General features: G+C 54.7%; 3 protein-coding genes across 7 annotated transcripts in view; all 3 read left to right on the forward strand.

Annotated features, from left to right (window-relative positions):
• RAE1 (ribonucleic acid export 1) overlaps positions 1-3251 on the forward strand; it is a 26720-nt gene extending 23469 nt beyond the window's left edge. For all 3 annotated transcript variants that reach the window (XM_003904576.5, XM_009215890.4, XM_009215889.3), the window contains exon 12: positions 2805-3251. In XM_003904576.5, the coding sequence (XP_003904625.1) occupies positions 2805-2891 (87 nt within the window). In that variant the 3' untranslated portion in view covers positions 2892-3251. The remainder of the gene's footprint in view (positions 1-2804) is intronic.
• Positions 3252-21310: 18059 nt separating this feature from the next.
• RBM38 (RNA binding motif protein 38) lies at positions 21311-38706 on the forward strand. Of its 3 annotated transcripts, XM_009215887.4 has the most exons (5): positions 21320-21735; positions 22313-22408; positions 22571-22694; positions 23203-23257; positions 36928-38706. In XM_009215887.4, exons 1-5 carry the CDS (start codon positions 21499-21501, stop codon positions 37223-37225), a joined length of 810 nt encoding a protein of 269 aa, XP_009214151.1. In that variant the 5' UTR covers positions 21320-21498; the 3' UTR covers positions 37226-38706. The 3 variants fall into 3 exon arrangements, with proteins under 3 accessions (XP_009214149.1, XP_009214150.1, XP_009214151.1); XM_009215885.2 differs by lacking the exon at positions 22313-22408 and having other exon boundaries at positions 21311-21735; XM_009215886.3 differs by lacking the exons at positions 22313-22408; positions 23203-23257 and having other exon boundaries at positions 21318-21735.
• On the forward strand, positions 31818-36921 carry LOC110740484. The gene is made up of 2 exons (XM_021920908.2): positions 31818-34869; positions 34914-36921. The coding sequence occupies exon 1, from the start codon at positions 33832-33834 to the stop codon at positions 34825-34827; it is 996 nt and encodes a 331-aa protein (XP_021776600.2). The 5' UTR covers positions 31818-33831; the 3' UTR covers positions 34828-34869; positions 34914-36921.
• Positions 38707-69100: the final 30394 nt, after the last annotated feature.

Genomic DNA, 69100 nt, shown 5'->3' on the forward strand with positions numbered 1-69100 from the left:
CAGGAGCGGGGCTGCAATTTTGAGGGCTTTGGGAGTGATAGTGAAATGTGTAGACTCGGGTACTCAATGCCCAGCCCCGTGGGAAGTGTGTTGGCTTTCAGCCAGCCTGCGTGTTTCTCCACTGCTCAGCTCTTCTGGAGAGGTTGTCATCATTGTATTTGTGGTTTTCATCATTCCCCTCCCACCCTACTCTGCCCTTTGCTCCACAGCAGCCTTCTAGACTTTTCCCTACCTACCCTGCCCTGGCTTCCGATGGGGAGGTCGCCTGCTTCACATAGGAGGGGCTTCTAGTGGCCTGCAGTGTCTTTCCCGCTCACATGTCCACCTGTGCTGACCCCACCTCCTTCCACCCTCACGGCTCTTTTCTGGGCCTTCTCCCACTGTCTTCTGTCCCCGTTCACCAGCTCCTCCCCCTGTCTAAGCACGGAAGCCTCGAGGAGCCGTTTCCCTGTATGTTAAGGCTATCAAGAGAGAGTGGTGTCAGCGCCTACCCTCTTGGTTCCCTGTGCTCGGTCTCCTCCTCAGTGCACTGCCAGGTACTTTCTGGCCTCTTAGAGCTGTACTCAGAGTCCCCGTGGCCATGTCCTCCTTGTCCAGTCCAGAAGCTTCCTTTCTGTCTGTGCCGGACACTCACCTGTCCCTTCCTCTTCCACACAGCTTTCCTCGCTACTGCTTGGCCATGTCCTGGTTTATTCTGCTTCGGGCTGTGGTTTCCATCCTCCTGCCAGCTCCTGTCTCTTGGCCCCTCTTGCCTTGCTGACCTCTCGCCGTCTCAGCCTGGGGGGCCACCACAGGGCTCTAACCAGTGCTTTGCATTCCCAAGACACCTGCTGCCACACAAGCCAGTGACTGGAGACGTCCCTTGGTTCCGGCCCTGGCCACTCCACCTTTAGTATTTCCCAGTCTCAGGAGTATGGCTGCACCTTACGTGAGGCCCTGAACATAGACACAGAAGTCCAGCTGATTGCCTTCCATCCCTCTGACCCTCCAGGCCTGCTGCTGCTTCTGTGTTTCCCCGTTTGAGGGTTTGCTGTGTGAGCCATGCAGCTGCATTTTTTTTAAAGCAACTTTATTGAGGTACAGTTGAAATGCAGTCATTTGTTTAAAGTGTACAGTTTGATCAGTTTCAACATCTGTAAATACCCATGAAACTATCACCACAGTTATCTCCCTGAAAGGTTTTTGTGTGTGTTCCTGTAATCTTCCCATACGCACACACAAAACCATGGATCTGTTTTCTGGCATTATGGACTAGTCTGAATATTCTAGAATTTTCTATAAGTGGAGCCCTACACTACACTTTCCCCTTGCCCCAGCTCCTTTCCCTCAGCATAAGGATTTTGAAATTCACCCGTGCTGTTGAGTGAATCACTCGTCTGTTACTTTTCAGTGCTGCATAGTATTCCCAGGTAGGGTGTGCCATTTGTTTATCCATTCACCTGTGTAAGCCATGCACTCAGTTTTGTGACGAGTGTACTTTTTTGGTTCTGCCTGGCTGAGGTTGGACAGGCTGTGGCATGCGTGGAGCCCGAGGCCTCAACTCCCACATTGGGCTCTTTACTGAATCTTCTCTTTGCGTCCTTGTCCCAGCAGCTGCATCAAAATTCTGTATTTTAACTTAAATGACACGCGGGACTCTATACATTATAAGCATTAAAAAACGTAGTAATAAATTGAAAGCAGTGAGAAAGGTAATTGCTTTGAGTGCTGTTTAAAAATTGAAATAATCTAATTCATTTAAGCAATTAATGTCAGCTTATTGTGGAGGTTACATAAATTAGAATCTCTTTAGTTTAAAAGAGAAATTTGCTTCAGAGGTTTTTCATTGCTCTTAGTTCAAGGACAGTTATCTCTAGTGCAAAGTCATGATCACATATGATTGATGTTATTAGCTTGCTGCTTGAGTAACCGTTCAGAAAAACTACACTTTGTATATGATGAGAATTAGTGGTCACTGTTGAGCAAAACTTCTAGAGCTTTCTTGGCGTGCCTGTTGGGAAGAGAATAAAAACGTGTCATCACAGTACAGGTGGCAGAGTGCACCCGGCGCCATGCCCCACCTCCGTCTTCCAGGTCTTTGGCCCACCTGTGGCTCCTGCCTGCTGTCTCTCTTCCAGATCATCTGCCTGGCCCACCCCACTCGCCTCTCTTCCTAAAACTGAAATGTGATCACATCACTGACCTGCCTACGGCCTCCTTTTTCCTGGGGAATAACATTCAAAGGCCTCCCTCTGCCGTTCACAGCCCTGTAGTATGGCCTCATCCTGATTTCAGGGGTCTTTCGATGCTATATAGCCCTGCATCCCCTCCAGTGTGGGCCTGGGCAGACGTGCACACCTCCGCACACGCCTCTGGATCACTCGCCACCATGCATGCCTCTGCTGCACTCTGTGTCTGTCGCCCCTTCTGTGTGGGGCGGGATGTCCTTCATCCCCATGATACTCGCAGGTCAGACGTCCTCCTTTCCGTGAAACATTCTCAGGTCAGAGCTAATGCTGAGCAAGGGGCCCAAGGCAGTTATCTTGGTGTTAAAGTCCTGGGGTGTTAAAAGGGGGCTCAGTGTCAAAAACACGAACCTGTGAAGACTCTCTCAGCAGGACATGGATGACACACTGGTACCAACACGTCCTTAGGCCTTTCTCTGAGGACTGAAGTTTTGCTTCACATTTAACTTTATCTTTGTTGTTTTATTTCTCTGAGAGATTATGCTTCCAGTATTGTAGCACAGGACTTCACCTAGAAAAAGCACCTACAAACGCTTTCTGTTGAATAGTAAGATCATTGGTGTTTTTTGTTCTCTTTAGGGACATGAATTTTATAATCCCCAGAAAAAAAATTACATTTTCCTGCGTAATGCAGCCGAAGAGCTAAAGCCCCGGAATAAGAAGTAGTGGCTGGAGACTCTGGCCCGGCCAGAGTTGTTCTCTCCACTCTGCCTCATCTCTATACGAATTTGGGTCCCAGCCTTGTTGGGTTGTCAGCCATGGACATGGATTTCAACCCCTGGAGAAAACGATGTCATTGTTGAGCAGCCGAGAGCCCAGGCGTCCGCGGCGACTTGCCGTCTCTCCATTCCACTGCCTGTTGCAGAGTTTTTCTGTAACTCTAAGGGGGTTGAGGTTACTATAGACATTAGATTGCGGGCACCGCCAGGGATTTTGCAGTGCTTCAGTGTACGTGTTAGAGAATATTGGCCAAGCGTCTGTGAGCCCCGTGCTGTATTTTGTAATAAAGTCTTTTGCAGATTGCTTTCCGAGCTTCCTTTGTCCTTTTCTCCGCTTTCCCACCCTGTAACCTCAGGAACGTGCGTCCTGCCCAGCATCAGCGTGGGGTTTTGAGTTGAGATTTCAGACAACCTCTGGGAAACGCAGCAACCTTAGGGGAAAGGGGTTCCCCAGCTGCGCTCACTTCTGCCACGCAGAGCGGCAGCCTCTGTGAGCCCTGGTGGGAAGAGTTTGAATGTGTTTTTCCTAGCTTCCCTCTTTCCCATCTTCAACATCCCCAGTGCTTTCTGGCCCTGCTGCTCAGATTTCCGAGTGACTCAAATGGGGACCGTTACTTGTGCTGGGTGACAGGCCATTTGTGGGTGACACTTGTGTGACTTTTCAGTTAGAACCCAGGTCCCCTGCATGGGAATTGCCCTGAACTCATACCCTCGGTAGTGGTTGGCTGTTGCTTTTGTATATTGTGTAATTTAAAATTCCTGGTTGGTAAGTATTCAAAGTGAGAAATTCAGCTTACCGTGTGACTTTTGGGTCTGTCACTGTATTTTTCACCTGTGATCTCAAATGCTTCTTAGGCCTTCCTGTTTGGACTAATGTGTGAAGTCTGACTTGCTGAGTGTGAAATTCTAGTATTGATAATGTTGTAAGATGTGTTTGCCTACTCATAAAAAACAATGAAAATAAAATTTTCTACTGGAAGAGACCGTCTGCACTCTGGTTTAAATTCTTTGGTAGGTCACAAATGAATTCAGACCCACTCACTCTCCAGCCCTATTTTTTAGCCTAAAAACTTATTTTTTAGAGATAAAAAGGCAGGTGCACTAGAAAAATATCTGAATTTTCAGGTTAACCGTTTCCAGCTCATTTTTCTCTTCACTTTATGAATCAGACCTGTGGTCTTATCAACGTGGGGAAGATGTAGCTAGCAAGTAGAAGACTGCTGTGAGGGGAGATTGAAGCTTGATTATCTCAGCAGCCAACTTTCATATGAGGGGGAATAGACTTGTCAGCTTTAGCTTAGCCAGAGTTTCATTGTTTTTGCCAGCCCTAGAGACAGGCTAGGGTGGAAAATGAGTCTAAATTGCAGGCCTTTTAGAGTATGCTTTCCCAGGATGGGACCTTGCCACCTCCCTAAGGGGACAGTTTTTGTAATTGGCAAATATAAAATATTTGCGTAAGTCCAAGATTGGACTTGGGCTGTCAGAACCTTGGGTCGGGGCTATTCGCTGCCACCAGGATGTGAGCCTTAGATGAGGCCAAGACTCATTTCTCCGCTGCCCAGGACCCAAAGCTTTAGCACACTGCATATTTGCTAATGAGGATCTAGGAAATATTCACTGAGATCATTAAGCTTCTTAAAATATTTGTTTTCATGTTTCCTAAAATGCATATGAAGACTTAGAGGAACGCTTCATCTTAAACTTCAACATCTCTACAGTCACCTGTAAGTTACATGCAGTAGGTGCTCATTAAGTATTCATAAGTTTGATGGCATCTTCTAGTTCAAAGATACACTAGTGTAATCGTGGCTCTTTGTTTTAATAAATGTCAAGTCATCCTGCCATTAAATATTTACTGCACACCCTGTTAGAAACAGCTGCTTTCGCTGAAAGTAAAGTATATAAACCTCATGGAGAAGACAAATTGTGTTCTTTCACTTAGTTTTTTCCAACATATGAAAATTTTAAAACATACAAGAAAGTGGAAAGGGTTTTGGCAATGAACGTACACCTGCCATCTGCCGGCCACCAGGATGCCACCGTGAACAGTGACCTTTCCCTTGATTTTCTGCTTGGTTTTGCCTGGCTTTCCTCCCACTCTTTGGTGTAACATCACTTCCCTGGTTCCTCACTGTGGGAACAGGGCCTGGTGGGAAGAACTTTGTATAAAGATGCTGCTGAAACAAGGTGGCAGGGATTTAGGGTGGGTACAGGAAGGTGCACTTGGTTCCTGTCATGTTTGGTTGGAAGCAGGATGGAGCTGTGATGGATGTGTGTGAGACACCGGTCTGGTCTGTAAGCCTGTGCTCACGTGTGTGCACGTGTGCATGTAAGCCTGCCTGTGAAAACCCTCTCAGTCAAAGGCGCCAACTGAACCCACCTGCCTCACCCCATTTTCGGGTGAGCTTCATGCCAGAGGATCCTCTGGTAGAGGGAGAACAAAGGATGCAGCAAGTGCCTGGCCTGCTGGCAGTGAGCTCTCTGGCTTTCACCAGAAAATAACTACCAAGAGAAAGTAAACAGCAAGGGCCAGATGCGGTGGCTCACGCCTGGAATCTCAACACTTGGGGAGGCCAAGGCGGGAGGATCACTTCGAGGCCAGGAGTTCTAGACCAGCCTGGGCAACAAAGCAAGACCCTGTCTCAAAAAAATTTGAGTCATGTAGGAAATTTTTGTTTTTCTCATTCAACCAAAATTTTAGTCTCTTTTGAAGGAGAGACTCTAAAACATGAACTAAACACGTTCTTGAACACGCAGGAGCACCTAAGCCAGCCTTTTCCAGATTCACTCGTGACCCCTTCGTAGGTTGTGAAATGAATGTAGTTGTCGCAATGAGCATTTCTTTTAGTGAAGCCACAAAAAATTACAGAATATATGTATGTATAATCTATTTTAATATCCTGGGGTGTGATTTTTCTCTGTTCCTGTCACTTTTTATATGGTTTAGGATGAGTTCTTAGCTTTGGTGACCTCAAGTACTAGCCATAACTGCACTTGAGGTCTCTTGAAATAACCATATAACATTGCAATTGACATGGGGCTGGGTGCGGTGGCTCATGCCTGTAATCCCAGCGCTTTGGGAGGCCGAGGCAGGCGGGCCACTTGAGGCCAGGAGTTCCAGACCAGCCTGGCCAACAAGTCAAAACCCAGCTCTACCAAAAATAGAAAACCTCGCTGGGCATGGTGGCACATGCCTGTAATCCCGGCTGCTGGGAAGACTGAGGCATGAGAATTGCCTGAGTGCTTGAGCCTGGGAGGCGGAGGTTGCAGTGAGCCTAGATCTCGACAGAGCCTGTCTGAAAATACAAACGTGCTTAGCATTGGACTGCCCACCTTCAGTTCCAACTCTGTCACCAACTTTGCTAACATGTGATATACTCTTTGTTTAAGCATGTGATTTAAACCTCTGAGCCTCAGTGACCTCATCTGTAAAATGGGAGACATTAAAAGCTATCAGAATGGTTGTGTGAGTAGTCAGAGTTAAAGTGTAAAAGTGCCCCCGTGGCTGGCCTGTGATGTAGAGTTTAAATGTAGCTGCTACTATAAGTGCCAATGAAGATGACGTCCATGAGAAGTCTCCTGCTCAGTGGGGCTGTGCTGTCGGTATCCAGGCGGGACAAAAAGGTCCAGAGACCAAGCTGACTGGAGATCCTGCTTGTCTCTTAAGGTTCTTTCCCTGGGAGCCGGGTGTTGTGCTTAGGTCTGGCCAGCAGATGGCGCAAATGGCCTCAGTGCCAACATTGGAGCATTTGCTCTGTGTTCAATTTCACAGACTTTAGTTCATTAAAAGAAACGAAGTGTTGGCCACCCCCTTCATTTGCTGTTGCTAAACTTTTTTTTTTTTTTTTTAATTTGAGACAGAGTCTCGCTCTGTCACCCAGGCTGGAGTGCAGTGGCGCGATCTCAGCTCACTGCAAGCTCTGCCTCCCGGGTTCACGCCATTCTCCTGCCTCAGGCTCTCCCAGTAGCTGGGACTACAGGCGCCCGCCACCTCGCCCGGCTAATTTTTTGTATTTTTAGTTGAGACGAGGTTTCACCGTGTTAACCAGGATGGTCTCGATCTCCTGACCTCGTGATCCGCTCTCCTCAGCTTCCCAAAGTGCTGGGATTACAGGCATGAGCCACCGTGCCCTGCCTGTTGCTGCTAAGCTTTTAAGATATTTGGGAAGTAGAATCAAAACATTGCTCTTGCTGTTAGAAGAATCGTCTTAAAAATAACACACTTTATAGGAAGATTGAAGGCCTCCTTGGAAAATGCTAAAGGAGGTAATTTGTCAGAGGTGAGACCCTGATTTTTCTGTTTCAAACTTAACGTCCGCGATGGTTTCCTCGTGGAACACTAGAGCCTTGGCGCCCGCGATGTGGGGGCTCTGAGCACTGCTGAGCTCCAAAGCATCATCCCTGCCCTGATGTGAGAAACACAAATCCCTGGTGGTGGCAAACAGGTCACTTTAAGACGCGTGTTAGTAACTCTGAAGGCTCTGTGGCCCGTTGGAATTGAGATGTAAACCTAAAACAGCAGATTTCAAAGGCTTAGTGCCCCCCCAAAAAAAAAATGAACTAAACACATGCTGTTGAAATTAATGTAAATGCCATTAATTTTCATACCAATTACACATTCAAATGATACTATTTTGGATAATAAATTTAACTTTCCCCTGCTTGTAATGTTAAAATGTGGCTACTGGAAAACTGTAGATTACATTCGTGGCTCATGTTATATTCATCTTTCTCTGGGACATCACTTCACTAGGTCCTCTGAGGTGTCACCCACCACTCCACACCAAATATTAAAATGCACCCACATCCTGCTTTAAATCACATTGTTTTAAAGGCAAATTCTTTGAAAAAAATTTCATCTTTTACTTCTGAAATGATTTGGCAGTAAGTTAGCATGTACTTCATGTTGATTTTTTAATCATCACCTCAAATACTAGGGAATTTCTCACAAAGCGCAGCATTTCCTACAAAGCTACAAATTGTTTTCAAATCGATTGGGTATTGGAACACTAAACAGTTCGTGAGGTCTCCCGTATTACATTTGTAGGCCTTTACTTAAACGGATTTATTTGGGGATTTTTCTTGTTTGTTTTTAGGTGTTTTGGCGGGGAGGATAGCATCTTGCTGCATTGCCCAGGCTGGAGTGCAGTGGTGCAATCTCGGCTCACTGCAGCCTCTGCCCCTCGGGCTCAAGAGTTCCTCCCACCTCAGTCTCCTGAGTAGCTGAGATTACAAGTGCATGCGTGCCACCACACCAGGCTCAATTTTTTTTTTTTTTTTTTTTTTTGGTAGAGACAGGGTTTTGCTATGTGTGCCCAGGCTGGTCTCAAACTCCTGGGCTCAAGCAGTCCTCCCGCCTCGGCCTCCCAAAGTGCTGGTATTACAGGCATAAGCCACCACACCCAGCCTGGGGTTGTTGTTTTTAAATATCTTAAAGCCAGTTCTCTTTTTCTTTCTCCCTTTCTACCTCGCTCCCCTTCAACATTTTCGTAAGCTCTTAAGAAGCTGTATAAGCCTCAACATAAGGCCTGGCTATAGTGTTTAGGAAAGGCAGTTTCAACACAAGCATTGTATTTCCTTGCAAGATACTGTCCTGTTAATCAGAGACTGGCACTGTTTCACAGCTCTGCGAGGTCTTCCTGCTAACTGCGGTTCCCCTGTTTCACGGCCCACATTTATCCCATGGAGATGGGAGACGTCAGGAGAGGTTGTGGCTGCAACTTTGAGGGTTTTATTATGACAGGTGTCAGGTCACTGTAAGGCAAATATGGGCAGTGTAGATAGTTTCGTAGCCGACTGTGTGAGTTTTTACACCACTTTATTGAAGTGTGACTGACACATAAAAGGCTGTACGTATTTAATGTATACAACCTGATGCGTTTGGCGATAAACATACACCCATGGAACCATCACCACAGTCTAAGAGCCTATTATGAATTTTGCATCAATCTATTGAGAAATATTCTTTAAGGTGAGGGCTATTTCCAAAGCAGATAAGAAACACCTGTTGCATACTTGCTTAAAATGTAAATCAGCTCCCAAAAACTAACTGACCCGCATTCTTCATCTTTTATTCTTTTTCCCTCTTGATTGTGGGCCGGGGGAGTCGGTATGGGAGAAGACGAAGCTCAAAGAAGGAACTGACAATCCCCAGCGTCCTGCGGGCCCACATCCACACTGGATTCTGTCGGCTCACTGGCGGCAGCACTCTCTGATGTCTTTTTCTTTTTCTTTTTTTTTTTTTTTGAGACCAAGTCTCGCTCTGTTGCCCAGGCTGCAGTGCAGTGGCGTGATCTCAGTTCACTGTGCCCTCTGCCTCCCGAGTTCAAGCGATTCTCCTGTCTCAACCTCCTGGGTAGCTGGGATTACAGGAGTGAGCCACTGCACGTGGCCTTCTCTTGTGTCTTTCATTTCTCTTCTTCACTACCCATCAGCATGATGGGTTTCTTCCACCTGTTGTGAGTCCCAGTATCAAGATACAGCCTGATCGCCCCTTAATACAGTGCCACCATTACTCCAGACCCATGTGTAAGCATTGGTCATTCATCAGCTTTCACGAGGTGAACTGGGGACGAGGCAGGGGCTTGGACCGGCTTCCTGGCCAGGACTCGCTGCCTTCCTCAGCTGAAGAGACTGCATTTCCAGGTTGAACCCTGACCCCCACTGACTTTGGGCATCTCCTTGTGTCCTGTGTTTGCCAGTCTTTCCACTCCCTTGTAAATCTTTCTGCCTCCAGGGCTGGCCTCTAAAACAGGTGCACTGGAGGCCGCTCCTCGCATTACTTGAAGCATGGCACTCGCCACTGTCTTCGGCGAGGGGGTGTCTCCCTCTGGTGCTGGGGAGCCCAGGGCATCCATTTGGGGCTTCAAGTCATCTCTTGGGACTTCATGTACATCGAGTCCACCCTGTGGGCCCCTTCGGTGGGGCTTTGCTGTGAGGGCATCTTGACTGGTGTGGAAGGCCCAAGCACAGTTCTGCTTAGCCTACAAAAGCAAAATCGGTATTAGTATTTGTTATGGGCTGAGCTGTCATCCCCCAGATTCCTATGTTGAAGTCCTAACTCCCAGTAACTCAGATTAGGACCGTATTTTGGAGACATGGTCTTTAAATAATTCAGATAAAATGAGGCCCTAATCCAATAGGTCTGGTATCCTAGACCAGGAAATCTGGACGCAGACAAGGACAGAGGAAGGGCCACATGAAGACACAGGAAGAGGGCGAGGTCCGCATGCCACGGAGAAAGGCCTTGCCAGGAGCCAGCCCTGCAGATATCCGGATCTCAGATTTGTGCCCTCAGAACTCTAAGAGAATAAACCTCTGTCGCTCGGTCACCCGGTCTGTGGTAGTCTGTCACAGCAGCTCAAGGTGACCACTACAGTCTTCTCCAGTGGCCACCTGCATTTGGGCTGCATGACCTGGTGTCTGCAGGATCCACAGCACGGGCCACCATGCACCGGGCTCCCAGGCAGGCAGTGCTGAGCATTCTGTAGCGGCGCTGGCAGGGGCAGGATCTCCGGCCTGCGTGACCCTCGCAGCCACTGTAGAAACAAACTCAGCCTTCCCCAGCACCACGTGCAGCTCACAGCTCGGGGATTCGCTACAGGCTTCCCTTCACCTGCTAACCTGCAAGGTGCCAGAAAGCCAGAAGCAGGTAGCATCCCTCAGAGACTTGTGGCATTTGTGCCCCACGTTTCCTGCCAGCAGTGACTGCTTTCCTTGGTTTGATCAAGGTGCTGCCTGCGGCTGTCCAGCTTCTTACCTGATGTCTCGGCAACCCAGCTCAGTCAAGAGAATCCTTGTTCTTCGTGGCACTTCCTTTTCCTAGAGCTTTCATCACCATCTTTTTTTTCTTTTTTTTTGAGATGGAGTCTCCGTCTGTCACCCAAGGTGGAGTGCAGTGGTATGATTTTGTGATCTCAGTGGCGTGACCTCAGCTCACTGCAACCTCCACCTCCCGGGTTCAAGCGATTCTTCTGCCTCAGCCTCCTGAGTAGCTGGGATTACAGGCACCTGCCACCGTGCTCAGCTAATTTTTGTAGAGATGGGGGCCAGGTTGGTCTTGAACACCTGACCTCAAGGGATCCACCTGCCTTGGCTTCCCAAAGTGTTGGGATTACCCACCAGCACCCAGCCTCTCATCACCATCTTGAAGCCAAAGGATGAGGGGACACTGAGCCCAGGGGCAAGTGCCACTATACAGGCTGGCGCCAGCACCTGCTGGGCCCCTGTGCAGCTCCTGCCCTCATAGACACACCTGTCCACGCTGCATAGCAAGGCCACCTCCCTCTTCATGAGAAAGATCCTGGGGCAACGAACAACTTTTGGCACAGGAGATCAATCAGGTCATTTGGTTATTGACAGGGAGCAGCAGGCTCTCCCCGACTTTCTCATTCTGCTGCACCCCCAATTTGCCACTTGGATTGCACTCCTTTCCCTAGGGGATGAGGGCACAGCTTTCGATGTGAGCTGTGTTGGTTTCCCAAGTCTGCAGTAACAAATGGCCACACACTTAGTGGCTCAGAACCACAGAAATGAATCCTCTTATAGTTCTGGAAGCCTCATGTCCAAAATGACTCTTGGGGGACTAAAATCAAGGTGGCGGCAAGGCTGGTTCCTTCTGGAGGCCTGAAGGGAGGACCCATTTCTTGCTTCTCCTGGCCTCTGGTGGCTGCCAGCAACCCTTGGCTTGTGGCTGCATCACTCCAGCCTCCTGCTTCTGGGCTCACATCTATTCCCGTTCCTTAGTCAAATCACCTGGAGCCGTCCTCAGATGGAGACTCATGATTTCGATGGGTTCATCTAGATGACCCTGGATACTCTCCTCATCTCCAGATCCTTAGCTTAGTCACATCTGCAGAGTCCCTGTCACCAGGCAGGGTGCCATGTTACAGATTCCAGGGATTAGGATGCAGAGGCCAGGATTCAGCCATGCACACAGGCCAGTGTCTTTCTGTCTTTGCAGCTGAAACTGAGGCGTGTGCACTCTGCTGCTCCAGGAACTGTCCACCAATGCTGCTGGGAGCCTGTAACAGCATCGACTGAGCCTGTGAGTGCCCCCTGGAGAGGGGCTGAGCCTTTCCTCTCCCCAGTACCAGTGCCTGCTGGTGCATTTTGGCCTCTGTGCCCAGTAGTATGGGGAACCTTTTTTCTTTTTTTCTTTTTTTTTGAGACAGAGCCTTGCTCTGTCACCCAGGCTGGAGTGCAGTGGCATGATCTTGGCTCACTGCAACAACCTCCGCCTCCCAGGTTCAAGTGATTCTCCTGCCTTAGCCTCCCAAGTAACTGGGATTGCAGGCACGCACCACCACACCCGGCTAATTTTGTATTTTTAGTAGAGATGGGGTTTCACCATGTCGGCCAGGCTGGTCTCGAACTCCTGACCTTAGGTGATCCACCTGCCTCGGCCTCCCAAAGTGCTTGGATTACAGGCATGAGCCACCGTGCCCGGCCAATATGGGGAACCTTAAAGGCAGTGCACAGAAGGTGTGTAGGCATCACCGACAATCTGCTGGAGCCCTGAACGGAGAGGCACTCTGGATCAAGGCTCCCTGCCTTTCTGCTGTTCTCTGTGCAGGTGCATGCCAGGACAGGTCTTGGCCAGCAGAGCAGTAGAAGGACTGCCTGGTCTCGTCTGGAAACCTTTCTCTGGGACCCCCTATTTTCCTGTGTCACCAGCTCTTGCCCCCAGTGTCCAAGGCTGCCAAGGTGGGCTGGGAGGCTGCCAGAACCCCTGATTCAGGTATGCCAGCAGCTCTTGGGAGGTTTTACCCTTTTCCCCAAAGTTTAGAAGTGCACAATGGTGGAAACTGCCACCAACCTCCATGGAAGCGTCTCCTGTTGAAATCAGGGCGGGCCTAGAATCCCTGGGAAAAGGCGGACAGAACCACAGATGCTGTGACACCCCAGAAAGAAGGCCCATCCCTGGGGATTTGGAGATGGGGTGACAGTCTTTGCCAAGGAGGGTTATCAGGTAGTTGTTAGGGGCAGGGGTTGGCAGTGGTGAGGGGTGGGAACTGGACCCCCATGAAGAGACAGGCGCTCAGAGGACAGCAATGGGCAAAGGCAGGTGGGCTCTGCAAGGCAGGTGGGCGCAGCCAGACCACCACGGCCCTGCCTGGCTGGAGGAGCTGGAGAGAGGCATGCTTTACCTTCAGCTTGGATTGCATTAGCGGCCAGAGGACCCAACCTCAGCCACTTTAACTCTCTTATAAAAAGAGCTCTTTTAATCGGTTGGGAAATAGAAAATAATTTCAGCTCACATGTGACCCTAGCACACTGTCAAGCCCGGGGGGTGAAAGACACCCCAAAAGTGCAGGAAAGAGGCGAAGAAAGGAGTGAAGTGAGCTGAAGAACCCCACCCCCCAGCGATGGCCACCCACGACCTTCCACGGCCAGAGGGGCTGTGCAGATGTGGTTGAGGCTGGGGACCCCGAGACAGGGCAATGGCCCTGGCTTTCTCTGGTGGGCCCGCTGGAATCACAGGGTTGTTGAAGGTGGAAGATCAGGGCAGATGCAGTGAGACTGGCAGGACGCAGAGTGAGGAGGACTCCACCCATCACCGTCACCATCACCACTGACTTTGGAGACAGTAAATGAGGCCACCAGCCAAGGAATGTGAGTGGTGTCTACACTGGAAAAGCCAGGAAATAAGGGATTCTCTGTAGAACCACCAGAAGGGACTCAGCCCTGCCAACACCTTGATGTTAGCCCACTGAGACCCATTTCAGCCTTCTGACCTCTGGAACTAGAAGAGGAGAAATTTGTGTAGTGTTTGAAGCCACGAAACGTGTGGTAATTTGTCATAGTAAACTCAGGAAACCAATACACAGGGGTGCTGACCTGGGGTCCACAGACCCCACAGTGCCCAGGGATAGAATTCAGAGTCTGTGAGTCTAATGGAAAACAAAGATCTTTATCTTTATCAAGCAGAACTCAACTGAAGGGAGGCCCACTGTGAGCACAGATGCAGCCGGCCTTTGCCTCTATCAGCAGCACCTGCTGCCCTGAAGCCACAAGAAGCCACAGAGGGGCTGGACAAGGTGCCTTACGCCTGTAATCCCAGCACTTTGGGAGGCCGAGGCGTGCAGATCACCTGAGGTCAGGAGTTCGAGACTAGCCTGGCCAACATGGCGAAACCCTGTCTCTACTAAAAACAAAAATTAGCAGGGTGTGGTGGCGCATGCCTGTAATTCCAGCTACTCGGAAGGCTGAGGCATAAGAATCACTTGAACCCAAGAGGTGGAGGTTGCAGTGAGCCGAGATCCCACCACTGCACTCCAGCCTGGGCAACAGAGTGAGGCTCTGTCTCAAAAAAAAGAAGTCACAGAGGTCATGCACCCTCACATACACAGCTGTCGCTGACGTCTTGACATAGCGGTTTTGCTCATCAATCCTTCAAAACTACGGTCTCATCAGCACCACTACCTGACCTTGTTGTTGAACACATTGATGAGGAAGACATTACTTGTCTACATTGCTACATCACACATTTTTAAAAAAATATTTTCATAGCCATTTTTATTTGTTTGTTTTAATTAGAGATGGGGGTCTCTCTATGTCGTCCAGGCTGATACAGAACTCCTGGGCTCAACTGATCCCCTTGCCTCAGCCTCCTGAGTAGCTGGGACTTCAGGCACATGCCAAAACACACCCAGCCTGTATTTTAAGGTGATTGTTTTCCTTTGGTAATCTAAGCATTTTATTGTATTTGTTATGACTCTTTTTTATAAAGACAGGATCTTGCTCTGTTGTCCAGGCTGGAGTGCAGTGGTGTGATCATAGCTCCCTGTAGTCTTGGTCTCCTGGGCTCAAGTGATCCTCCAGCCTCAGCCTCCCAAGTAGCTGGAACCACTGGCATGTGCCTAGCTAAATGTTTAAACTTCTTTGTAAAGTCAAGGTCTCCCTTTATTGCCCAGACTGGTCTCAAACTCCTAGCCTCAAGCAATCCTCCCACCTCCGCCTCCCAAAGTACTGTGATTACAAATGTGAGCTACCGCGCCTGGCTGGTAAGCATTTTATTTTTAAGTGTTTAATACTATTACCTTAGGTATCAGCTGACTGCCAAGGGTTCCATGGCCCACAAAGGGCCCCTGGAAAGGGAACACAGTTTTGTGAGACTGGGCTGGGAGCCAGGCTGGGCAGAGGTGACTTGGGTCCCTCAGGCCTCACTGGGGAGCGGGAGGGAGGATTGGCAACTGTGTGTGTGCTGGGTGAGAAAATAGAAATTGCAGGAGCTAGGAAGGCAGAATTCCTGCTCAATGTGAGAATGAGCCCAGCATTTTCTGTGTGTTATCTTAGTTCATCTCACAAAAGCCCTAGGAAGAGATGACTACGATGATGCCCATTATATAGCTGAGGAAACTGATGCTCAGAGAGGTCCTCTCCTGCCTCCCTCACAAATGTGTGATGTGTGCAGGGCACAAATGCAGAACTGCCTGGCCTGGGCCTGCTCTCTGCTCCCGGCCGTGGCTCCAGCTGCCCTGCAGAGGAGGGAGAGTGAGTTTACCCTGATGAGGGTGGGCAGAGAGGAGCGGGTGAGGCCGGCCACTGCGACCTGAAACAGCGCGGCCCCGCCCAGGCGAGGCTCTGGTTTGAGTCTTCAGGCCCGGCGTTCTTGGGCTTCCTCTTTTTGTTTGTCGTGTTGGTGTTTATATCAAGGCTCTTCGGGGACTCAGCTTTGGGCTGAGCTTGGTGCAGGTGGCCTGTACACCCCTACCCTGCAGGCCGGCTCCTTTGCAACTGCGGGAGCCCTGGGTTGCCGTATTTGTCTTCCACATGCAGAGCAGCGAGCCTGGGAATCTGTCCTCAGGGGACACAAGGCAGGCAGTAGGGCTCGAGTGGGCAGCGGGGCTTGAGTGGGCAGCGGGGCTTGAGTGGGCAGCAAGGCTCAAGTGGGCAGCAGGGCTTGAGTGGGCAGCGGGGCTTGAGTGGGCAGTGGGGCTCGAGTGGGCAGCAGGGGTGGATGGAGCACACCCCGCAGGCCCAGCCAGACCACCACCCCTGTATGCCTTCACTGCTGCCTCCCAACCCCCCAGTGCCGAAGGCTTGCTGTTGTCTCCTGTCGATGAAGGGGCTGAAGCTTTAGAGGGAGATACACCAGCTCACGTTCACAAACCCATGGGGCCAAGGTCAAACAAACTCCAGGCTGGCCCCCAACCCACTGAGCCACAGGGACTGAGGGCAGTGGGGGAGAAGACCTATTTCCAGGCCACGCTGGCCCTGTCAGTGGCAGTCACCAAATGGCATCTCCATCATTTGGGAATGCTCTTGGTTGTCACCAAGGAAAACCCAACTAACAATAGCTTAAACACTTCAGGATTGATTTTTTGTATTAACAAAGAGTCTGTTTGTTGGTGCTGGTTTAGCACAGGGGTTGTCTATCTTACTGTGGGTATTTTGGGCTAGATTAATCTTTGTTGTGGGGGGCTGTCCAGTGCATTATAGAACATTTAGCAGCATCCGTGGTCTCTACCGCCTAGAAGCCAGTAGCGTTCTCTCCCCCAAGTCATGACTATCAAAAATGTCTGCAGACATTGCCAAATGTCCTCTGGATTTAGCAGTATGAGGAACAGTGTCTATGAGTCTCCTGGACTTTGCCTCATGGTCACAATATGACTGCCACAGCTCCAGACATCCCACCCACATTTAGGCCAGAAAGAACAATAAGGGTACCAACTGCCTCTGTGTCTTTTAGCAGAAAAGTGGAAGTTTTCACAGAGGCCGCAACAGGCTTCCACTTAGGTCTCATTGGCCCCAACTGGGTGACATGACATGGCCACCCTCTGCTGCAAGGGAAGCTGGAAGAGCAATGATATATTTTTCCAACCCTTTAGTGGTAATGGGTAAGGAAGAAGAGGGTGGGAGTGGCTGCCCACAGTGCCCGCCACTATCCTGGGACTTTTATACAAGGGCACCTGTCTTCACCACTCTTAAACATCAAGACTATGTCACTTTACTGGGGTTGAGCTGAAGGTTTTAAAAAGCGGTGAGATCTTGGACCTGGGAATGTCTTTTGCAATCTGACTTGTCTGGAAATTCCATATCTACATCTCAGGCCTGCCTCCCGTGGTTCGATAACCTCTTCACTCCTTCCTCTTGCTCATGCACTCACACTTTCCCAGCCTTTCCTGGGTTCCTGGGACAGGATTTCCCTCAGACTGAGAAGTTAGGGAAGCCTTGGCTAGCCACGGATGGAAAGAAGATCCCAAGTCAGTGTCCCAGTGACAGCACTGCAGGGGTGACCGAGATCCGGTGACCAGTGCCAGGCCCTGTGCTCTGCCCATAGAATCATAGGATCCTCCCACTGACCATGTGGCAAGCGCTATAATTATCCCCATGTATAGAAGGTTTGTTAAGAATGATAGCCAGGGCCACACGGCTAGTGAGGGTAGGGCTGGGAGCCTAGGCCCCCTGGCTCCAGCCCTGCTCCTTGTCCCTTCTCTGTCCAGCCTTGGGGCAGCCTGTTCATGGCCACACCATCCAGGACCACATCAGTGTGGGTTGTGGCTCTGAGAGCTGGCTGATAAATGGCCTTTGCCATTTATCCCTTGGTCAAGGCTGCAAGCAGCATAGGCTCAGAGAGCCCAGGGCTGGTCAAGCCTTGAGCCTGCTCTGTCCTGAGCTTGCCCATCAGGACAGGGGTTTGGACTAACTGCCCTTATTGATTCATGAATCAGGCGAGCAGGGCTAGAACTGCCAACACCCCCACTGCAGCTCAGGTGACAGCTGGGGTGAATGGAGTCATTTCCTCCCAGAAGTTCTAATCCTGACTTTCCCTTGCCCCACTTGGCTGTGTGATCTTGGGCACTTCACTTAGCCTCTCTGAGGGTGCACCTGCCCCACCCTAAAGCAGGGAGACAATGTCTTCTAAATGCTGTTGGGGAACAAAATGAGATCAGGGACCCAGCTTGCCATGAACTGCCCTTGGTGGCATTAGAGAAGCCACGCTGAGCCTCGGTCCTTTCCCTTTTTTTTTTTTTTTTTTTTTTTGAGGAGTGTTGCTCTGTTGCCAGGCTGGAGTGCAGTGGCGCCGTCTCAGCTCACTGCAACCTCCATCTCCTGGGTTCAAGTGATTCTCCTGCCTCAGCCTCCTGAGTAGCTGGGACTACTGGCACACACTACCATGCCCAGCTGATTTTTATATTTTTAGTAGAGACGGGCTTTCCCCATGTTGGCCAGGATGGTCTCAGTCTCTTGACCTCGTGATCCGCCCACCCCGGCCTCCCAAAGTGCTGAGATTACAGGCGTGAGCCACTGCGCCCAGCCCTCTCCCTCTTAAAACTGGGCCAAGAGCACCTACGTATGACAAAGGCGGTTTCCAGATTATCACTTAATGTATGTAAGACACCCAGTCCAGGACTAGCCTAAAACAGGCATTCCAAGGCAACTGACCTCGATTGTTATTAGTGATTTGTAAAGAATTAACCACATGAATGGACCCAGCACTTAGAAAGTCCTCATTAAATGGCAGGAGCTGTATTTCTCACTTCTGAGCCTTTGCATGCTCTTCCCTCCACTGCTCCCTCTGTGCAAACGGCTGTCTCTCTCATAGCTCCCAGAGGCCTTCCCTGTGGACACCAGCCCTCTTGGCCTCCCCTGGGCCCCTCCTCTTGTGCTCTACTCAGCACTTGCCTAGGAAATTTTCTCTACATAGAACTCTAATACTAAACATTTTCATTCATGCATGGTCTCTTGTCCCCTCTTACAATGTAAGCTCCAGAGGGATGTTTGTTTCCTACTTGTTGTGTCCCTGGGACCAAGAACATGGGCCTGGCATGTGACGAGCCATTCGTAAGTGTGTGTTTGGAGTCATTCATAAATGTGTGTTTGAGGCTGGGTGCGGTGGCTCAGCCTGTAATCCCAGCAATTTGGAAGGCCAAGGCAGGAGGATTGCCTAAGCACAAGAGTTCGAGACCAGTCTCTACACAAAATATAAAATTATCCTAGCATCGTAATACACACCGGTAATCCCAGTTACTTGGGAGGCTGAGGCAGGAGGATGGCTTGGAGCCGGAGAGGTCGAGGCTGCAATGAGCTATGATCGCTACACTCCAGCCTGGGCAACAGGGCGAGACCTTGTCTCAAAAAAAAATTTTTTTAAAAGTGTGTGTTTGGGTGAATGACTGAATGTTAGGCAGAAGTTGGTGACCCGTGGCGACATGGGGCCGCCGGAGGGGCGGAGAGATTGGTGATCCAGAAACCCAAGGAGGCTGGGGGCGAAGGAGTGCGACTGGACCTGCAGCTGGGCAACCGCGTCTCCAGCCTCCACGGTCCTGTCCCGCCCCCTTCCGGGCAGGCAGAGGCCCCGAGGCTGCCCCGCCTCCTGGGCCCGGCCCCCGCGGCAGCAGCCGAGCGGCCGCACCCCCACTTGGGACTGTCTTGCCGGGAGGGGCGCGGGCGGGGCGGGCCCGGGCGGCGCTGGGACTTGTAGGCCGGGAGCCCGGGCGCCTCCGGGCTGAAGCGCGTGGCCGCGCCATCGACGGGGCTCCAGCCCGCCCAGGTAACGCGACGGCGGGGGACAGCCTCGGAAAAACGGAAGGGGAAACTGAGGCCCGGTGAAGGGACCCAGCTGGCCTAAGAGCATGCGGCCGGGCAGTGGCCGCCTCCCCCGGCCTCTAGGGGGCAAGTGAAGGTCACACTTAAATGAAAGTTTTCAAAGGCGCTTCGAAGGGCCTCTGGCTGGGCTGGAGCTTTCCCCACTGCACCTCCTTCCATCGTGGATACACTCAACAAACATATCCCAGAGCCCTCTCCTTGCCAGGCCCTCCAGCTCGGGCGAAACATCCCAGGTCTCTGTTCTCGCGGCGCCCAAATAGCAGGGGAGGGGCTCCAGGCAGGCGAACACACAGGGAGGGGAGCGGGGAAGCTCCGCGAAGGAAGGACAGGAAACCACGCGGGATAAAGGACAAGAGGGGCCGCGAGCAGGGACAGGAGCGTCAGGAACGAGGAACGAAGCGAGAAGGGAGGAAAGGAGGCCGAGGCTTCCGGAAGACTCGGGGTCCCATCCCCATTGAGCAGAGAGCTAGAGCGGGACCTGGGGGAGGGAGAGGTCAGAGGTCAAGGCTGCGCGTGGAGTGTGGGCCGTGGAGTGGGGGAGGGGGCGGACAGACTCCTCCCCGCCGGCAGCCAGGGCAGAGGGTGATGGAGGAAACGCGGGGAACTCCTCGGTGCTGGAGGAAACGTGGGGAACTCCTCGCCGGCCTCGCGGTCCCCCACAGCCCACGGAGTGCCACTCCCAGTCCCCACAGACTCCACCTGCGTCGTCCTGTGCTGAGGGGAGACCGCAGGGCTGGGGCGGGGAGTGACCCGGCTTAGAGCTGCTGTTTCCCAGCTGCACAGGTCCCAACCGCGGGTTCTGGAGATGAGGCGGGGTTGAGGTCCCCCAGTCCCGGCCTCAGAGGTGGAGAGTGTGACCCTCAGGTCCAGGATCCCGGGGCCTGTGCAGTCACACGGCCCTTCCCTTCGCTCAGAAAAGCCCAGGGCTGGGTTTCATGCTCAACCACTGCCAACTTGAAATTCCTAGGTTTTGAATTAGGGGCCCCGCGTTTGCATTTTGCACTGGGCCCTGAAAATTCTGTGGCTGGCCCTGCCTGGTGTGAAGCTCACAGAGCCCCAGTATAGGCCGCCCTTCTATGGCTGGGGACCGGGATGAGGGACCGGGGTGTGCTCTCAGCTTGCCCCCAAAGGTCCCTGACACCAGCCCAGAACGGGGTGGAGCTGGAAAGAGCCCACAACTGCTTCCTCTGCCCAACCGCTTCTATGGCTGCACCCTGGTGTAGCTCCCTCCGGGGTCGTATGCTGTATGTTTACTGGCGGAATTGTTTCTCAGTCCTAGGCGCTCCGTGGGGCCAGGGAATATGATCTGTGCTCCGCTGCAGCCTCGCGCCCAGTGACGCATTGGGGCCCTGGTAAATATCGGTCGGATGAACTAATCTTACACATAAAACAGAAATCATTTCACTTCTTTAATACGACACGTGGCTGTTCCCTAAGTCGCCGTGGGTTAAATACAGACTCAATAAACAAGATGCTAAAAACCGTTTACATTTAATTCACCAGACGGTGCGCTCCACGAGGTCAGGGGCCTGGCCTCCCTGGTTTAGGGCTGTGCTTAGTGCCTGCAACCAGGCGGGCCCGCGGGGGCAGCCTGGAGAGAAAGGCGCGCCCAGCGCCCCCAGGCCCGGATCCGCCCTCAGCCCGCGTGCGCGCCCCTCCCCCCGATCTCCGCGCGCCCGGGCGCGGCTGGGCGGGGTTGGGACTACGCTTCCCGGCGGTCCCCGCGCGCCTGGGGCGGGGCGGGGCCGGCTGGGGGCGGGGTTGAGCTGGCCGGGGGCGGGGCCGGCTACAAAGCCCGGGGGCGGCGCCGGGGCGCAGAGTCCCCGCAGCGCCGGTCGGGAGCGCAGCGCGGCGCAGTTCGGCGCGCACGGCGGGAGCGGCGCGCGAGTGGTCGGGCCTGGCGGCTGGACGGGCGCCCCTCGCTGCCCCGCGCGCTCCCCGCCGCCCCCCATGAGCGCAGCCCCGCGCAGCCCGGGTCCGTAGGCGGCGGGGCGCCCCCCATGCTGCTGCAGCCCGCGCCGTGCGCCCCGAGCGCGGGCTTCCCGCGGCCCCCGGCCGCCCCCGGCGCCATGCACGGCTCGCAGAAGGACACCACGTTCACGAAGATCTTCGTGGGCGGCCTGCCGTACCACACCACCGACGCCTCGCTCAGGAAGTACTTCGAGGGCTTCGGCGACATCGAGGAGGCCGTGGTCATCACCGATCGCCAGACGGGCAAGTCCCGCGGCTACGGCTTCGTAAGTGGCCCCCGCGCCCGGGCCCGCACCCCGCCGCACACCTTATCGCGGCCCGGGCGCCGAGTCCACTCCGGGGCACACGCCCAGCCGGCTCGCGGTCGCCCCCGCCCCAGGCGCCTCCCGCCGGCGCCCGCACCTGCCGCCTCCCCCGGGCGCGCTCCTGCCGGTCCCGCCCCCACCACCCAGGGCCCGGGGCCCTGTCCCCACCCCCACCCCCACCCCCACCCCTGGTTTAAAAGGAAGAGCCGCTGTGTTCAATTAGGACTCCTAAGTTGGTGGGGAGGTTTTGGAGCCAGTGGGTACTCGGGGTTTCCTGGAGCAGCGGCGGGTGAGGAGCAACGGCTCCACCCCGGGGTGTTAGGAGCCCTTCGGCCTCCCCCATATTTTCAACAGCCCCCTCAGCCACCCCAAATAAACATCAGCTTAAGTAAAAACGGTTTGAAGACACTTTCCTACTTCCCTTCCAAGTGCAACGTCGCAAACTCCTTCCCAGAGGGAAGTCTTGGCCCTCACTGGTGGGCAGTCCCGGCAGCCCCCCCACCTCCCTTCGGGGTTCGTTTTTGCCCTGTCCCCGCAGGGGATTATTTTTGTCCTTGAAGGCCACATTTCCCAGGCCTTGAACTTTGAGGAGAGGAGCTGGAATCCAGGAGGCATCTTTGTGGGAGGGCCCCAGGTAGGGGTCAGAGGGGCTTTGGCTCAAGGACCCTAGGTTACAGGCACCCTCAGAGGAAGGGAAGAGAGGGGTGGCAGCATCCGGTGCCAGGGCGGAGCCCTCTGCCCCTTTTGCCCCTAGTTTCCCTCACGGCAGCCCCTAATGTGTCTGTGGCTCCTCCAGGTGACCATGGCCGACCGGGCGGCAGCTGAGAGGGCTTGCAAAGACCCGAACCCCATCATCGACGGCCGCAAGGCCAACGTGAACCTGGCATATCTGGGCGCCAAGCCTCGGAGCCTCCAGACGGGTGAGAGCTTGTGTTTTCCTGCTTGGCTCTTCTCGGTTTCTATATTGGGTGTCGGTATCTGTCGGGTGGAAAGAGGCCCCCCCTCCTCGCCCCAGCAGTGGCAGTCGGCTATCATGTGCCTGCAGAGCCGCCACAGGGCAGCCATCCCCCCCTGGAGGATCTAGACCCCTTCTCACAGCGTGTGGCCCACAGAAGGGGGCGGGGGGGCGTGGGCAGGGAGGGTACTGCATCCCAGTTGCCAGCTGTCTTCGCAGGAGGGAGGAAGTGGCCAAGGGGCCTGGAGATTGGGAGTGCCGACACCAGTGGCTGCTGACACCTGCGTCACTGGCTGCCACACTTCAGAGGTGTGCTTTAGGGTTCATGAAGGGGAGGCCTGGGAGGGGAGAGGAAGCTGATGATCCCTTTTGACTAGAGATGTGTGACTTGTGGGATTCTGCCACCATGTGTGCAGCCCCTGAGACATCGTTCCTGCAGCAAGGCCAAGTCCCTGATTGTTCTCTCGTTTTAGGCTTTGCCATTGGGGTGCAGCAGCTGCACCCCACCTTGATCCAGCGGACTTACGGGTGAGTGGATGTGGCTGGCTTGGGGTGGGCAGTCCTTGGAGATGAAGTGGAGAGGGCCTTGGGCTTCCTGGGTCTGGAAGGCTGATGAAATGACGGTTTTCAGACATGTGATTGCGTTTAAGCCAAGGGAGTGAAGAGAAGGCAGATTGCATTTCTCCATCCCTGGCAGAGGCCACACCACCTAGGGGATCGTGAGCCTTGGAGCCTGCCTGCCTTGGTGCACACCCCAGCTCCCTTTGCTAGGTGTATGGCCTTAGTTTTGTCACCTGTAAAATGAGAGTGGGCACAGCACATCTGAATTCTCTGAATAGAGGGTTTAGGGTGGGCCTGGTGCAGGTAACGCCCTATTAAAGTGTTTGCTGATGACTCTTAGGGACTGGCAGGCCGGGCTCTTCCCCAGGCGCTCCTGTCACCTGCTCTAGTGCTGGGGCGGGTGGTGGCAGTAGGCCATTGCCTCCCAGGTCTGATGTTTGAACGCTGCTGCAGATACGATGTGTTCAGGGCGGAGGCCACCTGCCTGAGTGGCCTGGCCTGTGGGCTTCTAGTCTGACTCATTTAGAAGCAGCACATCCCACTCTTCTCCATCCTAAAATGCCTCCCACCTCCCTGCCCTTTTTAAAACATCTGATAAGGCCTGGCAGCTGCTTGGGGAAGGACACGCACACTTAAGGGATACAAAGGGTACTGCCTTGTGTCCTGCCTCCCCACCCCGGTGATGGATGGGAGCTGTCTGCCCTAGCACCGTGGCGTATTGATGGGGTTGGAGTTGGAGGGGAAGGCAGCTCAGAGACCACCACCCCTTTTAGGGCATTGGCACTTCATGAGCTTTCTGAATCCGAATCCCTAATGCCAGTTGATCATGTGTATGCACACACACGTGCGTGCACCGTGTAGATACCATGGAGAGACACACAGCTTGAGGAGTAACCTGCCTCACCGGGGCAGTGTGAACAAGGGGCCTGTGGAACCGGGCTGAGCCTGGCTCCCAGGTGAATGGGTCAGAGGCCCCAGCAGAAGTTGTTGTGCCCACTTTTTGGGAGCGCTTGGGGTTACTTGGGGGCTCCCTGCCAGCTTCCGTGTGTACTGGTGGATGTGTGCAAGTATAGCAATGGGAGGAGCCGCTGGTTGAGGGGTGCTGGAGGGTGGCGGGGCCCTCCTAGCCTGTGTGAGTGGCTGGGCAGCTCAGCTTCCTGCTGGGGTGCCTCTGTCCTCCTGGGAAGGGAGTATGTAGGGTGGTGGGAGCAGGCCGCCCTGTCCGTCTCATCCTGGAATCTGTTTTGTAGATGTCTTAGAGGGTGTTTGGGGACACTCCAGCCTTCATGCCTTCACCAAGATTCTTCCTCTGGGGTTCAGGCCACAAGAAGAGGGTGTTCCTTGTTTTTGAGAACCTTGGCTCTGTTCCCCACAGCAGGCGCCTGGGGGCATGGGCTGGGCAGGAGCCGCTGCCCAGAGGCGAGGGTGTGTGCCTCCAGTGCCTGCAGCTCTTTTCTACTTACAGTGGGATGAGGCCTTCCCACCTGCATCTGGGCTCTCTCTGATCCACGCAGCTGCCTGTGAGATTCCATAACCATCAGTGCTCGGCCTCTGGGGCTTGTAGATGTGGGTTCGAATCCTGACTTTGCTGCTTACCAGCTGGGTCTGTCTTGGCAGTGGCATCCTCCTTATCCAGAAAACAGGAACATTAACTGCTTAAAACAGTGGACTGAAACTATTCTTACTTTATAGGTGGGGAAACTGAGGCAGAGAAAGGCTAACCACATGTCCGGGCCTGGGGAGGGGGCGAGGTAATAGACGTCCGGGAGGAGATTAGAACACAGGTGGTGGGTGCCTGAACATATGCTTTCTTGGTGGGGTAGGGTGGGAAGGGCCGCAACCCGACCTTTCCCTTGTTGTCCTGGAATCCTGTGAACACCACCCATCCAGAAGCAGTTGGGATCAGTCACAGTGTTTGCCACTGTGTGTACCCGACTTCAGGCGACGGTGTTTTGTAACTAAATCTGCTGGCTGGCCGTTAATACCTGTGACGGTGAAGAGGCCGCAGACTCTATTCGTTGGTTGCCAAAGGGTGGAGACCCAAACAGGGAAGGTGTCAGAGGGACCATCCGCTCTTGGTTTCCTGGGAGATCTGAACTCAAGCCTCTGAGAATTGCGCCGCCCGCTGCCCCTGCCTCTAGGCCTTACTGAGGTGGGTGGGGGGAGGCTCCCGGGTGCAGCTCCTGGGTGCAGCGGGGCGGGCTGCCTGGGTCAGCTGTCTGCCCCCAGCCCCCGCCCACTGGAGAACTGGGCCGTCAGCGTCCCTTTTGTCTTTGTGAACAATCAGGCCCCGGGAGCACAGCCGGGCCTGACTCAGCGGCCAGTTTTGTCGGCCTTGGGCTGGCAGCGAGGCCCGCCCTGCTGTTGGCTGAGGGCATGGAGGGAGGTGGGAGCCAGGAGCCCGGGCAACTGAGGGTTGTCCACCAGTTAACCCCTTCCATGCCTGGCTGAACTCTTCCTCGACTTTCTGACCCCGACCTTTTATACCTTGCCCTGGACAACTCTGAAGATCCCACAGCTCTGCTTTTAGGCAGGACCCTGTGGAATCTTCGCCTGGCTGGGTCTTAAATGTTAGTTTAGAATGATTTACCGAAGAACTTTACACTTTATGCTATTTGCCGGGATTTCCTTGCCTCTTTCCTTTTGTTAAGTTGAACAGGCTCTGTGAGACCTAACTCACCTGTGCATTTCTAACTGTATGTGGCGGGGCCAACGTCCGCGGTTTGGAGGAGCCTTCCTCTGCGGTGGCAAGTGCAGGAGCCGGTGGCCCTGGCCCGGGTGTCTGCCAGCTGAGCGTGTCCGTCACCTGCTGGAGGGAGGGGAGCTGCAGCCATCTGGAGAGGGTCTGTGCCCAGGCAGAGCTTAGTCTGGCCTGGAAGGTGCCCTGGTGTCAGGGGGTGTCTGTCCATTCCTGGGCTGAGGGCACCGGGAGTAGAGGTTTGTCCTGGGCCTGGCTGCGCCCAGAGCCTCTCCTTGGGTTATTTTTGAAGGACCAGCTGCTTCCCTGGGTGCAGCTCTCCCTGCCTGTTAAGGGGGCCCAACTGTGGCCTTGACTCCCGTTCACTGAGTGCCTCGCTATGTACATTCTAGAATGTTGGAAGGGGGTGGAACATCCCTGGCCTCCACCCCTAGAAGCTAGTAGCATTGCCTCCCCCAAGTCATGACTACCGAAAATGTCTCCAGACATTGCCAGTGTCCCCTGGGTTTAGTGGTGTGAGGATGAGTATCTGTGAGTCTCTTGGACCTTGCTTCATGGTCACAAGATGACTGTCACAGCTCCAGACAACACAGCCACGTTCAGGGCAGAAAGGACAATAAGGGATAGTACGAACTGCCTCTGTCTCTTCTAGCAGAAAAATGGAAGCTTTCACAGAGGCCTCAACAGGCTTCCACTTAAGCCTCACTGGCCACAACGGGGTGACAGGACATGGCCACCACAGGGGCTCTGATATGACAAGACAGGCTCCTGGGACTCCGGGGTGTCAGGTACAGGCCGTATCCAGGCCCTGGGGTCTGCCTGGGCTTGAGGCCAGGCCCAGCCCGTCTCTGCAGGCTCGTGCCCATCTGTGAGTGAGAATAGTAACACTGCCTTCTCTACAGGGTCAACTTGACTGTGTGTAGAGGGCCTGGCCATGGGAAGTCACAGTTGGTCAGTGACGCATCTCTTGCCGGCCCTGCTCCAGGGTCTGTTGATTGACTGACTGTGCAAAACCGAGGCTCAGAGCAACTGAGAGACTTGTTGGGTTCACACATCCCGGGATGGTGGGGCCTGAGCTGGGGGGCTGCGAGACTCTTGTCCCTCCCCCAAGGACTCAGCATCTCCTTCTGGCTAGATGGCAGCTCTTGGATGAATCAGAGCACAAGGCCCTGAGACTGATGACGGCCGTGAGACCCTCTCCCAGGCATGTGCCTGCCCCACTGTGTGTATAGTTTCAGGGATCCCAACATCCTTCGTGTGAAGGTCTCCGGTGCCCACGCTGGCTGGGTAGTAGATGGCTGCCCTTGCCATCACGGGGCCTTGGTGTGTGCATGCCACGGGGCCTGGATAGAGCACCTGGGTCCCCAGGGTAAGAGGAGGGACTGGGGAGGCAGTGATGGGAAGATGTCTGTCTCCTTGAGAGCATGGGATGCGCAAGCTGGGGAGAGCATCAGCAGCCACTCCCAGCATCATTCATCCATCAGGTGTTTATTGAGTGCCTGCTGTATGCCAGGCCTGGTGCCAGGGATCCTTTGAATAAGAAAGACACAGTCCCCGATCTCAGGGTGCTCACATTCTGTTTGTGTACTCATGGGCCCGCGTGGCGATGCGTGCAGTTAAACAGGAAGCTGGCGGAATGAGTGCCTGTGTGGGGACCTCACAGTCCCACGTCTCGAGTACAGTGGTGGGGAGATGTGTCTGTGTGTGTGATAAAGCTTCACAGTTCGTGTGTAACTACACGTGACGTATAAGGTTAGTGCGTGCAGAAGATGATGCAGTGTGCTGAAGGCCTGCAGTCCAGGTCATAGCACTGTGCCTGGGTTAGTGTCCTGGTTTTGCTAATGTCCTTAGTTACTCTGATGTGCCCTTGGGGGATGGAGGAGGCAGGGTACACAGGACCTCCCTGTACTGTTTTTGCAACTTCTTGAGAGTCTTTTATTATTTTAAAATACAAAGTGAAACAAAGCCAGATGAGCTGTTTGCAGGTGATGGCGTGTGTGTGAGTGTACGCATGCGCACGTGTGCGAGCGCGCTGGGGAAGGTTCCACTGAGGATGGGGGAAATGGGCCCTATAGGCGTCTGGGGAAGAGTAAACAGCCCAGGCCCAGGGTGACAGGCGAGCCGCAGGTCGCCGTGGCGGGCACAGGGTGAGCACCACAGGGCAGAGGCAGAAGCTGAGGTCAGAGCCAGGCGGCATGGGGGCTGGGAGGAAGTGACTCCCCCACACACTGTGGCGTCACGTTTTCACCCTGAGGGTGTCTCGTGGTGGCCCCGCTGCCCCCCCTCAAGGCTTCCTGTTTGGCAGCTCATCTGGAGCCAGGCGTGGGCTGCGCTGTGGCCCTTCTGGGCGGGCGCCCGTGCCGCACCTGTTGTTTGTCCTGGCTGCTGAAACAGAAAGCAGCCTTTGGGTGGCGGGGGCTCCTCTCCGAGCATGAGTTCTCACCCTGGCTCCCTGCTGGGCCTGGGGAGCCTCTTCTGGAAGCCTTGGACCAAGGGAGGCAGCTTTGGCTCAGGGCAGAGGCCTGATCACATAGCGAGGTGGAGGCCCAAGCTCCAGCTTTCCTCGTTTCACCTCAGTTTCACCTTGTGTCCAGGGTGGACAGGCTGAGAACTCTGCAGTGTGCTAGGCACATCAGGACCTTCCCGCTGACCTTGTTTGGGTGGAGTAGGGAGTTGGGCACTGGGTCAGCTCGTCTGACAGATCTTGGCTTGCTTTGTACCCGACTGGGGACGCGTGCCATGGGGGTGAGGGGAGACCCGGTCCCACACCTAACAGTGTTTCCTGCAGCGAGGTTCTGAGAGGAGGAGAGAGACAAAGGAGGTCAGCATGCCTCAGAAGACGACAGGAGCTGGGGAGGGGAAGGGAGCAGCCGGGGAGGCTCAGGGCCCAGCAGGGTGGCCTCAGCTCCTAGAGGACTTTGATGACCCAGGGAGGCGCTGCGACCTTCCTCCAGGTGACTCCCGGGCCACGCAGGCTCGGAGCGGAGGAGGGATGGGTCAGTCTGCATTTTTGTTTTCAGAGTGTTTTTGTTTCTGGCTGCTGGGTTGAGCCTGGACTGCCGAGGGTTAGGGTGGTGGTTGGAGGCCCTTAGAGGATGCCCAGTAATCCAGGCGTGAGACAAGGGTGCTGCCTGCCCCAGCGGCCCTGCTGAGATACAGTGAGATTCTGGGTACATATTTTGAAGAACCTGGGACAGAGGAGTCCAAGAAGATTCTGGAGCTTTGGGCCTATGAAGTGGGAGATGGGCTTGGCCCTGACTGGGGTGGGGGCTGCTGTGCAGTACAGTTTTGGGGAGGTCAGGAGTTGGAGTTTGGGCAGGTTCAGCTGGAGATGCTGTTCCAGGCCTGGCATTGCCCCACAGAGAGGACATTTGACCTGTGTCCTGTGACTGGCTGCCCCACAGAACCTGAATGTCAGAACCAGCTCCCGGCCCTCCCCCTAACAAGTCACTGGGGATTCCCGGGAGGCAGAGCCGTGGCCTGGCTTCCTGCCTGCCGGGCGCCTCGGGGACCTTCCCACACCCAGCCAGGCGGGAGTCAGAACCCTAAGAGCTGCGGTCTCTCTGCCGCGGTGGGGCCAGGCCCCTGGAGAGCAGGGAAAGTGAAATGGGCTCATTTGCCTTTTTCGTTTTTATTTTCAGAGGCGACTTTATGTTCAGAAAACGAGTCCTCATGGGCCATGGGCAGTTCTTGTCACCGAGAGTTCTGCTCTGAGTGTGGGCAGCGTGTGTCCCAGGCACCATCTGTGCTTTCCTCGCCCGGCCCGCCGGCGTGGGGTTCTCAGACTGCAGGGGCCCAAGCCCTCTGTCTTGGGGGCAGCGTTGGACTCTGCAGCATCCTTAATGTACAGATGGGGAAACAGAGGCCGGAGGGACTGAGTGATGGTCCATGCGACTTGGACAGGCATGGCCAGGATCTGGACTTGGGGCTCTTCCTGCCCTTGGACCCCTGAGTCTCCGTGGACTGTCAGCTGGGGTGCTCTTGGCTGTGTGCTGACCCTGGCTGTGTTGGGGTGCAGATGCTGCCTGGGCCACATGTGAATGGGAAGGGAGGCAGGCACTTCAGATTTCCAGTGTGGACCAGGCCCTGGGTCCCCCTGTCCTCTCCTGGGCTGTGGCAGAGCCAGCTCCTCGTGCGTGCCCAGCCCTCCTGGGATGGCCTGGCCTTTCCAGCCCTAATGGTGGCCGGTTTCAGTGACTCCGTGATCTGGGAGTTTGGTGTTGCCCAGGCTCCGGCACTAGAGGGAAGCAGAGAACCCCTAAGTCGTCCTTCCGCAAACACCCCTGACCCCAGCTAGGTGCCTGTGCCCAGTGTCCAGCGTCGCAGACACTGGGCTTGGGTGGCATGTGGGAGGCCTGTCCCACCCATGCCCCTGGTTTCTTCCTTGGCTCTGCCTGGACTTTGCACAAGTGGTGGGATGAATTCTCTGGGAAACAGATTCGCCTCTGATTGGTGCAAGGCCCTTTTCCAGGATCTTGGTGGGAGGATAGAAGTTTTCTGCAGAGGATGAGGAGGCACAGAAGCCCGGTTGTTCTGAGGCCGGAACTTGTAAGGAAACTGGAAGGGAAGGAGGCTCCTGCCCCCTCCTGTGAGGGAACAGCTGGGCCGTGGCTCTGCATCCCTGGGGAACGGATGGGACTCCAGCGGCGGCCGTACAGCGGGCCGATTCCAAAGTGGCTTCTAGAGAGGGAGCAAGTGCCCTGTCCTGAAGAGGCCGGCGGGCCCTGGCCAGACAGGAGCAGCCCTGATGGGCATTGGGTCCCCCGACCTTTGGACTCCTACCTGATTGCGCCTGGCCTCTGGTCTGTTTTGCTCACCAAGGGTTCTTGTCTGCTGCCCTCTGACCTGGGGCTGAAAGTCCTAGGAAAGGAAGGGCCTCTGTTCCTCCCAGCATTCCTCAGGCCCAAGGAGGCATCGATGCTGCTGAGGCCTCTGGGGTGCACAGAGCATTAGATCCTCACAGCAGCCCCCTGGGGCGTGTGGTTCCCTAGAGGCAGTGATGAGGTCACCCGGGGCCGCCAGGCACCTGGCTGGGGAGCAGAGGCTGGTGGGCTGTGCCTGTCTAGCTGTGACTTGCTGGGTGGAGCCGTGCCTGCCTGTCCCTCCAGCCTACCCAGCCCTGGCTGCTCAAGGCTGAACTGCTTTCTCTGCCTTCTTGGGGCAGGGACTCTTGGCCTGGGAAGCAGTGGCCATTCCAAGGCGGGGGGCTCTTTTGCCTCCCAGCTGTCTGCAAAGCTGGGGCCTGCCTCAGACAGTCAGCACTGGGCACCTGCTGTGCTGGGGCACTTGGGATGCAGCGGCCGAGACCCTGCTTTTGTGGGGAAGACATTGTGCAAGGTAGATGACAAGGGGGCTTCTGATCATAAGAAACAGAGCCGCGGCTCGGGGTGGGCCCCTGAGGGGTGAGCTTTGAGCTGTGGGAAGAAGCAAGTGCATAGGTACGAAGGTCCTGTGGTGGGAAGGAGTCGAATCTGGGAACAGAAGGAGCCCAGGGCAGTGGTAGTGCAGGTGGAGATGAGTTTGAAGAGGTAGGTTGAGGCCTGATAACGCAGGAAGCCACGAGGGAGCAGTTTGGGTTTTCTTCTGGGTACAATGGGAGACAGCTGGAGGGTTCTGCTCCTGGAGGTGATGGGGTCTTAATGTTTTTGTTTGTTTGTTTTTTGAGACGGAGTCTCGCTCTGGCGCCAGGTTGGAGTGCAGTGTCTCGATCTCAGCTCACTGCAACCTCCACCTCCCTGGTTCAAGCGATTCTCCTGCCTCAGCCTCCTGAGTACCTGGGATTACAGGCACGCACCACCACACCACCACGCCCAGCTAATTTTTGCATTATTAGAGACGGGGTTTCACCGTGTTGGTCAGGATGGTCTCGATCTCCTGACCTCATGATCCGCCCGCCTCGGCCTCCCAAAATGCTGGGATTCCAGGCATGGGTCTTGCTGTTTTTAAGACAGCTCTGGCCTCCGCTGGGTGAAGGATTCAGGGATGGGAGGCGGGCCGCCACCACCACCAAGGCAGGGCCGTGCCATTGCACCCACCTGGAGAGTTGGTGATGAAGGAGAGGGAGGATCGGGGAATTGAGGGATGAAAGCAGGGAGCTCCCCTGTTGGATGGTGTGGGCATGGGCTGCAGTTGGGGGGAGTGGGCAGGGCAGTGCCTGGGTGGCCGGGTGGGCTCTTCACTGAGGTGGAGAGGGCAGGAGAGTCCCACCAGGGCCAGGCAGACATGTGCCCTGGCAGGTGAGCCAGGGCAGGGCACACGGTATTGACTGGAGCTTGGTGGGTAGGGTGGTGTGCGGCTACCAGGCCGTACCCTTGTGTGCAGAGGCTGTGGCACCTGACCTTTCTGAGTCTGGAGTATGGGTGGGGGTGCTGAGGAACCTGCCTGGCGCATGCACCCGCTCCCCATTGCCAGGGAGTGGAGTCTTGGGCCTGCGGCCGGACGCAGGCCTAGGGTGGGGCTGCCCTTGGACAATGTGGGGCCAGTGGTTTGGCTGCAGTTTTCTGTCTCACCTGACCACTCAGTGGGTTCGCCCAAGCGTGCATGGCTGCGTGTGCCCCTCTGTATCTCTTAGTTCCCACCTGCCTCCTTTGCGGCCCGCCCCCAGCATGGGCACTTGTGGTCAGAACAGCAGTGAGGATTCCTTGTCTTTGCCCTTCCCCGTGTGGTTTCTGATGTTCCACAGTCGGGCGTCTCAGTCTCGGCACTGCAGACCTTTAGGGTGGCATCGTTCTTTGTGGTGGGGGCACCCTGGGCGTTGTATGAAGCATTCAACACCCCTGGCTTCGACCCCTAATGTCAGCAGCACTCCCACCCCCACCGCATATGCCTAGTTGTCAGTTGTGACAACTAGGACTGTCGTTAGGCATTTTCCAGCATCGCCTGGGGACACAGTTGTCCTGGTTGGGAATCGCTGCTCTAGTGATGCCTCTAGGGCCTCACAGCGAGCTCTCGAGGCCATCCTCTGTAGGACCCAACTTACAGATGAGGAAACTGCACCTTGGAAGTTTTGAAACCTGTTTGGTAACTCAGACAAGTGCAGGGCCAAAGTGCAGCCCTAGGAGGGAGAGAAGCAGCTGGAGCCCAGCTCCTGCCTGGCGGGGCTCCTTCTACCTTAACGTCGGCCAGTGTTCTCACTCCGCCTTGGGGCCCTGAGGTGTGGCCCCTGCTGTGCCTTCCTTTTATTTTGAGCCGAATCTGGGGCCCCAACCAGTCCTTGTGGGCACAGCTACCAGCAGCAGACCCCACTGTGCCACTCCCTTGCTCTGTGATGGGGCAAGTCGCTTGGGGCCTCTCTGAGCCTCGGATTTCCTCTCTGGGAAATGGGCTAGCACTAGCATCTTTTCTGTGGCTTTTTTTTTTTTTTTTTTTTTTGAGACGGAGTTTTGCTCTTTCGCCCAGGCTGGAGTGCAGTGCAGTGGCGTGATCTCAACTCACCACAACCTCTGCCTTCTGATTTCAAGCGATTCTCCTGCCTCAGCCTCCCGAGTAACTGGGATTACAGGCTCCCACCACAACGCCTGGCTAATTTTCGTATTTTTAGTAGAAACGGGGTTTCACCATGTTGGCCAGGCTGGTCTTGAACTCCTGACCTCATGATCTGCCCTCCCTGGCCTCCCAAAGTGCTGGGATTACAGGCGTGAGCCACTGCGCCCGGCCTTCTGTGGCTTTGAAAATACTTCGTAAGTTATCCCAGGCCCCTTATGTACAGAAAGATGAGTAGATACTGACATGCGGTGTCTGCAAGGATCAGGAAACAGGAGAGCCCCCGTTCCTCCCAGCCTGAACATTGCTCCCCCACGCTTGTGTTTGAGTCGCCCCGGGTAGGGCAGCTCCTTGGTGGCCCATGCAAGGCTCTGGCGCCGATGATGTGGGGCATCAGAAACCCAATGGAAATGACGGCAGCCCTCGAGGTGAGTGTGGCGGAATCTGGCTGCCCCATAGCCCCAGGCACTTGTGTTCTGTGTCCCTGGTCTGGGCAGCGGTTCTTGAAGGCAGCTGTGGATCAGGACCCTGGGCCTGTTCGTGCAGATTTCTGGGCCCCGTCTGCCTTTGCAGTTCACATGGGATCCACATTTGGGGGAGGTGTCTGAGGCAGGGGCATGACTGCCCATGTTTGGAGAAGTTGTGGGTTCAAAGCTTCCATAGCCTCCAACTAAGGAATGTTTTTGAGGTTCTGAGAGCTGGGTGGGGGGGCACTGGTGATGCCAGGGACAGCCTGCTGGGCACAGTCCCAAGACAGTCCTTGCTGTGTCTCCGCTCGCCCCCTTCCCGAAGGAGGCCTCTGAGACCCTACTGGGGCCCTCTACTTCTGCTGGCCAGAGCGCCTCATCTTTCTCAGTGGGGTCTGTGCCGCCCACCGGGCCTTTGTTCTGTGCCGCCACCGGGCCTTTGTTCTGTCAGTGCCACGTGCCCAGTGCCTCCCACAGGCCTGGCCCTGGCAGGGAGCTGGGGTCCAGACAGAACCATCTCTCTGACAGAGCGTGCCGTCCGGTGGGGCGTCAGGCAGCATAGGGAGGTGGGGGACTGGCCTGCACTTGGGGTCGCGGGGCCAGAACAAGGGCTCCAGGCAGAGGCATTGGCAGGTCCCAGGCCCAGGTGGGGAGGAGGCGAGGGATCGAGGCGCTGCGGGGTGTGGGCTGGCACCAGCGTGGAGCTGGATGTGCAGTGGAAGCCAGGGGTCAGCCGACCGGGCCGCCCCCATGGTGGGGGTGCCGCTGGAGGGTTGTGCACAGAGGCTACCGGCTGCCCTCGTCCACTCTTCAGATGCTCATACTGGCGCCTGCCTCCGCCCTTGTGCCTCAGGGCTGCTCCCCTGTGGCCAGCTCTGCCTCATGATTAGGTCTCTGCAGGCATCCCCTCCTTCAAGAAGCCGCCCTGTCCTCTCCCCCATCGCTGTCCACACATCACAGCCCTCTGCTGTCTTGACTTCCCCAGACGCTGCCCCCTACCGACCTACAGACTCTGGTTTATGCGTTGGTGCGTTTTAGTGCCTCTCCCATCCTAGAGGCTAAGCTCCTCGAGGGCAGGGGCTGTGTGGTCTGCTCCCCTCTGCATCCTGGCAGATATGTGAGAAGGGCGTTACAGCTCGAGAGCCGGAATTCGAACCCAGGCCTGGCTCCGTGCAAGGCTCTTGTTCCCATGGAGGATGCAGGGTGGACAGCAGACCTTCTAAGCTGGGGAGAGGGAGAGGAGGCGTCGCTGCTGGGTTCCTGGCAGGAGCTGCCTGGGCCTCTGGACAGATGCTGTGGAGGGTTGGCCGTGTGGGCTGCAGGTGTGGTTACAGCAGCCATTAGGGTGGCTCAACCTGGGAAGGAAAACAGCAGTAGAGAGGGTGACGCGGTGTAGAAACTTCCCACACACTTCCCAGATGGGGTGGGGGGAGCAAGAGGCCCTGGGTGCCCCCTCAGGCACAGGCCAGGTGTGCCCTCAGTTGTTTGCTGCCAGGTCTGTGGGAGGAGCAGGGACCCGCACCCCTGTCATCCAGGTTGTCCTGGTTCCCACTGTTCCTGTAGGGCTGCAGGATCCACTGAGCACACCTGCCTTTGTGCTGGAAGCCAGGGCTCCTCTCTGACCCTCAGGGTCCCTGGCTCTGGGGAGTGAGCACGTGTTTTCAGTGGCCCACATGTTACCAAAACGTGCTCCAGAAAGCTGCCCAGTTTCTGTCCCTGCCGAATGCAGGAGAATGCAGGGAAGATGTACTTTTCCTCCGGAGCTGCTTCCCTTGAGTAGGGGCTCTGCCTACGGGTGCAGGAGGAAGCTGAGCTTCCAAGTTGCCCCCCCAGGCGGGCCTGGCCTGTGTAACACGCAGGCGTGCAACGCAGAGGAGATCCTGATGCCCAGGGTGCAGTGCTGTGCCCTGGCAAGACCACTCCGTGCCTCAGGCTCTGCAGCAGCTTCTGATGCCGCGGAGGTGGCTGTTCTATTGCCACCTGGGAAACTGAGGCTGAGCGGCTTGCGCCAGGCCACCCAGTGGCTGGTTGGCAGAGCAGGCACATGCCGGGAGAGCTGCCTCCCTGAGCCGCGTTTCCCCCTTGCTGAGAGCTGGGCATGGTGTTGCATGGCTAGCCCACAGCAGGCAGGAAGTGGTGGCCTTGACGCATTTCCACAGTGGCCTACTCAGGTAGGGTTAAGAGCACAGCTCTGAGGCCAGCTGACTCCTGGCCCCTCCACCTCATCAGCTGTGGGACCTTGGGCAAGTCACCTGGCCCCGTGTGTGAAATGGGCCTCATGATGGGAAGACTGAGCCGACAGGTTGATGCACACAGTCACAGTACGGGTCTCCCCCAGCGTGGGTGCTGGCGAGTCTGGCAGCTGCTGGCGCCGTCATCTCAGTGGTCGCTGCCATGGCACTCCTTTGCTCCAGCATTCACGCAGTCACTGTCACGTCCTCACGGAGCTGCTGCAGGCCAGCGTCCGTGCTGGCAGGGACAGAAAGAAACTCTGTGAGGAGCAGGTGTTGGCTGGGGGAGAGGGCATGTCCATGAGCTGAGTGTGCAGTGTCACTTGGTGGGTGTTGGGTGTCAGGGAGATGAACAGGGCTGGACTCCCAGACGGGCAGCGTGGGCCTGGTCTTTATCTTGTGCTGTGCTGTCGTGGCTTCAAATTCTCAGTCATTTGAAAACAATCATCCAAGATTGTTATTTTTGCACCAGCCCCAGGGATGTGGGGTGTAGGGCTGGGATGTGGGGGTGCAGTCTGGGAAGGGCCTTGCTGAAAAGGAGACGTGGAGGGGAGGAGGGAGCCTGGTGGATAGCGCCAACAGCCAGTGCAAAGGCCTTGAGGCAGCAGCCTCCGGCCCGGTGCTGTTTCTGTGCCCATCTAACTGATGAGGAAAGTCGGGGCTCCGGGGGCGGGGGCGGCGCACATCGTGTACCCTGCTGTTCTCTGAGCTGTTCCCCGACTCTGTTCTGGCCCTGACCCGCTCTGCTTGGCCCCACAGGCTGACCCCGCACTACATCTACCCGCCAGCCATCGTGCAGCCCAGCGTGGTGATCCCGGCCGCCCCTGTCCCGTCACTGTCCTCGCCCTACATTGAGTACACGCCGGCCAGCCCGGCCTACGCCCAGTACCCACCGGCCACCTATGACCAGTACCCATATGCTGCCTCGCCTGCCACGGCTGCCAGCTTCGTGGGCTACAGCTACCCGGCCGCCGTGCCCCAGGCCCTCTCAGCTGCAGCCCCCACCACCTTCGTGCAGTACCAGGCGCCGCAGCTGCAGCCCGACAGGATGCAGTGAGGGGTGCTCCTGCCCCGAGGACTGTGGCATTGTCACCTTCACAGCAGACAGAGCTGCCAGGCCATGATGGGCCGGCGACAGCCCGGCTGAGCTTCAGTGAGGTGCCTCCAGCACCCAGGCCTCCGAAGACCGCTCGGGCACTCCGCCTGCACCCGGGGACAGCGGGGAGATGGCTTCTCTTTAAATCTAGGTCCCATTGTGTCTTGAGGGAGGACTTTAAGAATGACCGAGAGCTATTTAAAGACGCAATCCCAGGTTCCTTGCACACCATGGCAGCCTCTCCTTGCACCTTCTCCTGCCTCTCCACACTCCAGGTGCCCTTAGGTTTGTGTCTCCCCCGCCGCATCGTGGTGGGTGTCACAGACCCTCTGCAGCCCCTGGCTGCCCTGGCCTGTGCAGAGATGCCTGACTCCAGGGAAACCTGAGAGCAAGAAGTTAATGGACTGTGTATTGTAACTTGATCCTCACGAGCTGTGAGCACAGTCGAGGTGTGAGGACACGGCCTCCTGTTGGAGTCGCATTTTCTCCATCAGGGCACATGGGCGGCTTCCTCAAGCCCAAAGGAGCTCCCAGGCACACGGGGGCCGCCGGTAACAGGGGCAGCCGGCCAAAGGCCCCTTTCCAGTCACAGCACTGAAGTTGCAACTTTTTTCTTGTAATTGTTTTGCTACTAAGATAATTTCAGAAGTTCAGTCTATTTTTTCAGCGGATACTGCCGCCACCAAGAATCCAAAACCTATTTTTGACTTGGAGAGACTTGCTTTTGTTGGTTCCGCCCATGGAGACGACGACAGTGTTTCTGTATAATAAAGTGTCTGCCGGCTCACGGGCCAGGATCCTCTCGGTGGGATGGGCCCCATAGACAGGAGGCCCTGCAGGCCCGTGTGGGCCACTGTCTGCTGCCACCTGCCAGGGTGGCAGAGTGAGTTGTCTCAGGACCCCGTCACTGCGACATTGACGCTCCTCTCCCCTCCCTCCCCAACTCCCCAACCACTGTGGAAGGGGAGAAGGGAGTGACCCACAGCATCCAGGCCACTCAGGGTCTAGACCACGGTGGTGCCAGCCTGGGGGGGGCAGGGGCCCTCAGCTCTGCCTGCTGGAGCAGTTGAGTGCAGGAGGGTGCGCCTCTTCCCTCTACCCCCGCACCACCTGCTGTGTGCCAGCCCGAGACGGTTCCTGCCTGTCTTGGGGATTGGTGGAGGGAGGAAGCAGTTCTGCCAGTTGTGGCAGGGCTGCTATGGGGCATCCAGGGCTGTGGGGGTCTGGAGGAGGGGACATGAGGTGAGAGGTATCCTGGCCGAGGGCGGGGGGCAGCGGGGGTCTCCCTCCGGACCTACCTCAGGGAGCTGAGCGTGCAGGCGCTCCAGGGCAGGCCTGGGACAGAGTCAAGGCCCAGAGAATAAAGGTAGCTAATCTCATAATAATATTTTTATTAGAATGTTCTGATGATAAAAATAAAACTTGTTTTCTTTAAAGAAAAAGTTGGTCTGTAATTTTTCTCAAAACGCAGAGCTCCCCTGGTGCCTGAGCATCACCCATGCCCCGCCCTCCTGGCTCAGGAACCCAGGATTTCACTGGCAGCCGTGCATAGAGCGCCTGGCCTGCACCGGCCGCTGAGCCTCAGTAGCAGAACAGACACAACCCCTCTTCCCACCCGCTAATGCAGGGGAGGCCTGGCGTTCCCTCCGCCATGTGTCATCCAGCATCAGCTTCAGACCCCGAGAGGACTGCGTTCGGGTTACTTCTTGGTGCTATGGCTGGGGAGGGATCTGAACATGGTTTGTGATTGGCAGTCCCCCCAGATTCCTGTGGAATAGGAGGACAGTTCCCCAAGAGAAAGGTTTGCCACCAGAAGACCCTGAATGTGGGCTCCTGAGAGGACAGTGGCAAGTGTCCAGGACAACCGCCCTTAGGGTAGAGTTGGAAAGGAAGCCTTGGTCTGGGGCTGGATAGTCCCAGCATCTAGAACTCAGAGTTGGGGAAATCACGAGGCCTTCATAGAGGAGGTGTCAGGGCTGGAGAATCCATTAATTCCTTCCTTGAATTGCTCACTCGCGTCATCCCAAGATGTGTGCTGGGTCATGTGCAAAGTGCTGAGGATAGAGCAGACAGAGCTGCCCTTTGGGTTTATCATCTGCTGGGGGAGACACAACAGTACCCCGGGGTGATAGACTGACAGGTTTCCTGTGGGGAGGGGATAGAGATTCTGTGGGGGTCTACACTTCTTCTCAGGCCCGCCCAGCCCCTCCCTCCTGCTGTCTCAGTTTGCAAACACTCGTGAGGGGTCAGGGAGGGCAGCATGGGGCTTCCAGGCCGGAGGAGGAGACTTGCCGCAGCTGATAAGAACTTGGGGGACCACAGAAGGGGGCTGCGGGTACTGCCAGGGTTATCGTGAAGGCCACTCGTGGCCTGCATGTTTCCTGTCACTATCAGCTGGTGGCAGCCTCTGGGACAGGCGTTCGGGAAGGCCTTGAGGCCTTGAAAATATCTCCTGGGTCCCAGGACTGAAGGCTCTGGATGATGACGAACCCAGGAGAGAGAATTTCTAAGTCACCCGAGCTGAGTGGGGAGCAGGGGCCGGCTGAGGGCAGCAGGGATGAAAAGCGTGGCCACCAGCCCCGGCAATGAGAGTCCTCAACCCCAGCGCTGCGGCACCAACATCTGTGGCCGCTGACTGGTCGGCACACTGTGCCACGTGCTTTCATGGATGGTCTCCGTTACCTTCCAGGTAGCCGCATTAACAGACTGATGAACCAAGATGCTTAGGAGTGGAGCCCACATTGCCTGGACCCCCAGGAGATGCGGTGAGGGGCTTGCCTGGAGCTGAAGGGCGTGGGCCTGATTGAGGTGGCCGGGCTGTGCCCAGACATGCAGGCTGAGCCCAGCCAGGCCTGCCCTGGCCTTGAGCCTCACTGTGCAAGAAGGTTGTGAGTGTCCTCCCAAGGCGGGGACTTTCCGTCTTACCCACTGTATTCCTAGTAGCCGACACAGGCCTGGTGCCCAGAGGGCCAGATGGGCACACACACATGCATGCAGATGTACGCTTGTGTATCTATACACGTTAACACACATTATCCCGGCCCCCCATACACACACACAGACACACACACACACACACACTGATACAGGCATACCTATGCATAGATACACATATCCACATAGACATGCATCCACAGACACATTAACACGTAAACATGTATGTGCTATACACAGACACTCCCACTCAATGGTATTCAGGGATACATGCACACAGAGAAACAGACACACACTCATTCTCAGACACACCATCACACATATACACGTACACACCCTGGCTCCCACACAGTACATACACATACGCACACGGAGACATGCTTGCACACACAATTACCTTCCAAGGCACACACATGTGCACACACATACGTACATGTGGAGATGGACACGTGCACACACACCCCATGTACCCAAAGATACACATGTGCACCCAGACACATGTGCACACATGTGTTGAGTGACAGTACAGGACCCACCCCCATCATTTGGCTCCACATCAAGTGAGGGTGTTGTGGGGAGCAGCAGCCATGGTTTTGAGGGTTCAGTGGAGCAGGTCTAGGCCGGAGGGCTCGGGGGGAGAAGAGATGGGCACAGTGAGGGAGGTGCCGTGCCTGGTCGCTCACCTGGCAGTGGCAGACGGTGGCTGCCAGTGTCCTTCGGCGCAGGGGAAGACCGCTCACTACCAGTCCCCAGCCCTCGAGAGGGTTTCCTGTCTGGACTTTGGCACAGTCGCAGCCAGTGCATAGGCAGCCAGGAAGGGCCAGGGAGCTAACACCTCAGGACAGCCCTCAGCAGGCCGGAAGGGAGTTAGGGGATAGACGCCCCTTCCTCGCCGCCCTCAGCAGTCACTCTGGGGTGCGTGCCCTGCGCTGGTGCCCTGAGTCCATGACTCCCCCTTCTCTTCACTGTCTCACATCCTCGATCCCCTGCTGTGCTTCCAGGGATTCCCCTCCTGAAGCAGCTGCCTGTGGGGTTTGCACACCTAGCTGAGATGGCTGTGAGGGACCACAACGACGGCAGCATGGGCCGGGCACTCACTGTCCTCGGGAGTGGGGTGCCCAAGTCCTGTGAGGCCTGGAGAAGCGCCTGTTTCCCCCTCTTCAAGGAGCTGACAAAGCCCAGAGAGCCTGAGTAGTGCAGCCGGGGCCACCCTGCCAGCCGGGCTTTGCCCACAGGTTGGGTCACCTCCGAAGCTGTACCCTCCAAGCAGGCGGGAGGACCAGGCCTGGGGGGCAGAGGCCGAGTGCGACTTCTGGGGCATGTGGCTGCCGTGTGAGCCAGCTGGGGGCTGGGAGAGGCACGCAGGATCCAGAGGGTCCTGAGACCCCACCGCACCCCATGGCATTGATTTGGAGACTGCTTGCTGGGGAGGTGCAGTGGCGGGTGAGAAGTGCTTCCCTAGTAATTGGAGCCCCATTTTCATCCCACTTTCCAGTTGAGCAAACTGAGGCCCAGAGAGGAAAAACGGGCTCTCCAAGGCCATTGGGCCATCACTCCCCTTCTAGGGGTGTAGTCACAGAGGGACTGGGCTGGGACAAGGTGTGAGAACCACAGCCACCGCAACCCACAAAAAAACCACATGATGGTGAGGTCATCTCCATGTCACAGCCCCGGCATGCTCTGCCCGGCCCTGGTGGGGGCTTGCCTGGTTGCCATCCTCTCTGAACCTCACCTTCTTCCCTGCATGCACTGAGCTGACCCCTGGGTAGCCCTGCAGGTCCTGCCTGCCCAGCATCCACTCCCTTCCTGGTGACAGCACCTGGTTTTCCTTAGGGAGCTGCCCCCGCACCACCCTCAGGCCGGGTGGTTCAGTGGAGCCACCTCTACCCCTGCCTCCACAGCTTAAATAGCATATTCTACTCCCCTGGACCCCGAGAATGGTTCAGGGATAGACGCGTGACCCAGTGTGGGTCCATGCGAGTCAGTCCTCCTAGAGGAGGAAAGCTGTTCTTCTGTTGAGGAAGACAAGCTGGGAGCAGATAAGCCTGGAGCAGCTGGGAGCAGAGAGGAGTTTGTGCTTATGGAGAGGCTGCCTGAGAAGGAAGCCAGCGCAGGAGAAAGGAGAGCTGAGGAGGAGAGAGGAGCAGAGACAGGGTCTTGGGGACATCTTTGGGGGCCGTTGATCCAGCTATGCCTGAAGTTAGACCCTGGACCTTTTTAATTTGAGAGCTCATACTTTCCCTGTTTTACTTAAGCCTATTTGATTTGATTTTTTTGTCCCTTGCAACCAAGACTCTGGACATATACAACCTCAAAGGGCTGGCATTACTTAGAATCAAGTTCAGCAACTGCAATAGAAAGTCCAAAATTAGGGTAGTTCTTAGCTACCTATAATTTGTTTATTTTTCTCATGTAAAATAAGTCTGAAGCAGGCAGTCCAGAGCTTGGATGACAGCTCCACAGACATCAGGAGCTTAGGCCTCTTCCGTCATCCCAGTGAACCATTTCAATGCATGGCTTCCTTCCTCAAGGCCATCTTGGGGACCAAGATGGCTGCTGGAGCTCCAGCCATCATGTTCAAGTGCCAGACAGCAGAAGAAAGAAAGGGGAAGGCTAGAGTATCTCAAGCTGATACTTCTGAAGGAGACTTCCCAGAAGTTGCACACAACATTCCTCTTCTATTTCATTGGCCAGAACTTAGTCACATGGCCACATTTAACTGCAAGGGAGGGTGGGGAATGTCGGTGTTTAACTGGGAATACAGCTACCTGGAACACAGAAAGCCTTCTGCTACCAAGGAAGACACGGGAATGACCTTATGCAGACAACTTGCAGTTTCTGCCTCAGGTCCTTCCAGCAATAAGCTTTGAGTCCATGAGAGTCACGTCCCGTTTGCACACACTTTATGGAGACTGTCATTGACCAAGCCTGTTACTTACCTTCGCACCAGTGGGGTGCGCTGAGTCTATCCTTTTGCCCGTTTCACCAAGGGGGAAATCAAGGCTCAGAGCGCTCACTGCACGTGGCCTGAGGCCACCTGGTTCCTTAGGGGCAGTTCCAGGAGGACAGCTCGAGCTTCTGCCTCAGTGAGGTGTTGGAAGTTTGCCAAACAGTTCTCATCGGACATGGCTGCTCACGTTCCTGCAGGACTGGAGGCCCAAAGTGCCTTCACATTCATTGTCCTTGAGTGGGAGCTGGGCCTGGGGCCACCAGAAGGCACCCTCTGATGTGCTCCAGCATGTTGGCTGAGTTCCTTCTCCTTAGCATCCTCCCATGAGGAGTGGCGTCATGGTCCCATTTTACAGAGGGGAAGACGGGCTCAGAGCAGGGAGGTGGCCTGATGAGGAATGGCTGACCCATCCAGCTTCGGACCCGGGTCAGTCTGCCTCCGAAACCTGTGTTGTTGGTCTTTGGCTATGTGGCCTCCAGGGAGCTTGCATGAAACACCTTGACCAGGGCTCAGTCCTGTCTCCTAAGCCCCACCCATGCCTCCTTCAGGGGTGCAGACCCCCAGCCTGGGCCAGCTGCAGGCAGGGCCAACGAGGTGCGGCAGGAGGGGCCTGGATGCTCGGGCCAACTCAGGTGATTGACTGAGCCCAGATGTTCCGGCCACCTCAGGCGATTGACTGAGCCACGATTACGTCACCTAGAAACCGGTGAATAACCAAGGTCCCGTCTCCCAGGACTGTGACTGGGATTACAGGGGATGAGTTAGGTAAGGTGCCCTGTGCAGCCCTGGTATGGAGTAGGTGCCTCTCAGGGAGCCCTCAGCCCCCACTGCCAGCAGGGGAAGCTGAGCGATGGAGGGTGAGTGTGAGAAGACCCCTGATTCCTGGAAGGCCACCCGCTGGTTTTCAGGGTGCTGCCTGAGGCTGACGGACCCATGCTGCCAGTCCAACAAGACAAACCCTCCTGCTTCAGTCTCCTGCCTCTGGAACCGAGGTTGTCCTCAGAGCCCCAGAATGTGTGAAAACTGGCATTTATTGGAGATCTGCCATGGCTTTACACCTGTCATTTCCCTAAACTCTCCCAGCAGCCTGTGGGAAGTTGACTGTGCCCAGTTCACAGATGGGAAAACCAAGGCTGAGAAGATTTAGCCACCTGCCCAAGGCCAGAGAGCTGGGCAGTGGCAGGGCCAGGGCAGAGCTGGGGGTTGGACCCATGCATCCTGAACCTGGAGCCATACGCCACTGTACCCCAAGGACTGCGTTCTGGCCACCACACCCATCCTCCACCTTCCTCACACAAAGCCAGCCGGGTGTCCTCCCCACCCCTGCCCTGGCTGCTGAGTCACACTTGTGTTTCTTCCCCAGAGACGTAAACACCCAACCAGGAACCCCCTGGGCAGGAGGTTGGGAGCCCTCCAGATGCTGCAGGAATAACAGGGGCAGCTGCCCAGCGTGCCCCGAGGCTGGGTGTTGCACAGGGCACAGCCTGGGGTGGGCACCTGGCCTTCCAGATACCTCCTGGGCCTCCCACAGGGGCTGATAAGTGCCTGACTCTGCTTATCAACCCCGTTGCCCTGCCTGCTCCCTCCTCAAGCCCTGGTGTGCACATTGGGGTGCACGGTGGCCTGGAGATCATGATGGGGTGAACCACGCTTCACCCGCAGCCCGGCCCACCGGACAGCTGAGCCTGGTGCAGCAGAAACAACTTAGAGGGTTCCCGGGTGCCTCCTACTGGCTCCCTGTCCCAGTGATGGGGGCGTTTTTAGAGAAATTAAAATAAAGATCATTTTTCTAAATTATAAAGTTAACACTGGGGGAAAATGTGACTATTTCCTTTAATTTATTAAAATAATCTACATATGTGTATAAAAAAAAAAGCGGCAGGAAAGAGACCAGGTGTTAATGGTCGTAGGAGGACAGGAGGCTTTTATTTTTTCTTAACACGGCTCTCCATTTTTCACAGCTGAGAGATGAAAGCTAGCAAATGAGGCTTGGCGTTTGGTCACGTGCCCTTGCCTCTGTGTGTGCACTCCAGGTGCTCCAGGGTGGGTGGTGTCTGTGCCCCTCTCTTCTGCTGACCTTCTGGGTTTCTCTGATGGGCCTAAGCCTGCAGCGGGTTGGGGGTGGGGTCCAGGAGCTGGTCTACGGGAACCCACTCCATCTTCAACCGTGTGACTCAGAACACACTGTTTCCCGGCACACACACAATCACACAATACAAGCCCTCTGCGACTCTCCACTAAATCCCACTTCCTTGTTCAGCCTCCATGGCCAGGGTGAACTGACCCTGCCACTGGCCCTGCCTGCCAGAGAGAGAGAGAGAGATGGAGGGAGTCACTCTCTCCTTGTTGTCCCTTAACCCTAACTCAAATGTCACCCTTGGAGATGCCTTGTGGGGCCTCCTATCTAAGCTATCACCTCCAACCCCATCCTTGTTCTCTCTCTCTCTCTTTTTTTTTTTCTTTCCAAGCAGCTGTCTCTGGGATAAGGGCCTGGCCTCAAAGCGTCCTAGGCATTAGTCTGGGTTGCCTCTTCCTCCTCGTCCCTGGGCCTTACAACCTCGCTCCTGGAGATTGGGCTGAGCCTGGAGTTCCCACCCTCCCATGCAGTGGCGGGACCCTGCTCCCCAGTAGCCAGCATGCCCTGGGATGACTTGCCCTGAGCAGGTGTGGACAGCCTCTGCCCAGCTTGCAAGCACAAGCCCTCCTGAACCACAGGAGAGCGGAACATCACCAAAGGCTGCTTGGCTCCCGCAGGCCTAGGTGGAGGTGTGGCCCATGAAGCCACAATCCTGAATCTCAAGCTGAGCTTTAGCAAAAGCCTGCAAGGTAACCAGGGGCGTGGGGAGCTGTGGTCTTCATCCTTAGGGTGGGCAGGGCAGAGAAGCCTGCACTTATCCAGCACCGGGTTTGTGCCAGGCCCTGTGTCCACCACTCACCAGCATGAGCTCGTTGAATCCACACAGCAACCCACTTTAAACACGCGGACACAGGCTCAGGTTAGTCCGGGAGCTTGCCCAGGGCCACACCGTGAGTAGCTGGCAGAGCTGGGCTCCAAACCCCGGGGTATCTGATGCCAAAGCTGCCCTCCTAACCTGCAGCTGGGGTCTCCATGGGAGGGCACAATGACCGGTATTATGGTGTGGCCACAGGGAGAAAGGACACAGAGCCACAAAGAATGATACTGTGGAAGGTCTATTTCCTGACACAGAGAGATGGCCACGGAGTATGGTGGAAAGAAAAAAGGCACCATGAACAGAAGCTTCTCTCACAACGCTGGGCGCAGAGTTCCTCACAGCAGCAGTGACACCCATGCTCTCCAGTTTGCTACAGTCCCCACCAATCCTTACTGTGCCTCTTATTGAACCCTGGCAGGCATTTTAATAACATGTTGGTTAGGAGTCACGGGAGAGCCAAGTAGGGGAGGAAGCAGGAGCTGTGTCAGATACACATGTGCTTTATCCCCCTTGAGGTCTTTCTAGAGGACAGTTATGCAGTTATGTGACAGATGGATGGAGGGAGGGAGGGACTGATGAAAGGGAAAAAGAATGGGTGGAGGAATGGATAGAGAGATGCAAAAGAGATGGATGGATGGAGGGTGAATGGGAGGATAGATGGATATGTGAATGGAGAAATGGATGGGGAATGGATGAATGGAGGGAGGGTGAAGGGGAGGATTGATGGACAGATGAATGGAGAAACAGAGGGAAGGAGTGTGAATGGGGGGATTGATGGATAGATGAATGGAGAAATGGATGCGGAATGGATGGATGAAGGGAGGGTAAATGGGAGGATTGATGGACAGATGAATGGAGAAATGGATGGGGAATGGATGGATGGAGGGAGGGAGGGTGAATGGGACGATAGATGGATACATGAATGGAGAAATGGATGGAGGGAGGGAGGGTGAATGGGAGGATTGATGGAAGATGAAATGGAGGGAGGGACGGAGAGAGGGAGGGAGTGATGGATAAAGGAAGGGATGGATGCAGGGATGAATGGAAAGATAGAGATATCTTCAACCTTGGTCCCTACTCCAGCAGAGTTAGCTTTGCCTCAGGGGATGGTCTGGTACAAGGGTTAATCATTCAAGTGTTTGGAATCTTTCAAGTGTTTGGAATCAGACAGACCTGAATGTGAATGTGAGTTTCTTTCCTGACAAGCTGTGTGACTTTAGGTAAGTCACTCACCTTCTCTGATCCTCAGTTTCCTCATTATTAGACAAGAAATAAAAATACTAGATAATAACAATAATAGAATAATAATCCATATTCTATGGATTTGCCTATTCTGCACATTTCATAAGAATGTCCATGCAAGATGCGATCTTGGGGGTTTGGTTTCTTTTATTTTGTATCAGGTTTTCAAAGTTCATCCATGTTGTTGTGTGTGCCGGTCTTTCTACTCCAGCAGAGTTAGCTTTGCCTCAGGGGATGGTCTAGTACAAGGATTAATGATTCAAGTGTTTGGAATCAGACAGACCTGAATGTGAATCTGAGTTTCTTTCCTGATAAGCTGTGTAACCTTAGGTAAGTCACTCACCTTCTCTGATCCTCAGTTTCCTCATTAATAGAAAGGAAGTAATAATACCTAGTGCCTCCTAGAACACGAAGTAGAAAAAGCACTTAGGGCCAGGTTTGAGGGAGAAGTTGAAGGTCGGCCAGGCTTTATTAGGATCAGTGATGCTGCTACGGTCCTGTCACCCCTGCCCTGAGAAAGTGCCCTTTCTGCTTCCAAGCCCTTTGTGTTGAGATGGTTCATCACTGGGGAAACTCAGCGGGTTTCCCACCTCCCCACCCCCAGCTCTGAGGATCTTGGGTCTCGCTGGAGGCTGTCAATACCAATAGCATCCCCTGCTCACTGCCTCCAACCTCAACCGGACTCTCAGACCCCGCCCAAAGCCACAGCCACATCTTCGTGACCATGACCGTGAGAAGCCTCCTTGCAGCCCCACCCCAGAGCAATCCCTGTTATCAGGGCTCCCAGCCCTGGCTGCACCTGAGAACTGAGCTCCAGGAGCTGCTGAAAGCAACCCTGCTTGGGCCCCACCCGGAGTCCAGTCTTTGGGAGAAGGCCTGGCATGGGTATTTTTTTAAGCGCTTCTGACTGATACTAAGGCAAAGCCTGGCCTTAGAATAAAAGAAGCTCTGTGTTTAGTTTCGTTTCTTTTCTTTCTAAAATGTTTCTATTTTTTCTTGACTTTTCTCTTTAGTTTCTTCGGCAGTGAAAACAGACTCTGCTCTCTGTAGTTGGATAAAGAATTCACATTTGTTTTCCTTTCGGGTTTTGATTGTTCAGTGTGAAACATGTTTTTTGTTAATCCCCTTGGGGTACAGCTGGTTAGAGTAGGGGGTTGGGAGCCCCTTCCTCTTCCTTTACAGGGCTCCAAAATCCTCCGCAGAGTACAGTGTGGGGCTGACTTTTATTATAAGGTAAACTGGTTAAAAGAATAACACTAAACAGCAATCAAAGGAAAGAGATGAGCTACCACTCTACATCCCCTAGGATGGGATGAAAAAGTCAGAGAAACTCATGTGCTGGTGAGAATGTGGGGGAATTGGACCCCCCCACCCACACTGCTGGTGGGAATGGAAAATAGAAAACAATCTGGCAGGTTCTTCAAATGATTAAACAGAGAGAGCTACCATGTGACCCAGAGATTCCACTCCTCAAAAAACCCAAGAGAAATAGAAGCATGCTTCCACACCAAAACTTGGACACAAAGGTCCTTTTTTTTATTATTATTATACTTTAAGTTCTAGGGTACTTGCACACAACGTGCAGGTTTGTTACATACGTATACATGTGCCATGTTGGTTTGCTGCACCCATCAACTCATCATTTACATTAGGTATTTCTACTAACGCTGTCCCTCCCCCAGCCCCCCACACCCTGATAGGCCGTGGTGTGTGATGTTTCCCGCCCTGTGTCCAAGTGATCTCATTGTTCAGTTCCCACCTATGAGTGAGAACGTGCGGTGTTTGGTTTTCTGTCCTTGTGTTAGTTTGCTCAGAATGATGGTTTCCAGCTTCATCCATGTCCCTGCGAAGGACATGAACTCATCCTTTTTTATGGCTGCATAGTATTCCGTGGTGTATGTATGCCACATTTTCTTAATCCAGTCTATCATTGATGGACATTTGGGTTGGTTCCAAGTCTTTGCTATTGTGAATAGTGCCACAATAAACGTACGTGTGCATGTGTCTTTATAGCAGCATGATTTATAATCCTTTGGGTATATACCCAGTAATGGAATGGCTGGGTCAAATGGTATTTCTAATTCTAGATCCTTGAGGAATCGCCACACTGTCTTCCACAATGGCCGAACTAATTTACACTCCCACCAACAGTGTAAAAGTGTTCCTATTTCTCCACATCCTCTCCAGCATCTGTTGTTTCCTGACTTTTTAATGATCGCCGTTCTAACTGGTGTGAGACGGTATCTCATTGTGCTTTTGATGACACAAAGGTTCTTAACAGCACTGTTTGTAATATCCAAAAAGTGAAAACAACCTAAATGTTCCTCATGTGAAGAATGGATCCACAAACTGGCATATCCACGCAATGGAAAATTATCGGCTCTAAAAAGAAATGAAGGACCGGCACACGCCACATGGATGAACTTTGAAAACCTGATGCAAAATAAACGAAGCCAAACACCCGCGACCACATCTTGCATGGACATTCTTATGAAATGTCCAGAATAGGCAAATCCATAGAATATTTCAAAAAAAAGCAACTGAAGTCACCATGCGAAAATCAGAATTTTGTGGGCCTTCCCTATGCATATGTATAGCTTAATCTCTCTTTTATTTTGGATGGTGTGCAGGGCGGGGCGCCTCATTCTTCTCCTTCTCCAAAGTCTCCACTTGGCAGGAATACTGGGTTGGAGGTGACCAGGGGCAGGCACATCCCGCAGCAGGGAGTAAGCCACCAGGCAGTGCCCCCAGGCTACACTAGAAGCCTTGACTTCCAGTTTTACCAAACTGGGGAGGAACTCAGCCAAGTTCATGTCAGCAGCAGGGTGTTGGGGGCTGGAAACTGGGAGTCCCGTTGTGCTGTGCTGAGTGTGGACTGGTGGGCAGCAGGTGGTGCCTGGCGCATGAGCTGGGCTTGGGGAGGGCGCAGGCTGCAGGGGCCGTGGGCGCTGCATTGGGCAGGATGGACAGGCGATGCTGCCACCAGCAAACCCCTGCGGCCCAGTGACTGAAAGCACACAAGCTGGTTCTCATTCAGGACATGTCTGTGGAAGCTGGAGGCCATTCCGTGTCACTGTGGCCCTCAGAGCAGGACCCCGGACAGGCTGAGCTGGGCCTGAGGGGAACAACGTGGTCACGATGGTGGAGGGAAAGTGCACAGCGGCCTTCATGCATCTGCCCAGAAGCAAAGCGCTCATGTCATTCGGCCCACGTGTTACCAGAGCCAGTCATGTGGCCAAACCTCACCTCCGAAGGGTGGGAGGTGCAGCCCTCCAGTGTGCTGAGGGGAGAGAGAGCCCCCAGAGACCACTCCAGGCATCAAACAGAGGCTGTCACCACCCTCGGCCGGCAGAGACCGCCTGTGGCATGAGTGCTGGTGGAGGAGATGGGAGGGTGACAGTGATCCCTGGCTGGGCCCCACCCTGTGCCGGGCTCTGGAGGGGAGGAAACATCCCTGTCCCAGCTCCTTGCAGAGCTGCTGACCCAGCCAGGTTGCACCCTGCAGGAGGTGGCCCAGGAGCTATGCTGCCCTTAACCTCACCTTGAAGCTGGTCCTTCAGTAGGAGCCACCTCCTTGGAGAGAGGAGGAGCCATGGAGAGGCCAGGGAAACTGCCACGGGGCCATGTCCAGCGCTTCTCCAGCCAGTACTCACCAGAAATGAAAGAGGTGCCAGGGCGATGTGATTGGGGTCTGTCTGCCCTGCTAGACTGTGAGCTCCAGGGGCACAGGGCTGGGCCAGGCTCTGCTCACCATTGTCGCTCCAGTGCCTGGCACCCTGCCTGGCATGCACTCGGCACTCAATAAATGTCTGTGGAAGGAATGATGCATGAGGAGTCCTGAGTGCACATGTGGCCCTGCTGAAACTCGTTCCACTACGGGGCCTTCGCACATGCCATGTCCACTGCCTGGAGCGCCTCCCCGCAGGTGTTGATGTAGCACCCTCCTCCAGCCACTCTCCGACACTGCCTGCCTCCTCCGAGCGCTTCTCAGGGTTTGTGCCGCTCAGGGCATTTATTCGTTTGCTCATTTTAACATCTGCCTCCTTCCTGAATGTGAACTCAGGAGTAAGGTGTTTCCGACCCAGCCATGACAGTGCCCAGCTGCCGCATCCAGTGTCTGGCACAAAGCAGGGCACTTACGACAGTCGCTGCTCATGCGAATTTTAGAGAATTTCAATTAAACGGCCTTCCAAGCTTCAAAGTCAGCCGAAGCAGTGTCTGCCACCCACACAGTCACCTGCGTGGAGTGAGTCCTCATGAGACAGTGCACTGGGGGATGGGAATGCCCCAGGCACAGACTCGGGCCCCCCCTGGAGCTGCCCTGGGAAAGGCCTGTGGGGGTGCAGCCAGGCCCCCTCCCCTGTTCCCTGCTCCTGGGGAGTCTTCCAGGAGAGTTCAGAGCTGCCCGTGGGAGGGTAGGATGCGGAGGCCTCCCTCTGAGATCCTCCTGGGACTGCCTCACTCTCCTTCAAGGGCCACAAGATTCAATTTTGACCATATTTGCCTCAGAGACAAACGGCCACCCCATGGGGTGGTGGTATAAATACCAGTTTATTTACTCTCATTCCCAGCAAAGCATGCTTCGAAGGAGCAAAGGCTTCCTGCTTGCTAGTGTTCAATTTTGGAAATGTGGCCCTGGGGCAGGAGACTATAGCGGGCTCGGCTAAAGGCACAGTGGGGGATGGGGTGGGGTGTCCAAGAATGGGGGTGCTAGGGTGCTGCTCCACCCAGGTCACCTCACAGAGTGCCTTCCCTCCAGAAAGTAAGACAAGGCAAATTCGAGAATAGATTCCCTGGCCCTCTGCCCTGGAGCTTCTGGGGCCAGTTACCAGACGGCCTGGAACTGTGCCCAGGTTTTCCTCAGGGGAACCCTCCCTTCCCTACTCCAGGTCCCTGGGTCTCAGGTGAGTCCAGTTCTACCCCTGGCCCCATGGGGGTGGGCATGAGGCCCAGGCCTGGCCAGTAAGAATATTGGATGCCACTGGCCTCAGTAATGAATTCAGGAATGGGCACATCACCCAGGCAGAGCTAATGAGATATCATGAAGCTTATGCTCGGGTGGCCGGGAGAGAGGCAGGACCCCTATTCCATGGACATTAACCTGGGGGTTAGAGTCTGATGAACCTATGGAGCCTGAGCATGAGGCCAGTTTGGGGGGTAGCAGGGTGTGGGAAACAGAAACTAAGTCCTGATGACAGTGTTTAAGCTGCTGGATCCAGCCATTCCTGAAGCCAGACTAGTGAGAGAGCAAGTCAGTTCTCTTTTTTCATTAAACTAGTGTCTTGATTTTCTATTACCAACTCATCACCAACTTAGTGGCTTAAAAAACACTTATCTGACCAGGCATGGTGGCTCATGCCTGTAATCCCAGCACTTTGGGAGGCCGAGGTGGGCAGATCACCTGAGGTCGAGTTTGAGACCAGCCTGACCAACATGGAGAAAACCCATCTCTACTAAAAATACAAAATTAGCAGGGCGTGGTGGCTCATGCCTGTAGTCCCAGCTACTCAGAAGGCTGAGGCAGGAGAATTGCTTGAACCTGGGAGGCAGAGGTTGTGGTGAGCCAAGATCGTGCCATTGCACTCCAGCCTGGGTGATAAGAGCAAAACGCTGTCTGGAGGAAAACCCTGTCTCAAAACAAAACAAAACAAAACAAACAAACAAAAACAACACTTTTCCATTATGTCACAAATGTGTAGGTCATGCTCCAAATGGGACCTTGGCTTGAGGTCTCTTGAGGCTGAAATCAAGGTGTTGGTGGTGCTAGATTACTTACTAGGGGCTCTGGAGAATAATTCACTTCCAGGGTCATTCAGTTGCTGGCTGAATTCAGTTCCCTGCATTTGGAGGACTGAGGTCTCCCTTCCTTGCTGGCTGGGAGCTGGGGCAGGTCTTTGCTCCTGGGGGCTGCCAGGTTCCTTCCTGCACTTTCTTTTTTTCTTTTTCATTTTTCTCTTTTTGGAGACGGAGTCTCACTCTGTTGCCCAGGCTGGAGGGCAGTGGCACCATCGTGGCTCACTGCCTCCGCCTCCCGGGTTCAAGCAATTATCCTGCCTCAGCCTCCCAAGTTGCCTGGGACTAAGGTGTGGGCCACCACGCCTGGCTAATTTTTGTATTTTTAGTAGAGACGGGGTTTTGCCATGTTGGCCAGGCTGGTCTTGAACTCCTGACCTCAGGTGATCCACCTACCTCAGCCTCCCAAAGTGCTGGGATTACAGGTGTGAGCCACCGCGCCTGGACTGTGCCTGTGCTTTCCACGTGGCCCCACCAGCAACAACAGGTGAGTGCCTCTCACGCTCAATCTCTGCAGCTTCCTTTTTGCTGCCCGCCCCTTTCTGCCTCCAGCTGGAGAAAGTTCTCTGCTTTCATGGGTTTATGGGATTAGATCGGTCCCACCTGTATCATCCAAACATACTCTCCCTATCTGGAGGTTTATAACCTTCATCACATCTGCAAAGTTCTTTTGCCATATAACTTATTTGCGAGTTCCAGAGATTAGGACACGGATGTCTTGGGGTCATTATTCTGCCCACCCCAGCAGTTTGACTGGGGGTTTCTGTCATGTGGTAGGGAACCTGGGAACAGCTCCACCTGGGCTGGCCCCACCTTCCTGAAGAATGGTTGGACTGGACTGGCTCATGCAGCTATAAAGTTCTGGCAGGAATGGCTGAATCCAGCAGCTTAAACACTTACAAGGAATTATATCCTCACCATTCTCAGCCAATGCTGGTTCTTTGCCAAGGCCCTACAGGTGCCCCTGGCGTTCCCCACTCTGGGTTAGTCCACAGGAAAGAAGATGTACCTCCCTTCCCTTGGTCCCTAAAACAAATTTAACCCTCTTTATCATGCAGGGCAGTGTTTTTTTGGTGTGGTTTTTTTTGTTGTTTTTTGTTTTGAGACAGAGTCTCACTCTGTCGCCCAGGCTGGAGTCCAGTGGCGCAATCTCAGCTCACTGCAAGCTCCATCTCCCGAGTTCATGCCATTCTCCTGCCTCAGCCTCCTGAGTAGCTGGGACTACAGGTGCCTGCCACCACGCCCAGCTAATTTTTTGTATTTTTAGTAGAAACGGGGTTTCACCATGTTAGCCAGGCTGGTCTTGATCTCTTGACCTCACGATCCTCCCACCTCGGCCTCCCAAAGTGCTGGGATTACAGGCATGAGCCACCGCACCCGGCCTATTTTTTTTATTCTAAAACTCTCCATCCTGGGTTGGACTCGGGCTCTCCCTTTGATAAGCCTCATAGCCACTCAGTATTTTTCCCCTAAATGACAGTGCATTAAGTCCCAAAGAGTATCCTTTTGTTCCTTCCACAAATGACACCTGAGCTGCTCCTCTGGGGGTGGGGGGAAAGCAGCAGTGAAGCAGTAGAAGGTGGGCATGGCTACTGCCCTCTGGAAGCTCACTGCACAGCACTGAGTTAGAGTGTGAGGAGGGCTGTGAAGGAAACGGGCAGGTGGGATGCTGGAGGGTCAGGAGGGGCCAGGTGAGAGGCAGGGCCAGCAGAACCTGGGGAGAGGTCCCACAGTAAGGCGTAGGGGAAGAGCATTGCGGAGGTGGTGGCCTGTGCAAATGCCTGGGGGTTGGACATGCTCAGCCACACTGAGGAACGGCAGGGAGGCCGGGAGGGCAGGAGCGTGGTCAGGGAGTGGAGGCTGAGGCTGCCAGCTGGGGAGGGGCCCAGATGGGGCCGCATGACTTCATATCCTCCCACCCTCTTACAACACAGACACTGCTGGCAGCTTTGGAATGGCAACTCTCTGGGGGTTGGGAGCAGGCGGCCTGACTCCTGGCAGTTTCCTCCCCTCCCCAAGCACCGCTGCACTTGACCCGGAGACGATCCCAGCATGACTTCCACTCTCACTTCCGCCCAGCCTTCCAAAGAGTGCTTGAGACCTCCCTGAAGCTCCCACCTGGCACCCGGGCGCTGCAGGCTGCCTCCACCACACCCTGCGCCCTTCCGCTCCCAGAGGAGGGGGAGCGCCATTGTTCTTGGTGGAGAAGCAGGTGCTGGCATGGTTGGCTTAGTGAGAAGGGGGAGGACAGATAGGTCCCACTGAGATGGACTCCATATCCCCTGCTTTGCACCCCAGCCTCTGAGCTCTCCAGCCTTCGGACATCAGCTTCCTGCTGCTAATGGTGGTGGCATTTCAATTTTTTTTTTAGAACTGCCTATATTGCCCAGGCAGGTTTTGAACTCCCGGGTTCAAGCTGTTCTCCCGCTTCTGCCTCCCTAAGAGCTGGGATTACAGGCATGAGCCACCGCGCCTGGCCCGGTGGTGGCATTTCAACACAGAGAATGAGCCCAGCTTTGATTCCCTGTGTATTGATAGGATCCAGGAGACTCGTGGAAAGTCTCCCTCCCATCCTGTCCCTTCCAGTTCTCTTCTCCCGAGGCGTGCGGCACCTCCAGCTGGGAACGCTGAGGTCTGCACAGGTGGATGTTTACTTTCCCTGGCATCGAGCACAGGCCATTTGTTCTGCACAGCACCCGTCTCTTTCCCCTAAATGTATCTCGACCAGGCCCCTTAGCACACACAGGGCTTGCTCGTTCTTTGCCATCAGCTGCATGCTATCTGCGGCGTGGGTGGGGCAGGTGGGGTGGGCTTTTCCATCCCCAGCGATGGACGAAGGAGCACTTTCAGGCTCACCTGGAACACAGTCGCATGTGCTGGTCTGTCGGCATCGCCTCAGCAGTGAGCCTCTCTGTGGGCCACCATTTCGTCTTAGTCCGCCTTAGTCCTCCCACAGCACTCCCAGGAGGGCATGGTGCGGGGCAGAGACACCGGATCTCAGGCCACACTTTCCTGAATTTTTCCCCAAATTCAGTGACCCAGCAGGACCTGTGCCTTCTGAAAGGGTTTCACTGTTATTTCTGGAGTCTCCCAAGGGGCTCACCTAGGCCCCCAAACCAGCCTCAGAAGCCACTGTGGGTCCTCGGAAGTCACCGCGGGTCTTCCCTGCCCTCTTCCCACTCTGCTGTCACTAGCCTGTGCCCGCCACCCCGAGGCTCTGGAGAAGGCTGCCTGGGACCCCCATCTCAGGACACCAGTGTCCACGCCAAGATCTCTGCCTGCAGGCAGCTGCAGAGCTCCGGCCCCTGGGAAGGTGCGGAAGGGATCCTCCTTCCAGTGTGCAGTCCTGAGCCACCTCCCCGGGTCCCTACTGACCATCACAGCACCCACCTCACTGCTACCCACCCCACAGCAAGGCCTCCATGGCATGAATGGAGACAGTGGGCCTGTCGGGGAGGGGGTTAGAAACAGCGTCGTCTGTTCCAGCAGGAGCCGGTCATGCTGCAGGGCGGGTGCCTCTGACAACTTCACCAGCCCCAGCCTCTCCCTCTAAATGCATTCATTCATCCAATCTTTCCCCGTTTACTTATTGAACACTGACCAAATACAAGGTCCTGGTGAGAAGACAAAGATGTAAGTCATTTAGCCGGGCATCGTGATGCATGCCTGCAGTCCTAGCTACTCAGGAGGCTGAGGCAGGAGGATCACTTGAGCCCAGGAGTTCCAGGCTGCAGTGAGCTATGATTGCACCACTGCACTCTAACCTGGGTGACAGTGAGACCTTCTCTCTTAAAAATAAAAAAAAAAAAAACCAAGTAAGTAATCTCTGGAATAATGTTTAACTTCAGTCTGATAAATGCCACAGTGAAGTGTCGAGCCTGCCCAGGCAGCCTCCCCGCCTCAGGCCCTTTGCACGTGCTGTTCCCTCAACCTGAATGTTCTTCCCCTAGGTGTCCACATGGCTCACCTCTTACCTCCTGCAGGTCTGTTCGTCTCACTGATTGCTTCGTTCAAGTTGCAGCCCCTCTCCCCGGCCTGCTTTACTTTTCTTCATAGCCCTTGTCACTCCTCCCAGCCTTTGCTCGCTCTAGGTGCTGCTCACTTGTTGCTTGCGTGTCACTTACGTGTGTGTGGATTGCCGGTCCCCCCAAGGAATGTGAGTCCAGGTGGCAAGCATTCTGTCTGTTTTATTTGCAGCTCTTTCCCCAGTACCGAGGCAAGTGCCCAATACATAATAACTGCTCAGTAAATAACTGCTGAATGAAGGAACCGCCTTAAGGCATGTGGCCTGTTCAGTGATTCGGCAGCTCGGGAGGAAGATGTCAGGGGACGTTTTCCCACCACCGGGGACAGACTCAGGTTTTTGTTTTTTAGCTTTTTTTTTTTTTTTTTTTTTTTGAGATGGAGTCTCGCTCTGTCACGCAGGCTGGAGTGTGGTGGTGCAATCTCAACTCACTGCAACCTCCGCCTCCCGGGTTCAAGTGATTCTTGTGCCTCAGCCTCCCAAGCAGCTGGGATTACAGGCACCCATCACCACACCAGCTCATGGCTCAGGGTTTCCAAAGCCTGAAGTTATGTCAATTTTGGACACAGTCTTTAAGAAAAAGAGATACAGTTACATGTGCAGAATTAGGGCCAGGGCCTTTCCCCTAAGCTAAACTTTGACAACCTCAGGGTGAACCCCGTGTGAGCTAAGACGGAAAGAGAGACTGGCACTGATGAACCGCCTACCAGGCAGAGGGAACAGCCGCGGAAAAGCTTCGAGGTGGCAAAGAGCCGGGAGAGAAGGTCTGTGTGACTGCAGCTTGGCAGGGGATCCAGGCGAGGCTGGAGGCCCCTCGGGGCTGGATCAGGAAGTGGCAGGTATGACACTTTGCCTTGACATAGTATGCCTTGTTTCTCAGGAGTCCAGAGGACAAGACTGGCAAGATGACCCTTGGGTTCCAGCAGGACCAAGCCCTCTGCCAGCCGACGTTTTCCTACTCATTCCGGTGGCCCCAGCGCTCCCTCTCGGCTGCCAGAAATGTGTCACCCCTGCTTCAGGGTCCCTGCTGCCCCCTGCCCCACTCAGAAAGATCCCTTGGGGCTGGTTGGGGAGGCAGCCTCCCCCTCCTCCTCTCCCTGAGCTCCGCTCAGAATGAAAGCTCCCAGGGTCCTGGCTGTGGATGCTGTGCCCTCGCCCATCCGTGGCCACTGCCAGCCATTTGCATCACTGTGACTCAGGCAGCCACTCCACCAGAACCCAAAAGAAAACCAGAAATGCAAGCACAAGAGAGTGAGGGAGACAGGCAGGAGACAGCGTGATAGCAAGGTAAACAGGGGTCTAGGGACAGGGTCTCCTTCTGGGGTGATGGAAATGTTCTGGAGTTAGATCATGGTGACAGTTGCACAACTTTGCATACACACTAAAACCCACTAAATTGTATATTTTTGTTTATTGATTTGTTTTAGAGATGAGGTCTCGCTCTGTTGCCCAGACCGGAGTGCAGTGGTGTGATCATGGCTCACTGCAGCCTCAAACTCCTGCACTCAAGCTATCCTTCCTCAACCTCCCAAGTAGCTGATGACCACAGACACTCACCTGCATGCCTGGCTAATTTTTTTTTTTTTTGAGTTGAAATCTGGCTTTGTTGCCCAGGCTGGCGTGCAGTGGTGCAATCTCAACTCACCACAACCTCCACCTCCCGGGTTCAAGCGTTTCTCCTGCCTCAGCCTCCTGAGTAGCTGGGACTGCAGGCACATGCCACCACGCCCAACTAATTTTTTGTATTTTTAGTAGAGACGGAGTTTCACTATGTTGGCCAGGCTAGTCTCGAACTCCTGATCTCATGATCCACCCGCCTTGGCCTCCCAAAGTGCTGGGATTACAGGCATAAGCCACCGCACCTGGCCGCCTGGCTAATTTTTTTAAAACTTTTTTTTTTTTTTTTCTTGAGACGGAGTCTCCCTGTGTCACCCAGGCTGGTCTCAAACTCCTGGGCTCAAGTGATCCTCCTGCATCAGCCTCCCAAAGGGCTGGGATAAGCCACTGTGCCTGACCTAATTTACATACTTTAAAAGAGCAGAGTTTGTGGAATATGAATTACGTATTATTTTAAAACACAAGAGGACATCAGGCAAACCTGAACTGAGGCACACTCTGCAAAATACTTAATACTCTTCACTATGTCAAGGTCACAAAAGACAAAGCCCAAGGAAAGGCTCCTGGGTGGTTGCAGTGTGATGTGAGATCCTGGAGCAGAAAATGGACATCAGGAAGAAGCCGTGAGGCCTGAATATAACCTATGGTCTGATTAATATTGTTGCATCGGCTGGGCATGGTGGCTCACGCTTGTAATCCCAGCACTTTGGGAGGCCGAGGCAGGTGGACTATCTGAAGCCAGGAGTTTGAGATCAGCCTGGCTAACATAGTAAAACCCCGTCTCTACTGAAAATACAAAAAATTAGGCGGGCGTGATGGCATGTGCCTATAATCCCAGCTACTTGGGAGACTGAGGCAGGAGAATTGCTTGAACCTGGGAGGCGAAGGCTGCAGAGAGCCAAGATTGCGCCACTGCGCTCCAGCCCGGGTGACAAAGCAAGACTTAGTCTCAAAAAAAAAAAAAAAAAAAATTGCATCAATGTGAATGCCTTAGTGTTGCTGATTGTCCTGTGGTTTTGTAAAATGCTAATGTAAAAGAAGCTGGGTGAAGGGCGCCTGGGAACTCTCTGTACTTACTGTCTTTGCACCTTTTCTTTCTTTCTGGAGATGGTGGTCCTGGTTCCCCAGAGCCAAGCTCGGGGCTTGAGTGGGATGACAGGCATGAACCACCGCACCCGGCCTCACCTGCCTGTTTATGATTACAGCAGTTTGCAGGACCATAGTTTTGTGTGCGCCAGTGAAACAGCTCCCATGAGAATGATCTGTGCTGTGCACAGTGCTTCGATTTTGTGTTTTCCACTGATGACACGTTGAGATCCAGGGAGGGGGAGTATAGGTGAGGCCCATTCTTGGAAGAGCAGCCCCCACCTACCCCCCCCCAGGGCTCAGCCCTGTCACACCTGTCCCCTGAGGACTGGCATTTGGGCATCATCACCTTTCTTTCTTTTTTTTTTTTTTTTTTTTTGAGACGGAGTCTCGCTCTGTCACCCAGGCTGGAGTGTAGTGGCGCCATCTTGGCTCACTGCAAGCTCCACCTCCCAGGTTCACGCCATTCTCCTGCCTCAGTCTCCTGAGTAGCTGGGACTACAGGCGCCCGCCATCACACCCGGCTAATTTTTTGTGTTTTTAGTACAGACAGGGTTTCACCATGTCAGCCAGGATGGTCTCAAACTCCTGACCTCGTGATCTGCCTGCCTCGGCCTCCCAAAGTGCTGGGATTACAGGCATGAGCCGCGGTGCCCAGCCCCTTTTTGCTACTTTCATCACCTTCTTCAAACGGGCCCACCCATGGGCAGCGGGTCAGGGGTGGGGGAAGCATGGGCCTGGGCTGGGGGTGGGTTTGGGGGCTGTGCACTGCTCTGTGGGCTCCCCGAGGCTCCTCTGATAGAAATCATCCTAGTTATGGCAGCCAAGACAGTCACGCAGGGCTCAGAAGGGCCTTGCACAGGGTTTCATGCTCTGCTGTTACCATCTTGAAATTATTCTCTTTTTCTTTTTTTTTTTTTGAGACAGAGTTCTCACTCTGTCACCCAAGGGCATGATCTCCACTCACTACAACCTCCGCCTCCCAGGTTCAAGTGATTCTCCTGCCTCAGCCTCCCGAGTAGCTGGGATTAGAGGCGTGCACCACATTCCTGGTTAATTTTTGTATTTTTAGTATAGACGGGGTCTCACCATGTTGGCCAGGCTGGTCTCGAACTCCTGACCTCAAGCGATCCGCCTGCCTCGGTATCCTAAAGTACTGGGATTATAGGCGTGAACCACTGTGCCCAGCCCATCTTGAAATTCTTGGTAACGTTTCAACAAGGGGCTCTGCATTCATTTTGTCACACTTCATGTGGACATCTGACAACAGCAAGCGCCTTCGGAGCCCTCGTCACGTGCCAGGCTCTGTCCTAGGCCAGCCACACACATTGCCTCCTTGAATCCTACCAGCCGTTCTGTTATAGGCATGGTCATCGTCAACCCATTCTGCAGATGGGGAGACTGAGACTCAGAGAGCTCCTGATTCAGGCAATACCAGGTAACACCAGCTTTGAAAATCCAATCTGGCCAATCCCTTTTTTTTCAAACCGAGACCCCGAGCGGCTAGGGTTGGCTCAGGGAGACGCAGCCCCCGTGTCTCAGTGCAGGGTTCCCAGCCATTCCCCAGGGAGGAACCAGAGACCACCTGCCCCCGGGTGCTTTCTCTGGGCCTTTTTGGAAGGCCTCATTGGCTGCGTTCTTTTTGCCACATTTCCTTTCTCCTGGCCGGTGAGGAGAACTGTCTCAATGAGGGGTGAACAAACCCCGGTTTTAATCAGAGCAGCCACTTCCTCTCACCAGAAAAGAAACCCGCCCGCTCACAACCCACTTTCTATATTTAGACCCGGGACCTCGCCTTGAGCTGGGCCAGGGCTGGGTGTGATGGGGCCTGCGGCTGCTTCCGGCCCTCAGGAAGGAAGTTTCCACCTGTTTCCCAAGAGCCGGAGGCACGAAGCCTGCAGGTCCTCGGCTGAGTGCAGGATTCTTAAGCCCACAGGGGCCCACGGGAGGGTAGCTCCAGCCTTCCCGTCTGCAACTCTGCAGCCATGTGGGGGACAAGGCCCATTTCCGGGACAAGAGAAGCCCACTCCCGTTTCATTCATTCCTTCAGGAACCCGGTGTTTCCTGGGTGCCTCCCACAACCCAGGTGCCGTTCTGGACTCTGGGGATATGGCAAGGAACAAGATAGGCCCCTGCCCTCACTGAGCTGACAGTCTAGTGGGGATGACAGAAGTAAATACAATAAAAGTAAATTAATAAAACAGAAACCGGATAACAAAGGAAAGGTAATGAAGGCATAAATCAGGTGGACCGAGAGGCGCAGCAGAGAGTGGGCAACACCAGGGGCAGGGGCCCGGGGCCTCTGTGGGCCCCTGGGGTGTGGAAGGGCCTGGAATGCAGTGGACTGAACAGAGCTTAAGGCAGAGGACAGAGGGTGCTGACGTCAGAGGCAGGGCTCTGTGCCTGGCGTGGTGGGAGCCACGCAAACTGGAGACAGGGGTGAGGTCAGGCCCTGTGGGGCCTGGGGGCCAAGGCACAGGTGTGGCTCTCAAACTCCAAGAGAAACCACCCAGCACTTTTGAACCTAGCATGACACGCATCACGAGCTGTGTGGTTTTTTTTTAAAGCTCACCCCTACTGTGATGTCAAGAAAAGGAAGCAAGGGGCAAGGGGAGGGAGTCCAGGCCAGCGTGAATGGGGTCCAGGCCAGCGTGGAGAGGTGGTACCCCAACAGTCTAGGGCACTGGCTCTCCACTGGGGCCATTCTGCTCCTCAGGGGACACTGAGCAATGTCTGGAGACATTTTTTCTTGTCATAGTGGTGGGTGTGCTATGGGCATCTGATGGGCAGAGGCCAGGGGTGCTGCCGAGCATCCTGCCATGTCCCCACAGCAGAGGAAGATCTGGCCCCAAATGTCAAAAGGGCAGCGGTTGAAAAAGCCCAGCCTAGCAGGAGGAGGTGGTAGTGACCAGGGCAACAGTGGTGGAGGAAAGTGATGTGCCAGGTTCTGGGATCCATGGTGCATGGAGGATGGATGAGGAGTCACTTGGCATTCTGCTCTGAGTATTTAAGAGTGACCCATGAGAACTGTAAACTCAAGTCTCAAGTGTGGGTGACCTCCAATACCCAGGCAAAGATCTGCCTAGCATGGGCTCCCCTGCCTAGCATGGGCTCCCCTGCCAAGTGCAGTGTCTGCAGGACTATTCTGGATGCATCTTTGGCAGTGCCATGTGGTGGCAAGATGCCCTGGCAGCAGTGACCTTTGGCAGTTGATCCCCAGCAGTGGGTTAAGGAAGACCTTGGTGTCCTTGGAAGATTGAAAACGAGAGAGGATTCGAGAAGGGGGTTCTGGGCTTCTTGCTAATAGAGAATCTGGGCACCTGAGTGATTAAGGAGCAAAGGGACACAGTCGTACGGGGATCATAAATTCGTGGAGTGGCTTATTCTGACTTCATTAGGGGTTCCCAGGAGAGCCAAGGAAAGGGGAGGAGGATTGCTGGGTTCAGGAAAGGCACCTGTCACACGCGTGCCTCGCTGACTTGCTCGTTGCTCCAAGAACATAGTCAGTGCTCCCTCTTCTCTGCATCTCCAGCTTCAGTGCTCTTCAGTTTGTCAGGCGCCTGCAGTCCCGATCCTGGGAGAGCACCCCTCAGCTGTCAGGCTCCAGAATACCCAGGATGAAGGGAAGGCAGGCACGGTGTGGATGGGGCGGGAGGCTTTCCCCATCTCCCCCAGCTTCAAGCCCCTCTCTCCCCTTCCTACTTAGAAGATGCTTCCAGTGTGGGCCTGCCAGCTCCAGCTGACAGCACCAGGCACCGTCCCAGACACCACCTGAAAAACAATCAAAAGCGGTGAACAAACCATTCATCCCTGAGGAAATATAGACAGTTAACCGGTACACGGAAGACTGCACAGCCTTGCTGATCAAATGAGAAAAACAAAAATAGATAAAACAACAAAGCCCAGTGCTGCAAAGGATGCGGGAAAAATAACACATCCCTTTGCTGTACACAGATTCCGATTTTGAAGATGCTTCTGTCTGCATGGAAAAAGCCCCACGCAGCTACATGGCCCCCCAACCTCGAACGTTATCTTGAGGCGGGGTTCTGTATCCAAGGAAATAACCCTCAGCAGCAAAAGCTTTCGCAACGGCGTTATTTAAAATGAGAGGTGGAAAACAAAAAACAAAAAAACGCGGACTTCCCTTGCTCACAGTTGTGGAGCGCTCACACTATTCGCGGTGCCGGACACGCATTCGCTGTTTGATCCTTTCCACTGCTCTGTGACTTGTGCTTTATGAGCATCCCATTTTACAATAAGCAAGGGACACACAGAGGCCAGCCCTTCCTCCACAGCCGCTCAGGGGCTCAGAGCTGAGGTTTGAACCCAGGCAGTGCCGCCTGGAGCTTGGGTTCCCCTCCCTCCGAGCTGTGCCTTAGCAACATGAGGCAACCTTGTCCACGAAAGAGGAGGTGACCGCAGCTCCTGGGGACATGCCAACACGCGGATGTGACCTGAAGACAAAGGGCTTCTTTCCCCTACTGCCTGGCGGTAAAGAGAGCCAGCCGCCCGGCAGGCATGCCCCGGCCCGTGGTTCTGGACTGGGGGCGAGCCACTGTCCCCAGAGACCTGTGTTGGTGGCCAGGCCAGCCCACATACCCAACTGTCACATACTCTTGTGCTTGCCCAGGAACAGAGTCAGACCATTCACGCTGCCTTCATGGGAGTTGAACAGTTGAACGGATGCCCTTAAACCCAGTGTTTCCCTCTGGGAAGACACCCGGGGCCTCGTGGTTGTAGGTGCTGGAAGGATAGCTCCAGCTCCAGGCACCTGCCACCTAAAGGCAGTTGTGAGATTTCGGAGATGCTCTTGGCACAGGGCAGAGGTTGGGGATCTCCTGCCTGTGAGGAGAGGACAAGGGGACAAAGGGACGCACCTGAGGCTGGTGTGGGTGTTGATGTGACCTCTGCTCTTGGGGTCCAGCCTCCCCAACTCTAAGGAACGGGGCTGGCCTGGATGAGTGTGCCGGAAATGGGACTCCGGCCATCACAGTCCACCGGGTGCCCAGTGTGGTAGGCACATAGCCCAGGGGAATAGCTGTTTCTCTCCAGTGATTGTTCTCTCCTTCTCGGCTGAGCTGGGGGCTCATGCGTCTTTAATACTGGCCGACTCTTGCTTACCCTCTCCATCTGAGAGAGCAGGCCCCAGGCTCCTGGTGTGTGCAGGTGGCAGTTCACGAACACACGGTGATGGCATCTGAAATCCTGGTCAATGCTAAACATGACTGATGTCCACTGTGCTTATTTTCAGAGTCATCTGCAAAGCAAGTGATACTGCTTTTCTATTTACATTGGTGCAACAGAATTTCCTTTTAAAATAAACTTTATTTATTTATTTATTTATTTATTTTATTTTTTTGAGACAGGGTCTCACTCTGTCCCCCAGGTTGGAGTACAGTGGTGCAATCTTGGCTCACTGCAACCTCCACCTCCCGGGTTCAAGTGATCCTCTGGCCTCAGCCTCCCAAGTAGCTGGGACTACAGGCATGTGCCACCATGCCAAGCTAATTTTTCTATTTTTGATAGAGATGGGGTTTCACCATGTTGGCCAGGCTGGTCTCGAACTCCTAACCTCAAGTGATCCACTGGCCTTGGCCTCCCGAAGGGCTAAAATAAACATTTAAGAAAAAAAAATAACTAAGTCATTTAAAAGTATGAAACAAATGATAGACCAGATGAGATGGTCAAGGTCACAGAGGGAGCCTCGGAATGTGTGAAGTTTGGGAACCCTGGGCAAGAGCCCTCCTTAGCCCCTGGCAAAGTCACTCCAGATGGTGTGGGTCTTACCAGCCTCTCCTCATCCCGGCCTTGTTTTAGTCCCCAGGGCCTGGGTGGGAGATTCTTGAGTCTCTGGGATCTTTGCCCTCCCCTCTGCTTTTCCCTCTTTCTCTGCTCGTTCCTCCTTCTCCTTCCTCGCCGATCAAGCTCAGGAAGCACCCAGCAGGTCCACTGCAGACCCCTCCCATCCCATCTCGCTTTGAGGCTTTTCTCATGGGACAGGGTTGGCCTGTCCTGAGTGTGGAGTCTCCACTTCCCCACTGGACCCCGCTTGTATTTTCCTTCATCTGCCCAGTGCACCCAGACTGCTCATCAGAGTCACCTGAGGGGCTCTTACAAGATGCGCCGGCCTAACCACCTGACCAGTTGAGTCGGAATCCCTGGGGGAGGCACGGGCTACCTCTCTTGACCTTTCTATGCTTCCTCCACTCTGCCCCTGCAGACCCTTCAATAGCTGGCCATGTCTCCTCCACCATGGCCATCTTGTTAAAACGCTCTGATGCCAGTCCTGAATGGGCCTGAGACTCTGCTTTTTCTTGTTTTTTTTTGAGACAGGGTCTTGCTCTGGTGCCTAGGCTGGAGTGCAGTGGTGCAATCATGGCTTACTGCAGTCTCAACCTCCCGAGGTCAGGCAATCCTCTCCCCTCAGCCTCTCGAGTACCTGGGATTACAGGCATGTGCCACCATACCTGGCTAATTTTTGTATCTTTGGTATAGATGAGGTTTCGCCATATTGCCCAGGCTGGTCTTGAACTCCTGGGATCAAGCAATCTACCTGCCTTGGCTTCCCAAAGTGCTGGGATTCCAGGCGTGAGCCACCATGCCTGGCCAGACTCTGCATTTTTAACCGTGGTGTCAATGCTGCCAGTCTATGGACCATACTTGGGGTGGCGAGAGTATAGACTGGTGGTTGGCAAACGTTTTCTGTTTGAGCCAGACAGTAAATTCAGGGTACACATAGACAACATATACGTGATAGGTTTGGCTGTATTCTAGTAAAACTTTGTTTATAAATTCAGATGCGGGCCAGGTTCGGCCCACAGTCTAGGAAGCCCTGGTATAGACCACCCTCTCCTGTGGTGGGCATTTGGGGGCATCATCTCTCCACCCTTAGCAGCCCAGTGCTGCAGACCACGATTGCTTCCCTGGGATGCGTATGAGCAAGCTAGGGATCAGAGACGGGGAGCCAGTTGCCCCAGACCACACAGCCGGCAAAGGCAAGGCCAGGACCCAAACCCAGCTCGTGTGATTGCAGCATCTATGTTACCTGACCACAGCATCACTGAAGCTCTTTCAGCCTCAGTTTCCCCACTTAGCTGTTCTAGAAGGAACCACTCAGTCTCTTTCTGTAACAGTCCCTGCCTCCCAGGGTTGATGAAAGGTTGAACACAAGGGCTAAAAAGTTTCTCATTCATTGGATGATTTGGTTTATCCGCTTAGGGTAAGGGGATAAGGGCCCTGAGGAAAAGGGTTGGAGAGATGTGAAAAGAAAGAGAAATAGATGAAGGTCTTCCTTGGGGGATCCTGGGGTCCCTGCCCCTCCTCAAAATCCTTCAAGGCCTCTAGAAGGAGGCTTCCTGGGCAGGGGCAAAGCACCCCCGGCTCCCTCCCCCGGAAGTCTGGCTGCCCCTCCTCCTGGCCAGGAGCCTGCTCCTGCGAATAGATCTCCTGCAACCCCAATCCGCGCTGTGTGATTGGAAGGTGCTGACAGTCCCTGGCTGGCATTTGTCACCCCCATCTGGGACATCCTAACATCTCTCTCCTGCAAGGAGCCTGGCCTGACGGGAGGAGTGTTTCCCTGTCCCTGTCGCCCTGGGGCTCATTTTCAGGCGGATGAACAATGGCTGCAGAGCGTAGAAGCCCAGCTCTGCTTCCCTGAAGGACTCATCCAGCTGCGCAAACCTGGGCCCTGGCTTTACCGCCTTGGTTCATTCCGGAAGGACCCAGATTCCTTCCACACTTCTGCTCGGTCACCCTCAGTGTGGTGTCTTTTAGTTGCTTCATGGTCACGAAGTGGCTGCGGCTGCTGGGAGACTCCTGACATCACAGCAGCTGCACCAGCACGTCAGTGGCTATGACTGGGTCACATGGCTCCTGCCAGCTGCAAGGGAGGCTGAAAGTCAAGTCTTGGGCAGAGGGCAGTGGGATGCCTATGATTAGGCCCGTCCTCATTCATCCTTAGGGCTAGGCATGCGGCTGGCCCGACAGAACTGCTATTTTGGTAGCAAAGGAAGAAATAAGAAACAGCTTTTGAGAGTGCAGCCAAGAATGAGTGTGACAAGGAGACATAAATATCTATATGCCGGCCGGGCGCGGTGGCTCGCGCCTGTAATCCCAGAACTTTGGGTCAAGGAGCGTGTGGATCACTTGAGGTCAGGAGTTCAAGACCAGCATGGCCAACACAGTGAAACCCCGTCTCTACTAAAATACAATAATTCACCAGGCGTGGTGGCAGGCGCCTGTAATCCTAGCTACTTGGGAGGCTGAGGCAGGAACCCAGGAGGTGGAGGCTGGAGTGAGCCGAGATCGTGCCACTGCACTCCAGCCTGGGAAACAGAGCAAGACTCCATCTCAAAAAAAAAAAAAAAAAAAAAATCTATGCGCCTCCCACTGACAGATATTTATTTTTTTGTTGGCATCCCCCACCCTCAGAATATACATTCTAGGCGAGAAATTTTGTCTCTTTTGTTCTCTGCTGTATCTTCAAGATCTACAACCGTGCCTGGCACCGTGTAGATGCCTAATAAGTATTTGTGGAGTAAATGGCCAACCCTATGAGGTGGGTACCCCTGTTAGCCCTGCTTTCTAGTTGTGAAACAGGCCCAGAAAGGTTCGGCAACTTGCTGGGGACACAGGGACCTCCAGCTGATGCAGCCTAGAGTTGAGCCCTTGGGGAGCTGGCCCCAGAGCTCATGCACTCCGCCCTGCAGAGTTCTGCCTCTCCTGCTAGGCTGGGAGCTGAAGCTGCTGGTTCTAGGCGCAAATTCTTGCTCTGCAGTGACCAGCTGTGTGACCCAGGGCAGTTCCCTCTCTGGGATTTGCTTCTTGTCTGCACAGAGAGAAGCAAGCCTTTCCGCTTAAGGATGCATGTGCATCGCAGGAGGTGGTCGCTAGCACAGCTCCTAACAGAGTCTGGCACCCAGCAGCTGCCTGGCCATTGCTGGCTGTTGTTGCTCTCCCATGTTATAGGCAACCAAGAAGCAACCAGAAGATGTTCAAGGTCACAGAGCCTGTGGGTTCAAAGGTAGGCCTATGTGTGTCTCCTGCTGGAGGAAGAGCTCCCCTGGTGTGGCCAGTTCCTGGCCACTCCTGCACTCTTCTGGCTTCCCTGGCTGCCCCTTGCCCCACCCCCTGACCCCTGTGTCCTGTCCCCCCACCCTCCCACCCCCGATCCCTGTGCTCTGCCCGCCCACCTCCCACCCTCCCAGCCCCTGACCCCTCTGCCCTGCCCCCTCATC

Source organism: Papio anubis, chromosome 16 (genome assembly GCF_008728515.1).
Source record: "Papio anubis isolate 15944 chromosome 16, Panubis1.0, whole genome shotgun sequence".
Lineage (NCBI taxonomy): Eukaryota > Metazoa > Chordata > Mammalia > Primates > Cercopithecidae > Papio > Papio anubis.

Excerpts from the sequence above, each read along its gene's own strand:
- RBM38 (XM_009215887.4), top strand. The coding sequence starts at position 21,499 with ATGCTGCTGCAGCCCGCGCCGTGCGCCCCGAGCGCGGGCTTCCCGCGG. Across the intron at positions 22,409-22,570 it reads TCTTTGTGGGAGGGCCCCAG|GTGACCATGGCCGACCGGGC; the intron begins GTAGGGGTCAGA and ends TGGCTCCTCCAG. Across the intron at positions 23,258-36,927 it reads TTGATCCAGCGGACTTACGG|GCTGACCCCGCACTACATCT; the intron begins GTGAGTGGATGT and ends TTGGCCCCACAG.
- LOC110740484 (XM_021920908.2), top strand. The coding sequence starts at position 33,832 with ATGCAAGGCTCTGGCGCCGATGATGTGGGGCATCAGAAACCCAATGGA.